This window comes from Sceloporus occidentalis, unplaced genomic scaffold (assembly GCF_023333645.1).
Source record: "Sceloporus occidentalis isolate IW3139 unplaced genomic scaffold, rSceOcc1.0.p SCAF_11, whole genome shotgun sequence".
Lineage (NCBI taxonomy): Eukaryota > Metazoa > Chordata > Lepidosauria > Squamata > Phrynosomatidae > Sceloporus > Sceloporus occidentalis.
Window position 1 is genome coordinate 10,714,924 of NW_028316991.1, and position 72,089 is coordinate 10,787,012.

Consider the following 72,089-nt stretch of genomic DNA (forward strand, 5'->3'; position numbering starts at 1 on the left):
ATGTGTTGAGGAACTCAGAGCAGGCATTCAATGTGACTCATTTGGGTCCTCAGTTTCCCAAAGTTGGGTTCTTCTACAAGTTAGTGAAACCATGAAGATGGAAGTTCTTAACACTCAGGAAAGGTTTAGGCAACTTTGGTAGTCTATACATGACTTCACCATTAAGGGGTATCACTGGTTGTGAAGCATAGATAGTAGGTTCTGATAGACATTGGATGCTATGGCCACATAGGGACAGTGTAAACATGTCCGTATGAGTATCACATTGTAATTGCCTAAAAGGCAACAATCGTAAACAAAAAATGGAATGGCAACATTTTTGATTCACCAGTGCAATATTTTAAGGGACTGTTTCTGCCTATAGTCAGGTACATGAGGTACCCCCAGCATACAGGTGTGATCAGGATTTTAATCATGCAAATTACTGAAAATGAATAATAATAGTGTAACTGTGCTTTATGGTAGCGGTTATCATATTTCTAAATTTAATCTATAGATTATATCTATTAAGAATATATGGAAATAAAAACAAATCTAAAAATGTTTATCTTGAGAAATATTCATACATGCCTGCATTTTACATAAACTGAAAAAAAACCAACAAAAAACAAAGCTATCCTTCCCATTAGTCTTCCCTGCCAAAGGACACATAACTGCCTTTTAGTAGTCTCACTTAATTGTCACTCACCCCTTGAATGGAAAATTTGAGTCTACAACAGCTGAGAACCCTCTCCAGCTGGATTAGTGGATGCAGGAAACATTTTAACAACAACATTGCTCTGGAAAATGAAACAAGAAGATCAACATCAGTTTATTTATCAGATTTACAGATATCTACTTTGTAAACTTTTACATTTTCCACACGGCCATTTGTCTTTCTTTTTTTTATATATATGGGTAGTGATGTAAGAAAATAAAATCAAACCACCAGTTTCTGATGTCACCGTCACAATATATTAGGTAAGCAAATGGAAAACCCGGCAGTGTACAAGAAAATGCTATTTTAACTCCCATACTTATCACAAAATATTTAAGGTTGCTGTGCCATAAGTAACCTTTTAAATGTATAAATATCTTTATAAATGATAATATAGGTTTTGGAAATAGAATAGCAATAAAACAAATGAAAGCCACAAATGCTTTTTGAAGACTGGCTTTGCAATATTCTGGGAAATATAAATCCAAAACAGAAGTATAAAATGATGGAATGTAAGACCGTTTTTAGTCCAACTTAAAGCATAGACCACCATCAATATTGTCGTACGTGGTGGTTAGAAGTGACATACATCCAAGGGTGGGGTAGAACTATGAAAACAGTTTGTTCTTTCTGCAAATGCAAACAGAAGGGAGAGAGATGAGAATGATACATCTATTGCCCATGTTCAGTAATGGTCTCGTTAATATCTTAGCAAAACATTAAAATAGTTATTTCAAAGAAATCCAAATTCCTTTCTAGAACATTAGCAGATAAAAAGACACACGGAAAACGTTGCATTGTATTAAAAAAAAAAAAACACAGCCCAAGTAGTGGATAAGAAGAAGCCTTCTGTGACACAGACCTCCTGGTTGTAACAGTTTGTAATAAAAAGATATTGGTACAGTGACAAAGCCGACAAACTCATCCGTCACCTTCACGTTGGTAATGGCTATTAAAAAGTCAATGTTTGCAGTTCTTGTGGAGTACCGAGAGGGCCTCTTCTAGGAAATGGCACAGTAATAATTAAATATCAATTTGCCTTCCCATATATGCTACAAAAATAAGAAAGGATTAAAATGTTATATTTCAGTGCAAAATTGGGTCAGTTCATGCTGCGTCTTATAGCTGATTGTTGTGAAATAATAAAAAGAAGAACTTCAGAACCATTAAGTTGTCTTGTAGGTCCTGTGCCAAGACCACCCATGATATAAACAGATCAATGATGTAGTTGTAGGGGGATATGTTTGGCATCAACTACTTTTCGGATAGCTAATCGTGGTACAAGGGTTTGTTCACTGAACTGGGAGTTATAGTTGAATCTCAAAGGCATCACTACATTCTATGAAGGTCTAAGCTGGTAAACTATAGCTATGAACTCGCAACTGTTCTACACAGTTTTGGTGAATATCCAAACTGGATTATGGGTGTTATGTATAGAAAGTGATTCTAGCATAAAAAGTAGGGTTATTACCACTGTAAACAATGGACATTTCCATTTCAGTAAATAATCTAGTTTTCAAGATTTGCACCCAAATCGCCGTTTATACATAACCCCAGCTGTTTGGCAAACATCTGTCATGAAATGGCCATGCCTGAGAACTTTTCAGGTTTGACCCAGAGTCTCTGGGGGTAGTTCTGCTTCCCTGGGTCTCCAGGTCAGTTTCTTTTTTCTCCAGCAAGCCTCACCCACCCTGCCCACCAGGGCCGGCCCAAGACATAATGCCGCCTGGGGCGAAGTTTAAAATGCCCCCCCCCTTAGCTACCCTTCCTCTGCTGCCCCCCCCCTATTATCTACCCTTCCTCTTTATTATCTACCCTTCTTCTCCCTCCCTCCCTATTATCTACCCTATCACCCCACCCTTTGTACTTACCTTTCAGCAGTCCTGCAGCGAGTCTCCCTGCCCCATCTAGGTGCCAGCTTGTAATGCTGAGCGCCGGAAATGACGTCATCTTCCGGCCTTCAGCATTACAAGCCGGCACCGAGACCGAGCTATAGGGCTAGCAGAGCTTTAAAAAAAAAAGGCGCTTGGGGCCGCCTGGAGCAATTGCTCCACTCTGCTCCATGGTAGGGTCGGCCCTGCTGCCTACTTCCCTTTCTACCCACATAAGAAGATGGAGAGCCCCAGATAGAGTACCCTGGGGAGTTTCCTTAAATGCATGTCCACATCATATAAGCTCTCCATCAGATTTATTGTAGAGCACAGGGGTCAGCCAATATATTGTGCCAGTAATTTCATAATCGAAGGATAAATAGCATATGAAAGGAGTACAGTTAAACTGACACAAAATGGGGGGCATTTCAAACCCACAGTGAGATATGCATGCCTTTGAGATTTATTTAGACAAAGCCCAGTAGAGCATTAAAGATGGAAGAAGTCATGCAGAGGAGCAAAAGAGACATAAAACAAGGTCCAAAAGCGGGGAACATTTTTCCATTCTATATATAGAATTTAATTCTGTTCAATTTGATGTATTCCAACATACATCTGTTTACAATGTAAATGTTTTTACTTCAAACAACAATTGGAAATTCATCTAAAATAAATACACAGAGCTTACTATCAGAACTATAAGATGCCAACTTAAATGCTTCTGAGAAATAAAGAGTTATGGGCCCCTGTGGAATACGCATGTCTTTTAAAAGGAGACAAATTACTATTTAATTATTCTTTTCAACGTTCCACTAAATCCTGAGAACTCTTGTGCTTTTACCACTAAATAATCTGACTCAACAGACACAACAATGAAAATCTGTACTGGATGTCACCTCATCATGACTGCAGAAAAAGAATGTATATACAGTACAGATACAGTATATCTATATATCTATCTATATATATCTGTATAGTATATGCACAGTAAGGAAAGCATTCCCAGGAGCTGCAGAACGTATGTTCAGATCATCATAAAACAGGCAGACACGCATTCTCACCACATTTGACTTTAACATAATGTCAAGCGTTCTATACAGCATCCAGCTGCATGCTTTAGGGTCCACTCTCCCACATAGTATAAAAATACATTTGGGGATATGTCAAATGACAGGTCTGGCCTTGGTCCTACATCTGGCAAACAGCTGGTCGACATCATCCAGTGAATAAGGAAATCTTTTCACTTCCCTAACAAAAGCTAGAGAACTTGTGCCAATGTTAGAAAAAAAAAAGTTTGTTTTTTTTCCAAAACACTTCAAGCTGGATTATACACATGTCCTGAAACAGATGCGGGCACCTTGTTATATAACCAGAGCAAAAGCAATAGAAGGAAACAAAATCTTACCAAACAAAACAGAATTCCATTTACAGGACAGGTCTAAGATCATATAAACATAGAGACGTACAATGTGTCGGCAGATAGGAACCATTTGGCCCATCCAGTCTGCCCAATTTCTGAATACTTCCTTTAGTCCTAGGATAGCCTTATGCCTACCACATTCATGCTTAACCCCCCATTTAACCTCCGCTACCTCTGCTGGAAGGCTACTCCATGCATCCACTATCCTCTCAGTAAAGTAATACATCCCGATATTACTTTTAAACCTTTGTCCCTCTAATTTAAGGCTATGTTCTTTACAGTAAGGACAATAAGGATGTGGAATTCTCTGCCTGCAGTGGTAGTTTTATTGGAGTCTGTACAGACGTTTAAACTGCAACTGGATGGATACTTGGAAAAACATAATTGTGACAGAAGGACCTGTCATACAGGAGCCCAAGGTACTCAGAGATGGCTCCAGCCTGGCTGCCAAACAGGCAGGAACTCCATTGTTAAACTAATCCCATTAACAGGATGGCTACCAGGGGGATATTCAGTAACTAAAGGGGATTAAAGGTTGGGTTGTCTACCAGTTTATCAATGTTAATTTATGTTAATGAAGTTCTGTGGCTATATCAGTCTATGTTTTACAACAATAAACTGTTCATTCCTGCTGTACTCAGTTCAAGGTAGTTGTGTCTACTTATTGCGTACACATAGCAGGGTTCCAAGGTGCGCATGCTGGCTGGTGCTGGAAGTGATTCCGGGGACAAGAGGAGGATACATGTGGGTGATCTCTGGGAGTTACTACAGCTCTCTTGGTGAACCCATTACAATAATATTCAGGGATATAATCTTTAATTATGGGGAAACAGCTTATTGAACCAATGAGAGGTCTGATTGCTATTCTGGGGTCAAGAGGGAATTTATTTCCCTAGTTTGTTACAAAATTGGAAAAAGCCACAAACTGGGTTTTTTGCCTTCTTATGGATCAACAGCAATTAACAGATATGTGTCTCACCAGTGCTCTGTAGAATGGCATGAGCTCTTCCCTCTTTCTACTGCTAATACCTCTCCCTATAGAACCAAGCATTGTGCTAGCATTACCTGCTGCTCTATTACACATTACGTGGTATATATAAACATTAAGCATGAGTTTGGTGTGGAAGAACTTGACTGGCCCCCACAGAGCCCTGACCTCAACCCCATCAAACAAATTTGGGATGAATATAAACACTGACTGCGAGGCAGGCCTTCTCGTCCAACAACAGCGCTTGATCTCACAAATGGAGGCCATTATAGCAACAAGAGAGGGCAATTCCATTTTATGGACAAATAGGATGTCCAACAAGATCACATAGGTGTAATGGTCCAGGTCTCCACATAGGGTATACAAAATTCCTAACTTTTGGCTTCCCTTTAAAAATGACCAAAATCAGAGCCTGTGAGTTATAATGAAAGGACATTCAAGAGAGATAACATAATTATCTTACAAAAAAACCCCATAAGGCTAAGACTATAATATTTTGAGGAGGAAATGGAAAATATTTTTGTAGAGTCCAGTTTAAACATCCCAAGGTTATCCAAAGGGCTGGAGAACATCCAAAACAAATTAACTTTTTTTTCCATATGTGAAAAGGGAGATGTTTGAATTAAAGTGAACATCATGCCAAGTTTTCAAAATTCTTATTTAAGAGCTTCAAAATCACAATATAATATGGTGCCTGATCATACCTACTAAGAAGAAAAATCTGCCACATTTTAACTTGTAGTTATGGATGTGAAGAATATACAGATAAACTGGACAAATAAATTAAGGGTATATCCACAATACTTCTGTAGGTCACTTAAATAAAAACAATTAAGTTTCCTATGTCACAAAACCATGTAACAATGTATATTATAATGCATGTAAAACATAGAAAATAACATATTTACTGCTTAGTATGACTACAAGACAGCCATGACTAGAAGCAGAATCACAACTAGAGTCTGTTCAATGTGGCTTCACACTTGGCACAGAGTCGTATAGTAAGACCCAGGTTTCCTTCAGCCAAAGAAAGCAATGAGATATATTTAAAAAGATCCAGTTTCATTTTAACTAATGGACTGTATCAGTGATGGGAACACTTTCCACAACTTCTTGTCATCATGCTTTTCAAATACTTAGACTACAAACTGCTTTAGAGCTAAAAAAAGCAGAACCTGAAAATGAATTACTTTTGTAAATGAGAGGGTTGCTCATTTACAAACGAATCGGGTGTATTAAATGAGTTGAGTGGATTTGATATATTTAGGCCATCTTTTCTACAGAGCAAAACAGGCAGGTGCTCCAGATAAAACGCACTGCCTGATTTTGTCCAATTCACCATATATTATTTATGGCAGTGATATGCAGTTACATACCAGTCAACTGTGCTGTTACTTTCAGTCCATCATAACTAATTGAATTAGAATGCGGACGTATGACAGCCTATCCTGGTGCTGGTAAGTGGCTGCAACCAAACAAATTCTTGGTAAACGCCAAAAACTAAGCCAGACCCACATGAAACAAACTAAAACAAAGACAAAATGCTACAAGTTTGAGGCTGAAATCTGCGGGCTGTTTCACTCCCACTCTCACAGACTCTCTGAATGTCTCCCTACCGTCTCTGCCAATCACTTCTGTGTTTTGCAGCTCCGCTTCCGTGTCTTTCATCTCTTGTTCTTCATTTTATTGTTCTTCTCTCTTCTTTCTTTATCCACATCTCTGCAGACATAACCTCCTGGTGAACTTTCACCAAAATGGCAGAGCTTCTAGTGACATCCTCTCCACAGATTGGAGGGTCTGGGTAAACGATGTCATTGGAAGCTCCACCGTTTTGCCATAAAATAACCCTGCCGAAGTGGCAGAGCGTCTGGTGACATCCACTCCTCTGATTGGAGAAGGTCACCTGAAGCTCTGTCATTTGGTGCTACGATAACCTTGTGTGGACTTTTGCCAAAATGGTTGAGCTGCTGGTGATGGTGTCTTCCCTGATTGGAATATCTGTGAGAGGAGATCACCGGAAGCTCTGCAATTTTGTGTTACGATAACCTTGTGTGAACTTCCGCCAAAATGATGGAGCTTCTGGTGACGTCCTTTATCCTGACTGTAGGATCTGGGTGGGGCGTCACCGGAAGCTGCACCATTTTGGCAGAAGTTTGCTGGGAGGTTATGTACATGGGATGCGGAAGAAGAAAGAAGAGAGAAAAGAGAAGACAGAAGAACGGAGAAAGGAGAACAAGAAGATGCAAAGCAAAAAGATGTGAGACACGGAAGCAGAGCTGCGAGACACAAAAGCGGAAGTGGTCAGCAGACATTTTGGAGAGCATGAGAGAGAGTGAATTAAAATAAGAGAGTGAGAGTCTGAGAGAGTCAGTGAGTGAAAGTAAATGTGGGCGTCGGAGAACAAAGTTTTTTCCCGAAACTAAAATGGGCCCCAATTTTCATCTGAAACGAATAGACAGGAAAAGGAACTTGCTGTCCGAAAACAAATAGGTCAAAAACGAATCAAAAAATTTGTCCGAATCGTTTTTGACCAATTTGCGTATGTCTAAGTAACATAACCCTTAAAAATATTGGAGATATTTTCTTCAGATATTATAAAATTGTGAATGAAGTGACTCATATTCTATTATACTTCATGTTAAAAATAAAGAGCACACATCAGTATATACAAAACAGTATTTATTAAAGCTTTTTTTGTTTGCGGATCTGGGTCTGTTTTTTGAAAGGCAGCATTAGTAGCACATGAGTTGGTTCTGTTCTCAGTAATTATCTCTTGGTTTCACTATTGTAGACTTCTTCAGTTTAATTGTACAGGATAACAGAAAAAGTACAGAAAAGGTGGTTTCACCGACACAGTACATTAGTAGATAAAACATATTTGCAGCCATACGATCAGAACCAGTCTTATTGTCAGAAGAATGATGCCCCCACTGCATGGAAGCAAGTTCTGGACCTGCCAGAGAAGCAAAAGAAGCCCCATAACTTGTGGAGTACACACAAGAGGTCTATGCTTATACTCATTCTAAATGTAAAAATAGACATGACATGTGTATGCGTGTGTGATGACAGAGACACTTGCCTGGTGTGCTTTTTGGTCAAGGACCAGGCCTATATACCATTTAAGTGGCCCATTGGATCTTTCCTTTGTTGCCAGTTGCAGGTACAAAGCATGTATGGAATAGCAATGTTATGTGTACTCTAAATTGGTCAGATTTCTTTCCAAAGTTATGTTGCTACACTAGCTGTGCTTTTGGTGCCAACTGATTTGAGTTCATACAACATGAATGCAAGCACTAAAAATGAGATATCTTCACATTCGAAGCAACATCTAGTTTATTAGCAGATTCTAAACCGTATCTGTTACAAGTGGGCACTGACATCTTACAAACATGGCATATCTGGATAAAATTGTGTGCAATGCATCAGTGGGCCTGCCTTTCTATGTCTTTCGTGACTTCCTTATATCTAGAAGAAGGGTAAGGGTCTGCCCGTAGGAACGCACTATTTCAAATGAAATATAAGGAAACTTTGGTTAGATAACAGTTGTGATGAAAACAAAGCAACAGCCGAAATCAATTCTAAATCAATTATATCACTTCTATTTCTTCTAACATCCGGACGTTTAAAAACTGTAATTGGCAGTGAAACACACATTAAATAAGTCATAAAAGTACAGTTTAAAAATACAACACACCTGTAAAATTCAAATGCAATTAGACATTAATTATCTCTTTGAAATATGAAACATGCCATCACAAAACAAAAAACAAATCTTTTTTCCAAAACGTATTATTTTTTAATTCTCTGCGTTTAAAGCAAGCAGCTTAGAGGTAAGTTGGAATGTACGTTTATTTTGACAGATGAAACACAGTACTAGTTCAGACCTCTTTCCTCCTACGTCACATACGTGCATACAATTCACAATATACCGACCCACAATGTACTATGTGTATTGAACTGATTGTGAACGGACACTTTTCTGATTCTTTTTACTTCCTCAAGGTTGACAGGAGGGAAGTTAATCAAGCAGGAGTGTTGTAAATGTTATACCTCTGATCCAGGACAAAAAAATAATACTAGTTACATGACATGACATGTAACGACTTTTTAGCATCCAGTGTAGGTATGAGTTAAGTTAGTTTCACAATTTAACACAATGCATGAAAAACAAAAGCAGTGTGAACTACTAAAAACTCTTCTTGATTGTCAACTTTTTTGAGCAAGGCGATCCTAACCGTTTTCAGTAAGCTCAAATTGTTATGCTATGTGCTCTGTTTTGCACGCTGTATTTGTCCAACGTGCAGTACTGTGGGGTTGTGATACTAATTACTATTCGATAATAATAATCCAGATTTGGCAAATTCAATAAAGAATACTTTCACGATGCATGTAAAGAGTCCAATTATATGGTATTTTCAGAAATTCACCTCACTGCAGCAACTAGGCATTAGGAAATGGAAACCCTGGCATGTTTCTCCAGTTTGTCTTATAAAATGCATTGTACTTTACTATGATTTTTTTCAAGTAGAACAAACATGTCTTTATGTCCTTATGTAAAACTGCAGACCATTTATTGCATTAATGTTATAAAAAGTAACAGAATGTTACAGAATCTTGTAGTACCTTCTTTATTGGACTAACTGTATTTTGTCTTGACAAGGTTTTGGGAGTTCTCTTTATCAAGTCAAAAGGCTCCTGAAAGCTTCTTATTACAAAATACTGTTAGTCCGATAAAAAATGGTATTACAAGTTTGTGCAACGTTCTGTTACTTTTCGTCTACATTACTGGACTTATATGGCTGCTCCTGAATTTATAAAAAGTAATTCTGTAAAAGCTAATATTTAACTAAACACACTGACATTTTGACTAATGGTTTGTTGCCCCCAATGTTTACAATAATTCACACAAGACCATGGCATTTGATCTGCTAAGATGTATATGTACAGAGTGCACATGTACTGTAACAAAAGACCTCAGGTTGGCTTTATCATCTCTGAAAAAGGCAGACAAAGCCCGTAAGGTACTTCAGATTGGCTGCACTTTTTTATTATGTCTAAAATTGTGGAAAAAAAACCCACAAACATGAACGATCCCTTTATAAAATTTGGATTTTTACTAAACTAATATGCCATTTTAGTTCCCCCCTTGCCGTTAAGAGCTCAGATTTGCAGTTTCTGATGGAAGTGTTGCATCCTTGCCACTAGCCTTCTTTTGTTTCTTCTTTTTGGATGATATTGAGATAAATACAGCTGCAACAATCACACCTGTTCAAAGAAGAATTAAGAAAAAAACAGAGTAAATACAGACATATATTTTTGTGTTAATAATCAATCTGTGATAAAGACCCTCCATCTTGTGATGAGTTTGCATTAAGATACAAACACATCCCAAAATGAAGTACCAGCATCACACACGGCTTACATGAATTAGGATATACAGAATCGTGTCTACAGTGTTTTAAAAGGGAAGTTACAAGAGTTCTAATGTCCAGAAAAGAAGAATGTGTGATGGCAACAATAAGTGTCTATGCCTGCAGCAGTACAAGAAAGTGTGTTTAAAATCATGTCAGAGGGGGTTATTCACTAAAATTCCAATTGTCCTTTGGGCTACATAGGGAGTCAGAATGGACATCACAAGACTCCTGAAGAGTTCTGTAAAGTAACTATTTAGTACGTTATGCCTGTGAAGGTAGTTGTTGGTACTTTCAGTTCAGCTGGCCTTTTAGAAGAGTTTCTCAAACAAGTCTGTCACTCGAGTAGGCCATAAAGTCTGACAGTCTTGTTTAGTTGGACATGTTGATGTAATCTGTACAACATGCAATCTTGGCTTGAATGGAAAATAACATATACTCTGCTTTTTCTCAATAGACCGCCTTACCCATCAGTAACAAAACAGTATGTAACAACAACCTGTTGTCTAGATAACACAAAGCTTATTCACAAATACATTATGTTCTTGAATATAGTAAAATTCGGTAAAGAACTTACCAATAACTGCCAGTACTCCAAATAAAATTCCAAGAGCCATTCCGATAGATGGCTTCCATGAGTCTCCTGCTGGGGGTGATTCACAGACCTCTGGGGCAGAGCAGGTACAGATTGTCACTGTAAACATTAACACACCTTATTAAACCAAGGGATAGAAAGCAATTTACAGATAATATAAAGCCCATATAGAGAATTAATGATTAAGAGTGAAATTCTAAAAAATACCCCAAATTGTTGAATTAATAGAACAATATATACGGCACCACCTTTTCCCCTGAACATTAACTTGTAGATAGGTAGAATCTTGGCTAAGGCAGGTGGGGTGTAATTTGTATGTAGAAGGCAGGGAAGGGCTGTTCCTTCTGGCCCGGGGGGATCTTTACCACCTCCACCACCCGGTAGCTAACATATGCACTAGCACACACACTCTCACACTGACACTAACACAAATAACTTACACATTCACCCTAACACACATAACTTCCTAGCCTGTTGGAAAAATATGGACCGGTCCCTTGTTAACTGGGCCAGAATGCCCCTGGTAGAAAGATTGATGGTGGACTGCACTCTGCTGTGGGCCACCAGTGTGACAGGCCTGCTGTATGACATTGTGCTGCATTCTGTCTGTCTTTAAATTTCTAAGTGTTGGAATACAAAATGGATACAATTATTTGACTTACAGGAAACATCGGAAATTGCTTCACTAGGAGGCCTTCCATTATCTCTGATTTTTATAGGAACACGCAAAATACCAGTATTGAACTGCGTATGCTTCATTGTAAGACGAGCATGAGAACCTGAAAAAAAAAAACAAATGGACAAAGGCAATCATAAATAACATATTTAAGTTACCAATGTAAATGTTACAGCAGCAGACCTTATCAGTGTCCATCATATACAGTAGAATATAATTTAAGGCAAGGTATCATCATGAAACGCTGTTGCATATAGATGGCCCAGAAAATTAGCTTTAGTTACCATGCCGAACGCCCCCCCAATAAAAAAAGAGAGGATTTAGTAAATGAGAGAATTGGAAGAGATTAAAAAAACTTCCTGGTCCGTTATATTTGAGTATTTGTTTTAAGTCATTTTGAATTTACCTTCTATTGCCCTCCCATTGGCATAAATCCCTTTGTAACTTAAGAGTGTGAAGTCTGCATTCCATGCATTTTAACAGTAAAAAGCTTTGGGCTCCATGCAAAACGGATTTGTGCTTTAAAAATACATTTTTTTAGACTAGACTGAATTTTAGACTGAATGTGTCACACCTCTCTTTATATATTTCTTTTCTTTCCCAGGGCTACACATATTGAAACCCTTCCAGATAATGTTTATTCTGCGAACCAAAGCATGGCTGTAGCAGACCTTCTTCACCATAACCTTATTGGGATCTGTAGTACTGAATACAATAATCTAGGTGGCAATCTGTTTTCTTTTATGGGGCAAAACTCTATTACCGTATTGGACACAATTGTCTAATGGCCTAAAAGTTACCAGCCTGACCCTTGTTTAAAGGAAAGTCCCATGGAATAATAATAATTTTCTTTCAGCCTTAAAAACAGTATTGTACATGGTAATGTCGTTTATCACTGAAGAAAGATTGGTTCCATTTCATTTTATTCCAATAAACTTCTTTTACCTGCAGATCTGACGGCTGCCATTGTTGTCAATCATGTCATATGTTTGGTAACTTTCCATTTGACTGCCCTGCTTGGTGATTGACAGTGAGCCATTCTATTAGTTACCATAAGGCAGTATGATAAGATATCTGGGTGTTTGTCTAGAGGATTGTGCTAAGAAAATAGAGCTAGACTACTTGAGAATGGCTAATGAATAGCTGTCTAGATTAAAACATTATACAAAAACTAGAACAGAAAAAATATAATATTAAAAAAAAATCATGATAATGTGATAGTTTTAATATATAAGAAGGTGTCAGTTATCCTTTATAATAACCAATAAAAAAGATTTTTTTTTAAAGAAAAAAAAAAAAAGGTGTCAGCTCCCCTTTAAACTATTGAAGTTCAAATGTACTTACCATTAAGATATGCTACTTCCCAGTCCTTTGTTACATTTTCATGCCCAGGTGAAAATCGCAGTCTCCGTGCTTTTGGCTCGGTATCAGCATCAGTCCCCTCAATAATTATAGATTCTGGACTCTTAAGCGGGTAACAGAATATAGGCCCTTTATAACTGGATGCCAATGTTGGTGCGTTATCATTAACATCATCCAAATATAAGCGTAAATACACAGATGAGGTCATGTATTTATTTTCTGTAAAATGAGCACATAAAAATCTGATTAAACATGAAGAATGTTCAAGAAAGTGTGTGTTTTTGATTGACACAACACAGATTCATCGTTAATTATTTTATACTGAAAACAATATATATATAGCTTATATTATATATAAAGCAATTACTGTATAGCTGCACATTTTTCCCCAAAAAATTTTGGTTTTTAAAACTACCATAGTATTTGTAACACGATAAAGCAAAGGAAAACAGAATGAGTTCAGGAAGGGGGAAATAAAGTACAAAGTGAACTACAGTAACATTCATGTTAGAGACGGAGGGTAAAAATGGCAGCTGGTCGAAGCTGTTCCCAAAGGCAGAAACACAAAGAAATGGGATTTGGAAAGGTATTTCTAATCTGGTCTGTCCATTATTCCACCTGTTCTAACAACTGACACATTAAAGGGTATGTGCTCTTGTCATTCTGTAGGTCCTGAAGAACATCCTCCGTTCACCTAACATGTTTTATGACTCTTCTCTGTACTTATGAGCTGTTGGTAAGGACTGAACAGCATTTCCTAAATAAGCTCTAACCAATGCTTTGTATGGAAGTATAAATACTCGATACTGTCCCTGATGGCTCCCACTAATGAAGAAAACTCTGCAACAAAAAAGAAAAAAGCACAATTCTTGTCACTGATTGGCTGCTTAAAGAAGTCAATCAATGGCAGGAAAGTGCTCCCATTGAAATCAAAAGGAGTGCTTTATACCCATGGGCAGAAAGATCTGAACAGACCATCGTCCCCAGTGGTTGCAGAGCCAGTGCTGGATGGTTAGTATATTGCATGCAATTAATATAGCTGGGACAGGCAAAGGGGCAAATTCATATGAAGGATTATTCAGCTATCATATGCATATGATGACTGCAGTGTCCATTATGCTAATAATTTGTTGGCCTTGGCAGCTTGACACTTCATTTAGTTACTGAGTATGGAGTCTACTTTCCTGTGAAACACAAACACAGATTTTTACAGCATTTTGCTCATTTAATCTATTCACTCAATTGCTACTAAACGGACTTCTGACCACACCTGAGAACTTTCTGAGCTCTCCCTCTTCCGGGGAGTGGTTTTATGAGGAGTTGTGGCTAACCTTGCATGAGGTCAGGCTAGCTGTTCATAGAGATGGGACTAGCCTCAGACAATTTTACGTAGGCAGGACAGGGATGGAACTGGATGCCCTTAAAAAGAAGAATGTCATCTAGACACCCGGGGGAAGCAGCGTTTCATTTGGAGACTCTGGGTCAAAACCTGATCAGTGATAACAACAAATATTCTGGATTGTCTCCTGCTCAGTCTGCTTGTCACATGGTGCATGTTGCATTTAAGACTTTTGCTTTAAATGTAATTTCGTTTTTTTAGAAATGTTATACTTTCAGTTAAAGTTCCAAGCATCAGCAGAGAAATGGCTCCATATATTGTAAGACTCTAAAGAGGTTTTAGAAAATCACTGGGTAAGTTTTTCTTAGAAAATCTGGAGTTTGTCCAGTTTGCAAGTACACAGAAAATCTGAGTAGACTTATGTTTTCAAGAGAGAATGCTTTATTTTTTTTGTATAAAAAGATAAGTTAACTGTAAGGAGAAGCTAAAATTACAGCAGAACATTTTTTTCCACAGTACTTTCCAACATGAAGAAGAATTAGTTAATTAAACTCTGATAATGGGAATTGAGATCAGATGACATGGAAACTTTTGTTGTTTAAGTGTCTTGCCTTAAAATAATGGAAAAACATGCACTGCATGGACATTGTTTCCATTTATTTATCAATATTCTTAGTAGGATTAGGAAACAGATAGTTTGTATCAAATGTACAGCATTACTCTGTCTTATGTTTGATAATAAGAAAAGTGGATATAGTAGTACTAAAAGCCAAAAGAAAATTGAACCTGTTATTGAACCAATTTAGAAAAAGGTATAAAACCAGGTACGTCATCAGAGAATGTCCCTTGAGGACCAATGAAGTACTTGGTACGTCTTAGTTTAAAAAATGCCAGTGCATCGCCACATTCGTAAAACTGCTGCTGCTCTCTGCCTGGATGTCCGGGCAGACCAGCAACAGCAAGAACCCGACTCTCTGGAAAGTACTAAAACCCTACCAGTTGTATGGTCTATGTGTATACCTGTGAAGTTCTCGGGGTTTTACCTTGGAGTTCTCATGTCCAGGCTTCTTAATGGAAACGGAAAGGGGGTTAGCTGGCCATTCATTGTAAGGGAGCAGTCAGAAACTGGAGGAAGCTGACAGAAGGCCAGGCCAAACTCGTCTCCCCAACCAAATGAGGCCTTATAATTGGCTCTTTAGAGTTCAAAAGTATATACATGTGGCTCAGCCATGACCTTACCTGGAAAGTTTCCACGTATTTTGGATTGGGGACCCTCTCATCTCTTTGAAGGTAGAAATTGGAACAGAGTGAATGTGGCAAACTTAAGCAGGGGGAAGCCTAACATCACTTTCCCTTCCTAAAGATCAGTGGCTCCTGAACTTTACTCTCTAGAATGGAATATAGCTTAATTTGCTATGAAGGAATACTAGATATTTATGTTTCGCCTGCTTTTTTTATCCATAATATAAATCATTTATAATAATTTCTAAAAAGAGTTCCTTACTTTTCTCACTGGCTGCTACTTCCACTTCATAGTGTTGTGCGGTTTCACGATCCAGTATAGCATCACTGTAGATTTCTCCGGAAGATTCATTTATCCAAAGCCATTTCCTTGAGTCACCCTTCAGAGCATAACTGGAGCAGAGCAGTGGATACAATTTACGTTTCATTTAATGTCATGGGCCTCTTACACCAATGTAAAGCATAGCATTTACGCAAGCATAGCGTTACAATTCTGTACTCTTTCTGCACCACACAAAACATTTGGAGCTTTTAGAAAAGTGGGAAAGAGCGACTGTCTCTTCTAAATACTTAAAAGTAGAAGGTATGAATTAGCTAAAAATTATATGTGTAAACAACATGTTCACTAAATAATATGTATTTCTTTTTTGCTTGTTGCCCAGGTTGAAAGAACATGTAATTTTACTCCGCAATCACACTAGTATCAAACTATCCAAGATGGATTAATAAACACAAGGAGCACACTTTTCTTTCTCACGTATATCTTTCTTTAAAGGAACAAAAGTAAATTACAGTCAACAAGAAATTTAGTAACTATGCATGACTTACATTATGTCATCACCTTCAGGATCTTTGGCCACTATTGTAATCAATTTTGTTCCTATAGGAATATCCTCAGACACTTGTTTTTGGTATGTGCTGTGCTCAAAATACGGCTTTTCATCAACATCGGTGACAATAACTTGTAGCCGAGTGATGGAACTCTCATTGAGGCTAACTCCTCCGAAGAAAGGCTCAGGGTTCCTTGCTTGAATCACAAGGGCATGAGTTTGAAATTTCTCAAAATCCAGGGGCTGTAAAAAAACATTTTAAAAACTTAAAAAAAAAAACAAGCAAGGGCAAAAACATATATATATATATATATATATATATATATATATATATATATATATATATATATATATATATATATCTATATACACACACACATCCTGCCATTTAAAGGAAAAGCACATTTTGTCCATTAAAGTAATGAAATGGATTAGAAATAAAGCGCAGATGTTGTTATTGTTGTAAATGACTATTGTCATTTACAACATATTGCTAGAAATGGCTGACTTTAAGTGGAATATCTTCATTGGCATACAGAGGCCCTTTATCGCTGTGTTCCAATGGCACGTTGTGTTCGTTAATCCAAGTTACGTTTGAAAGGCTAATTGATCATTAGAAAACCTTTTTTGCAATTTTGCTAGAAATTTCCCACCTTCACAATCTTGACGTATCCCTTGTTTGTTGTTTTATTGGTATCAATTGAAAACATTTTGTCTAGGTCTCCCTCTATAATATCGTAAATTATTTCAGAACTCCCAGTGTTTGGCTGATCAGCGTCGGTGGCCTGAATAATATATGCCACTGTCTGTAATGGTGTATCTTCAGCGATGGTTACATTGCCATACTAAGGAGAAAGAAAGAACATATACAGTGAAGACACAATTACAATTAGTTTTTCAGTTGAAGTTCATTACTTTGGATTGGGTGTCTTTAACCACTTTAGGACAAAGGTTATATTTCAATGTTTTCCAAAAACATTTAGTCCACCCACACAAATTATTTATAAATTTTTCAGGACAAGTAGGGCTTTCTTTTGAAATAATAATTATATAGATAAACCATCATTTAAAAAGCCTTTTTTTCACATTTACACCTATAAAAACTATACATAAACAGTGCAAATTAAAAAACAAACAAACAAAATGTATTTATGTGTTAGTCTGAAACACTTCATATTTCTGGTATTTCCATTTATTTTGGTAGTTACAGGGTTAAATATAAATGACATGCATCACTGTTCCCAAACTGATATGCTGGGATTTGGGCACAAAAATATTGTTTTTAACTTTTTCCATACTTATAGTTCATACAAAACACACACATTAGTACCTTAGTACCCTTGTTACCTGGTACATTTTCAGTAGTGAAGGGGTTAAACCTGGAGAACTCCAAGAGGGTCGTTCTTATAGACCTTTTAAATTCTGCCATATTCATTTATACAGTATGCGGTTTGAACAACCAAAAACGCAACATTCATGTTGGTTTTCATGTTCTCCCGAGTATGAATGCATAAGTCTACTTTTGAGGATGGTTATTATTATTCAGTTGGTTTCTTGTAATGTTAACACCGTTTTTGCCAAGGCTGTTGTTAATTTACATTTATTTCGGTAGCAGATTTCTAATAAAATCATTCAAATGAAAACACATTTACATTATACTTACATCGGAAGTTTCAAATATGGGGATCTGGTCATTGACATCAATTACTTTAACCTGCACTTCACATGTTGTTTTGTAAGCTAAAAAAAAGTAACAATAATGAATAATTAAATGTGATAGTTTGATAATAACCTTTACCCAATCCCTCCCTGGAATCACAGACTTTAATTTAAAATGTCTTGAAAACAGTAGATCCTCGGAGGAAAGCTACAAATGCTTTTACCAAAATATAATTACCAGCCTGAGGAACTATAAAGTGTGACCAGCCATCATTTTTGGGAAGGAACCCTAATGGCAACGCAGGTTATTTATTTCACTTGGAATGTATACTACACAGAAATGAAACAAGACACTGAAAATAGAATTATATGTACTATATATATGTGAACGTAGATTAAATTCTCCTCTGAAATATCTGTTGTTGTTTTAGAGTCATCATTTATAATAGAGGAACAGTCAACTTCTCAAAATTCAGATATCAAAAAGCACTGGAGTGACAGCTTTTGTCTGTTTCTGGTATACTATGTTACCCCACTGACTGGTGATGATCACTATATTTAATAAAGGAACAATTTTCCTTCCAGTGGCGAAAGATTTCTACTTACGCAGGGGAAAAAATTGAGACATAAAATTTTGAAGATAAAAAACAAAAACACTAACAGCCTTTTGTTTTTAAAATAGTTAAATGGGAACACTAACCAGGTGACCCTTCATCAGACACTTCCACGGTCAACAAGTACAGATCAACATCTTGAATACTCAGTGCAGACGTCAGCAACTGGAAGTCTCCAGAGTACTCAGAGACAAAAAACATTTTGTCTTGTGGTTTTGTGGGATTTTGGGACAGAAGGCTGTAATGTAAGAGCGAATTTTGATCTTGATCCATATCAGTGGCTTTCAATGTTCCAATAAAAGCTCCTAAAAGAATAAAATCAATCATATATGTTAATTCGGTTTCCCAAAATTCTACTCATTTTAATTCAACTAAGATGCTGTTGTCATCTTTGGAACATTGTTCAAGATTTGGCTTCTAAAGGCAATGAAGTCCAATAAAGTCCAATTTTTTCAAACACTATCCAGTTCTGAAATAGCCCATTGTGACCCTTTATTTCGCTATGGGCCCTATGCAGTAGCCTTGGTTGCTATATGGAGTAAGGCCTCTGCAGTAAAGACCCCCAGATTTTGGGGCGTCCCACGGCTTCTTGGTGCAAAAATGGTCTCTGGGAAGCTGGCACTAACAATGATATCTGATGGTAACAACTTCAGGTATGTGCAAATTATAATCATACCACTAGCTTATTGTAAATGTTATCTCTCCCGGAGGTAAGCCTGGGACTAAAGACTGCTAAGAATGGTTCCTGTTCTGTATTTTTATGAGCAACCCAGGTTAAAAGGGATTTACAGTCAGCTCATATGACTGCTCATTCATAAAATGTATGCTGTGTCCATGGGCAACTGTGACGTATTAAAACAATGACACAATCACCCATATATCTTACCAACTTCTTCATTTTCCTGAACTTCAAAAATTGTCCAAGCTGCTGGGCATACTGGTGGGTTGTCATTAATATCATCAACATTTACTTCAACCTCTACAGGTCGTGCCAAAGGAACTCCATTCTGATTTTTTGCTATGGCATAGAAAATATACTGAAACAAATAATAAAAGGTAGCATTAAAACATGGAAAATACAACATTACCGTAAATATTTTAAGCATTTTTTTCTGGGCATAGGTACTTTTTACTGATCCTGCAATGCTCAGACAGCCAGTTGTTACCCCTTAATCGTGTCTTTAAAAATATTAGCAATTTGATTCATGCTGATTCCCGAGTAGCTAGGGATGAGGAACTTAAATTAGGGAAGATTTGTCACTGACGTCAGTGGGACCCACCGGGATCTCCTACCAGCATCCCGCAAGGGGGCTCCTGGTAGCCAGAGCCAGAGAGTTCCCAGGCATGCTAATTCCCAAATTCCCAAAATTCTACTAATTTTAATTCAACTAAAATGCTGTTCTCACCTTTGGAACATTGTTCAAGATTTGGCTTCTAAAAGCAACGAAGTCCAATAGAGTGCAATTCCAATCTGTATGCGAAGCTTGTAATAAAGATTTTGTGTACAGCGGGGTAGATTAAGATGTTGCACACATGAAGCTGGCATAAACACGTCATGGTGGGGCTCTCATTTTAAATGAAATTCATGAAGATCTCACATTTAATATGCAGTTTTGAAGACTATGACTTCCTACCTGAGGCCGTTCCTCTCTGTCCAGTGGTTCAGTCACATAAATATCTCCATTTTTATCAATAGAAAATGGGAACTTTAGATACTTTTCTCTTTGATGTAGTTCAAATATGGCTCCATCATCATTCCACCTGACCTAAAGTAGAAGAAAGTAATAATAAAGAGAAAAAAATATTCAGATTTATGGGTGTAATTACTTTACAGAAAGGAATGAAGGAATAGAATAATTAACTTACATAGATTAACATACCAAAGAAGGCTCAGAATGAAGCTTAACTTGATTAGAAAATTGAGCTACTGTATGTTAATTTATTACATAACGTATAAATTCACAATAGTTGACTTTTACTACATGAATAAAAATAGTAAGACTCACATTACTATATCCGCATATAGTATCTGTAATTATTTGCAACGTTTCTTTAATGTATTTGTACATTTCTTAACAGAAATTCGATGTATGGGAAAGAATCCTACATATAGGCTGGTTAATGTAAAATAAGAGAAACTTGTGCTTCTCTTCAAAATCTCCCTGCAACATTTTTGATTCCCCCCCCCCCACTAACAAAAATTACTAAACTACTGTACTTCTGAAAATGCATTAAATAGTCAGTTTTCCATTCAGTTTTGGCTTTGGAACACATAACATCTGTTCTAAATTTCCATTGCGTGGCTCATATAACAAACTGTACTCTCAAATACCATAACAGTGCTCTTACATCGCTGTGTTATATTGTAAACGGCTAGTGGTGACTAATTGAATACACCGGGTGGATCTGTACAGTACTTTTATCAAGTGTAGGACATAAGGTTTTTGTACATTTTCAAAGAAAGCCCTGAAGCTATAAGCAAGATATAAGGGCAACGTGACTAGCGATCCAGATAACCTGTACCCGGGCCATTCAGACTATGGTTATATGATGTAAGCAGCTGTAACAATCCTTAGAAAAGTAAAGCGTAGGGTTAAGTAATTATGAACAATGTAGGTGGAACCGCAGACATTATGATGTCAGAGGTAACGTAACTGTGTCATTGACCAGAGCAGGTTGTAACACCCTCCTGCCCTCCCTTTTTTTAATACTATTGTCCTTTTTTATAGATAGGAATTAGTAGAAGGCATTTTATATTGTTCTGAAATGCATTTGTTATATGTGCTAAACCAGCATGTTAGGAATTTAAATTATTAGGGATTCCCCTGGGGTCTGATGAGATTGTCTTTGGTATCATAAAGTAATTTCTTATCCTTCCCCATCTGGGCATGAGTGGCAATGGCTGGAAAAATAATGTGGGGGGCAGCTGCCATCATCTGGGTCAATCCTAAGTAATTTATTGGACTAGTTGAGTTTTACTGACTTTATATTGTTTTCCAAACCTGTATGTAACATTTCATCTACCTAAAAGTTTGGGCAATAATGTTTATATTTTATGTCACGACAGCGGTAGGACCTTGCCAGAAAATGGGAAGAAGATCGGTTTAGCAGTTGCAGAAAGGAGACTTTCCACCATTTCTACACGGTGTATTGCTTGAGAGAAACACTACTACAGCCAAATGCTAGATCACAGGCCTCTCACGGTGACAAAACACGGCCAGAATTGACGGCTGGAGTTGTAGAGGTTGTGAAAGCCCAAGCTTATGGTTTGGAGTTTGGGGCTGTGTCCTCTCATGGGTAGAGGCAGTCTTAATACCCATTGGTGGATGGGAGAACATGGAGCTTCCCTCGCTTAGTGGTACGATTGGAAAAACGTTCATTGGAGAACGTCAGTGTAGAGTGTAGTGGAGAACTGTGTAGTAGTGTTTCTTTCATAGAATTAATTTTGATATATGTGCTGGCAAGGTCCTCTTATTTTATGTATTTAATGGCCATTATTATCTGCATTTTGTGTCTGAGTGATTATGTGCATGAAAGAATCGAGTGAGTTTTGTGATGCGTACGGCCTCAAGGAAGAAGGGAAGTTGAGGATTCCACTAGTCGTGTATTTATAGAGAAACCGTGTTATTATCTTTTTCAGTTATATTTTACGTTATTCGAATTTATATAGATATATATACAGTATCTCTGACATTATTCTCTTCCCTATCAAATGCATAGCTGGCACATTTTATGCAATTTCTTGTCATCTCACTAAATTGCAAGGTGCAAAGCTCCTTTTTGTAATGACCTGTTGATTGGTTGATATTTAAGAGATCCAAAGATCACCTTAAAGTTTCCCAGTATGCATAGCACACATGCCATAATTGCAAAAGATTATTTCAGAGTTTTTGTTGTTATATAAACACACAATTTAAAACGTCTGCAGATAATATACAAAGGTGACTGAAAAGTCATTTTAATTGCATATAAAACACAAATAGATTTGAAGCCCAGGTCTGGCAGAATACCTGTGTGATTTTGATGGGGTGCGGCTCTGTGGAATTTTCTACAATAGTAACAGGTTTGGGTTTCAGCCAGATGTTCTCCAAAACGGTGACAAACACTTTTGTGTTAGCACTAAATGGCCTCTCTGCTGAATCGGATACAGCAATGAGCAGCTCATATGAATTGTGGGCTTCCGAATCCAAGAGCTGGCTACCTGCAAAAAATTTTTTTAAAAAATACATGAATTTACCTTGTAGGAACCTAAATGCTTGTTCCTTATTGACGGTCTTGATATTATCACCTGTGTATAACCAGTGAGTGAGCAAAGAGCATAAACATTGGGATGTATTATCCTAATGGATAATTTAAATGAAGTAAAAAAAAAGTTTGATCTATACCTTCCTGTTTACCCTGTTCTTTTTCATGGGGGGGACAGAAAGTAGGTTTTGATATTATTGGGTTAAGATGATGGAAGGAGAACCACTTTAGAAATATATATTATTTATTGATATTTTGCAAACTCCAACCTTGGCAAACAAACCCCTTTTCCCCAATTATTTGGTAGATTGACCTTAATTATATATTCATATACTAATGCATTTTAAAACCCACACATAATTTTGCTTACTCACTTTTGAATGACATACAAAGCCACTATGAAAGACGTGAAGAATGGATTTAAAATGTTCATGTTGACACACATAAACATTATTATTATTGGTCGAACAACAAAATACGATTATCCTCCACTGACCTTAATCTTTTCCATTTACACAAACATCCAATTCATTTAATGCAACCCAAAAGAAGCATTGCAAAGAGTAAACCATTGGAAATGTGAAATAACTACTTATTAGTGTGCTTTTGAATGAATGGCAGCAATATATTGAAGACTATTTATTATATATATATTATTATATTATATATTGCTATTATTTATTAAGGATGAAGATGTAGCCTTATTAGCCTAAGACAAGGTGGGATCTTAAGTCGAATTTGGCTCAGATCCGGAGCTTATATGACTTGTAATCTTTTCCTGTGTTGGCCAAATAAATGGTATCAACTCTCATGCTTATTAAATTGTTTTGAAAATCCCAAAAAAGCCATTGAGGTTGAGAAGATACTTTATAAGACGCTGTATATTTGGATGAAAAGGTTTGTTATTGCAATTAAGCCATAATAATCATATGGGTAAAGGAACAGTCACTTAAAAAAGGAATGGTAAAAAAATTTATAATTAACTTTATGCTATGAACTCATTTGGGATTGTGGATAAAAAGCGATTCTGATGCAGATTGTGGAAAATGGCTGTTTCAACATAGCAACCATTGCAATGGTCTTATCATCAGAAAGTTGAGTGATAAGACCACCTTCATACACATTGCACCAGAATAACTTTCTATACGTAACTCGTTATATTGACCAGGTCGTATAGGTGTACTGCATCCATTAGCGTGTCTCAGCGTGCATTTATCTGTATTGTTCAGGCTTGCGTTTATGAGCACCTTATAAGAATGTGCTTCTGTTCAAACATTCCTAGCTTCTATGTTGAGAACATGCATATTTATACTTAGAATATGATTTATTCGTGGACCACGCAATGTTTTAGAGCTTTATAAAAACCTCAATTTCTACAAGAAATGTTTGGTGGGAAAACATGTTTTAAATTGAGAAATGGGCTGAATTGTGGCTTTGTCATGTGTCAGTAACATGTTATGTTGTGATGGATAGCATTAATTCAGATGTTCTCCATAACTGTGACAAATAGATGGACCAATCTCACATCGGAAGTGGTGGAGGCCAATACAGTAGGGGAAGTTAAACGTGTGAAATAGGCATAAAGCTATCCTTACAAAAAGACAAGACCAAGGACTGATTAAGGATCATCAGAAAAAATGGACGGACTAGATTCTTTGTTTCAATGATTCTATTGCACAGGACTATAGTTCTAAAGGCTCTGCTTTATAACAGTTGTAATAGGTAACACAAAATAACATAATTACTACATATAACATATTTTTTTTTATTAGTAGTTTATTATGGAAGATACGTGTTAACAGTTCCATTTCTTTTGTATGGTTTTCTTTATAACAATACATTTCTGAATACTTGAATGAATAAGACATCCATCAGCGGTTCTGAACAGAGTGTTATTTTAAATGAAACAGTGCTGGATGTGATTTTTCTCCCATTGAGACAGGATAAGAGGATTAGCAAAGTTTTTATTCACAATCTGCATGTTTTATCAATGAAATGCTTCCCTTTGCAGCCTAAGCAAGCAGCCCAGCTGTTGGCTGGGCTAATGTTAATCTGGAAAAAAGCCTCTTTGGATCTAATTGCTTTGTACCTACCATTCAGTGTTATGTAGATTGCCCCAGTCTTGTTATTAATCTGGAAGAGCCTGACTTTGTATGGGTCTGGAATCTGCTGCATGATTTCGTAGCGGAGCTGTGCATTAGGTGTCTCAGGGTCATCCGCATCTGTGGCGTACACTGTGACAAATGGCATTCCTGTTTGGAATGGACACATGGATGAGATAATGGCATTTTCCTTAAAAAGCAATATATGTATTCGTCATATTTTTATGAATTATGAGGCAAAATACTATATTTTCTATGAACACTGTTTCTTATTCTGTCCAACCAAGAAACTCTATTTGATTAACATTTTGCACGTTATTATTTTATGTTAGTGTTTCATGCCTAGAACACTTTGCAACTAATCATGCACGAAACATAATCAACTTCTAAGTTCAGTCCACCAAGGAAAAAAGAATCATTATGAATAATTCCACCTATGGACCCACGCATAAGTGCATATCACAGGTTGAGCTTCCGAATCTGACTCTGCTCTTGCAATTAATTCCATAGATATCTGATTTGCTGTCGCCCATTAAGTCCCCTAGCAGACTTTCTAGGTTTCTAGCTATGTGCCATATGGGGAGATCAAACCATTGTTCTCGCCATTGTTTTTGAGCCAGACGAGGGCCATTTGTAGCTGAAATGTTGCCATATAGCAGGGTAAGAACTGTTCTAGCTCATGCAAGTGAATCCTGAACATCTAGTCAATGATGCTTACTGAGAGCAAAGAGCGACACAAAGCCCTCAACTCTACAGCAAGGAAATCAAGATACAGTTATGCCAATTTGGACTGAGATATACACACAGACGTATACCATAGCACTGTACAACATGGAAGTAGAATGCATGAATGTATAATCACTCAGTGATAATGTCCAGCTGTTTGCATGCCAATTCTGCGATAGTCAGCCGTGATCCACGTTACAAAATTGATAGAATTTCTTTTTAACATCATATCTGATTTCTTTCATTTGTATTACCTGGCCTTGAGTTCTCCCTCACTTTTCCCTCATACCGGGATTGGTTGAATACTGGTATGTTGTCATTTATATCTTCAACAATTATATTAATAGAAAAAGGGCCTTCAACAAGAGCGTATTCTTTATTCACTGTTTTAATCTAAAAAAAAAGGAACAAAAGGGTAAAAATTCATTAGGCACACTGATTTTTTGTTGGCTATTCGGTATTTTCAACAATGGTGAAGACAGATTTATTGCGCATGTACATGTGTGGCGTATAGAGGAGCTTGGTGCATTTGCCATATAAAAGTTTTATTTATATTTCATTAATCCCGTGACCTACATTTTTTCTGTTTAAAACTACTATAGAATCTCTGAAGCATAACCCCTTACACCGTGTCCAAGAAGTGAGGCATACATAGACCCCGATGTACCCTAGATCATAGCTTTCTAGTTTTTACATAAATGCAGTCTGATAAGATTTAAATGGCTTTTCAGGTTGAAAGGTATTTATATCAACATACTTGGGAGCTTTATGAAAATAAGATAGCAAAGACAGAAAACTTTAGGGTTCCAACTTTTATTGGAAGACTCCGGGGGGGGGGGCAGGAGTGGAGCTCTGACATGCCCCACTCCCTGCCCCATTTTCCCCTTAAATAAGGCTGTACCCCATTTAGCGGGAAAGCCTATCGACATCACCGGGAATGCCCACCCATGTCAGTGGGACCACCAGTGACATCAGTGGGACCACCAACTGACATCAGTGGGTAGTCCTGACCGCATCCTGCAAGAGGGACTCCGGGTAGCTGGAGGCTAAAGGTTCTCAGGTATGTCATGAAGTCCCCAAGATCTATGCTTCAGATAGGTGCGTTTAAGTAGTAGTGGTTGGGTCTGCGCTGATTCCTTGCTTCATCAATGGAGATGACCATGAAACTAAAACCCAATATCAACTCTTTAATATTCCATCACAAGGTTTCTATTGTCGTGACGCTAATAGTGGCAACAAAACAGCTCTATTAATGTCCCTATAAAATCATTAATTGTTGGGAGATACAAAACAATTCTAAATTAAGTCACATATATTTAAAAAGGTATTTTGATTGTGACACGCCAATGTGAAAATCACCAGCTGGAATAAAAACGTTTAATGAAATCAGACGACAATATGAAGAAGTCCAGAAGCTTTATGACCCTGAGGGTCTGATATTATGGTAAAAACTCTAATAGTTCCCAGGTATGTCTATCTGGACGGGACAGGCCTTACGGACATGTTGAGGATAATAGAACTACATGTACATTTGTTTTTAGGTGGCATAAAGCTTTGGTGTGGATTAGAACTTTATGAAAATTATGAATATATTAGCATGATGTATTTACTTAGCTGGTTAGTTACCTTTAGTTGATACAGCGCTTTTGTTTCTCTATCAAGAGGTTTTGTGGTCTGAAGCATGCCGTCTTCACTTTGAATTTCAATCGCCCCATCTGTTTGGCCTTCAAGTACAAAGCTATGGGAATTGGGATTGCTTTTCAAAAACTGTTGATAAAAATACATATAATGAGTTTCTTTTAACACAACTTACATTGCCACAATTGCACATTCAGATTTTGCAAGATAACAATTGTTATTAAAGTATTTGGCATCATAGATGTGGCGTCTACCAAGAGATGGGTATATCTGATAAGTGTGAACAAAAGTTCATAGCCTAATTTTAGAGGGTCGGCGATAAAATGTTTTACAAAGTATTTCTTCTCCTGAAGGATGGCGGATAAATGCTTTGCTACATTACATGTGGTTTTTTTTTTACACAGTCTGATTTAACATAACTTTCCTTTATTTTTGATTGTGAAGTGGCAAATAATATGCCAGGCGATAAATCCAGAAGGTAGAGGCAGCTGAACAAACACGTAGTTGATCCACGTATCCCTTTGCATTGTTCGCATGTGCTACAGAACGGTATTATTGACACAGCCAATGGTTATAAACCCAATAAAACCGAGCTTGACTTGAGCAAGCATACAAAACCTTTGCATGTGTAACTGGCAGCTTACTAATATTTTGATAGGAATGAAGATAGCAAAAAAGCCTGTAATGGCAAGTTATTGCTCTTTGGCTCTGAAATGAATCATTGTTCATGTATATGCATGCTTGGGAGTGACAAGAGTGAACTTTCTTTATCTATGGTGGCCCAGGTGCCCCAAAGTTATAATAAACCTCTAGTGAAACCACACGTTTTTGGTCCTTATGTTCATTACTTGGTCACATATGTCTCAATAAGGTTGGATGCATGTCGAACCATCCAATAATCTACAGCTAGGGACTGATCTTCTTTCAACTGCAAATTTGTTCCTGGGAAAGAAACTTGGTTGTAAACCTGTTGTTAACCTTCTCAAAATTTGCCCAGTTTCCTCCTTACATTGAAGTCATTGCAAAAACACAACATTTCTGTCCAAATTAATAACTGTAGAATCTCAGTGCCTAATCTGTTTCAGTAGATATTTCTAACCCGCAAGTAGCTTGGAAAATAGTGAATTCAGCAAGAACTCTGAATATTTCTGAAAAGCTGGCCTTTTAGCAAAGAAACACGTGTTATGATAAACTAATAGCGTGGAAAATGAACATTCCTTGCAAACAACTGTTTGCTCGTTAAGCTGTCATGGTTACTTCCAATGACCCTTTGCTTACTCTGCTTTCTTGTTCATCTGCCGTATCCTGCTACAGAATAATTATGGTCCCAACACAGTAAGTAATGGGGTGAGCATCTCCCTAGGTGAGCTTTGTGTGCGGCACAACTATCCTGCGTACGCATGCTTACTAATATGGGAGAGAACCTGGTCGTGTTCGCACCTAAGACCTCTATTGTCGGCAACATGGTGGGAAGTCACTCTTGTGTACCATGCAACTGCATCAACAAAGAATATATATTATAAGTACTTTGTAAGAACCAATAATTTAATATAAATTCTTGATATGACATGAAAAGGGCATTTGCCTTTGAAAGCTGCAGCTCCGGAGCTTCAGTGCACCGACCACATTAGTGCTCTGAATTCAATGGAAGCACTTTCTGCGCATCCATGAGGACAGTCTTACCAGACCCTGTTTACACTACACAAATTAATATGTAGCATAAACAGAAAGAAAAGCCAATTTCTACACCACATTAAATGAAAGTATTTGTGCGTTTACCCGGTTCTGAAAACCAAAGAGCCTCCTAATGTATTCGGCCTTCTGCATACACCAACACAGATGATTTAATAATATATTTACAATTGGTGTGTCACAAAGATGTTCTATGCATTAATAAATAATAAATTATATTTTCTATATGTTGCATTATTTATCTAATTATATACCTAAACCTAGCTCATGTAGGCTAAATTGTGTTATGGACAGGACTTATTGCAAATATGTTAATAACGTATATAAAAAAAGTACCATTACCACATATAACCTACAAAAATATATCGGAAAGTTGCTTATACAAGGTTCAAAAAAATCCTTATGAAAACAATGTTGCAGACATTTTTACTTTATACCTTACCTGGTATATTAATGATGCAGGATTTCCCTCTTTAACTTTAAAATTCATGTCCATAAGATTTCCATTTGTCTGTATTTGTGCTCGTACTAATCCCTGAGAAAATATATAAACATATTCATTTCAAAAAGAACATACAGAAAAATAGCATTTGAGTTATAAAAGGGTTCACTGGGTATATTAAAACCTTCTTTATTTTTAAAGTCAACAGCATTTGATATAAAACAGCTATTTTTCAGGGTACTTATTGGATGGCTGGATTTGTGGTTACAGAATCTGTGACTAGAGATGCTCTCAAGCCAGAGAAACGCTGTTATATACACTATATACAGTATACACTACTTTTCAAAAGTTTGGGGTCACCTATTTTTAAAGAAAACAAGGACATTTCTAGCTGTGACATAATTCCAAAAGGGTTTTCTAAGCTTCACTTAGCCTTTTAAACTTAAACTTGAATTAGCGAACACAACGTCCCATTGGAACACCAGAGTGATGGGAGTGATAAAGAGCCTCTGCACGCCTATGAAGATATTTCACTAAAAAATAAAATAACACATTTCCAGCTCCGGTAGTCATTTATAAGATTAACGTCTGCACTGGATTTCTGATCCATTTCATGTTATTTTAATTGCCAATATTCTTTCAAAAACAATTTTTAAAAGACTCCATAACATTAGAACAGTAGCGTGTATATATATACAACTGAATAATTCAGATGCATATAGATATTCCCTAGCCTACAAAATGGTCCGTGGATAAAAATGGGAGACTTTGTTCCACCAGAAATGTCTACCCTTACATTACTATTGCAAAATAAATTACAAAAATGAATGTAGAACACCTCAATTACCTTTGGTTAGATGTAGCCTCTCTTATGAGTAACGTGACCCTAAAGGGTTATTTAATATCATCATCATACTCTTGTTTCTTTAAAATCAGTGATCACAATAATCTTTCTTTTACAGAAATTATTTCCGCATGGGACTTTTCATATCTTTACCATAAGCAGCTTTGCAGTGCCTTGCTAATACTAACTAAGGAGAACTTTTAAAGCCAAAAGCAATTCTAAAGGAATAGACTTGTCGATTATTGTGATCACTGATTTTAAAGAAACAAGAGTATGATGTACAGTAATATAGGTTAGCATTGACAAAAACATGTTTTTATTCATTTTGTTCAATAAACTTTAGTTAACAGTAGACCCGGAGGCTGCCATTGTTGTCAGTGTGATATTTGGGTGACTTTCTCTGCTAGAATGGTTTATAACAATATTTTTGAAAAGTTTTTATTTTTAATCTGATACCTGTCATAAAAATTGTGGGAGCTCCCCTTTAATAATATTTGCTTCAAAGCCCTTAAGTTTTTTAGTGTACCTTACTGATCTTAAAAAAAAAGTATATATATATATATATATATAAATATATATATTTTTTTCTAAACTTTACATTCTCCTACAGATTACACAAGTCTTTTATCGGATAAAATAGAAAAGCGAGAAGGTGTTTATGACAAAAGCAATCCCATTTAACATAAGTCCGCACAATGATAAACCACATTTACCTTGTAAAAAGCTTTTATTTTAATTTCTCCTGAGCAATTCTATATTTGGCTTATTCTCTTTTTGGTAAATATGCTATATGCACACCTAGAGAATTCTAGATAAACTGGACCAGGACCAGTCCAAATATTTTTTAGTTCAACCCACAGAATCGACATAGCAATTCACCAGTTGGCAGAGGAATTACCAAATGACATCTAACATTGGATACCATGCGGTGTATGGATGCAAACTGTGGTTGCAAAATATCTAATTGATAAAATGATAAAATGTACGCTTTGAGTCGCCTATATTCAAGCATAAATAACATCTCTGCCGTTCAAGATTAGCACAATTCGAGAGGCTCAATTAGCATCAGATAGAGTCTGAAGAAGTGTTCTTCAGACTGGTAGGCCAGCAAATTGGTTTACAAATTATAATTCAAGTACAAGTAAAGAAACACTCAAACAACAATATAATTTTTTAGATATTCATAAAAGTTTCCATATCAGGACAAAATCTGGAAAATGGCTTCTCTTGAAAGTCCTCCTGTGTCTGAAATTCTGCACAAGATCGCAAATTTGGTATCAAGATTTGACATTTCCTCATCCCGATGTGAAGGCTTTACATCCCCAAGCGCCTGACATAAAACATGTTAAAAATGGGCAGCAGGTCCGTAGTACCAGTTGGCTAGAGCTTGTATTTTTTAGATCTTACTTTTTGTTCTAATTTATATTATCTCTATTCGTGTATATATATCAAGCTGTCTTCCAACTGGGCCCACATTTCTATATAAATGTGTTCATCCCTGGCTTAGAATATATTTTAAAATAAAATGTTATCCTGATAGTTATTTAGTGTTTTAGAATATTGTGAAAGCTACTTTTTTGCTTTAGTTCTTTTATTTGGAGTAATTGTAAAGACGATTCCACAAACCTGGACTAAAGTTGCCTTCTTTCTATTGACCCATCCTTACAAAGGCTGCCTAAGTAATAAGTAATGTGGCAATAAGGGAGGCATGGCATGGAGATCACGAACCCATGAAGATAAAGTTAGTGCTCCCTTGATATAACAACTAGAAATATCTATTTTAAAGAAGGCAATGATACATTTACTTTCCTGTAATATAGGCACCTATAGGCATGCTGTAAATTTGAAATGTTAGAGACAAACTGCTGGTGTATTATAAAGATTCTACATTTGAAGTTAGAATGTTGTTTTTGGCTCTTTGCTCAGAACACGGTATGGTGAAAGCCAAAGATGTGTCCCGATGGTAAGGTGTGTTCAGTGTTGGCCTGATAATGATACCTGTTTAAACACAGATATCAATGATATTTGGCAGAAAAACAATGCCAGTAGGTTTACCTCTTAGTAAAAAAAGTCTACACAACCCCATCGAACATCTTTGGAAGGAACTGGGATGGAAGTTGCAAGCCGGGCCTTCTTGTCTAACATCAGTGCCTGACCTTACAAATGCTCTACTGGATGAATGGGGATAAATTCACACATAAACACTCCAAAATCTGGTAGAAAGCCTTCCCAGAAGAGTGGAAGCTGTTATAGGTGCAAGGGGGGATCAACTTCATATTAATGTCTGTGTATTTGGAATTCAATGTCTGTTGGTTTAATGGTCAGGTCAGGTGTCCCAATACTTTTGTCCATATAGTGTATCTCAGCAGACAGAAAAAACAGGCAGAATCAAAGGGCCATAAGGCTCTTATCTGTTTTTGAGTTATTGGTTTCTATCTACATTTTATCTGACAGAAACCAGCATATTTAATCTTTGCGCTAATTACAGATCTTAAAGGTTGATGTGGGAGAAACGGTAGATGTTCACCATTTCTACACAACATAAAACATTATTTACATAAAATGTTGAGAAGTTGTTGTTCCATTTGACTTTCCTTTCAATATATCTGCCCAGAAAGCCCAACCCTTCTTTTTATTACTAGTATGGCTGTGCCCTGGGCATTTTATGGGACTTGCCTCATAGCGACACTAAATACACAAGACAACACTGTAGATTTACAAGGTCCAAAGTCTAGTATTGGTATCAAGGCAACAATCTCATACCCTCCTTCTTCCTTGTGGTGTCAGGGTTGTAAATGTTTTAACCGTCTATTTAACTATTGCTAATCACAAATCTCAACAATGTCTTTTTGACTAGGATTTCATTTTGCTGAAACTAACAATGAATCGCGGATTGGAGCTGGAGATGGATGAGGAAGTATGTGCTAACATGACTGTGTGTGTTAGCATAAGTATGTGTGTGTTAGCATGAGTGTGTACGTTTGTATAAATGTTAGAGTGTGCGTGTAAATATGTGCCAGTGCATATGTTAGTTACTGGGGAGGGGCAAGTGGCTGATGGGGCCACTTAGTTTTACCCCCCACCAGAGCCAGCCTTCCCCTCCATGTGGCCCATGTTCTTTCTGTTTATTCAATGTCCATGAAGGGGCTTATTCATTAAACAATGAATCTGTAGGTGCGTTAAGGTGAAGAATCTCTTCGCTAATCTCTATGGAAGGCCAAGAAAGCCCTTTTTGCTGGAGAAACTCAACTTGGCTGGTCCTGTATAATATACTGTATAATTAAGTCAGTAAGATGTTTCAGCTCAACCGCAAACCCACATCTTACTAAATAAACCACTCAGATTATCTATGACTTATCAAACATTACGCAATTTATTTAAACATCCTTTTTTTTACAATCGGTGATCTCAATCTGCTCCTTATTCTATTTATGATTCCTTATATAGGGACCCCTCCCTGCCTGACTCCCTTCTCATTTATGACACATCACTGTCTATTTTCTTTCAACAACCTTTAACCTGGTTCCCTCTGTCTTTCTCTAGCTTCTCTGCCCAACCCATCTGCCCTGCCCGTCCACCCAGCGCAATTTTCCGAGAAGAGAAACAGTAAGGTGGAATGTATGCATCAAAATCAGTTCTGCCCTAGGACGCCTATGTCGTGGCAAAGGCCCTGCCTGCTGAAGGGCACCCACTGGATCTGCCTCCCTAGGTCTAGTTGGCGTAGGCCAAAGTATAATGCTCCCAACAAGCCTTTTCACCTTCAAAATATTAAACAAATTAGACCAATAAGCATTTTAAGTGTAATAAAACATTGATTACACAGGATTTAATGGGGAATAGTGAATCCACCCCACATTCATCAAAGAATCAGCAGTAACACCATCATGTGCGCAGATGAGAAAAATATAGACAATTATGATAAAGCAAGTTACAGCATGAGGTCACAAAAAGCCTCATTAATGCAACCAATAAATGATATAGATTTCATACCTGTATGGTAATAAGATATGTGAAAATCACAAGGTGCTTTAATGTAATCATCTTAACCTGCCTTGGTCAGATCTCCTGCAAAAATAAAAAGCACGTACACGTTCAATCTGGCATTCTTTTGGAAAACGACAAATTATATAAAGAGAAAGGAAATTACTGGTAAATTAAGACAAGTTCAAAAGTTGAGCCAATTGGCAGATCTATAAACTTATTCATGAAAATAATACAATGAGACGATAACGAGGAGAAATACAAGACAAGAAAAACTGGCTAGGATGATTGTCAGAAAATATTAGCTATGGTGTCTGCTGTACGGATATCGTTCAGCAACAACAACATTGGAAATATACATATATTTACCCGCAGAATAGTACTGGTAAATATGTAATACATTTATAGATCTACTGATCGCAGTTGTGGAAAAGATTAGAATGAGTACAACCTTTTCTTATATGTTACTTATATGTTTAATTTTTTCTGCCTTTTATAAACTTGTAAAGAGGTGCTACAAAGGCAACAACCAATAGGAGATATACAATGTGGTGAAAAAAACAGAGAATACATTTCTTCAAAATGAAGATTATAGCTCAAAGTTATTTTGATTATAAAAAACATATACTTAAAATATTTACACAATATATTATTAAGCATTCCATTTTTATATTTTACAATACTTAAAATATACTCCTGGCTTAAATTTTTATTCTTCATTGAATCCTGTTTTTATATAATATATAATATATATTCGTGTTTCGCTTGAACAATTTAAATAGTTTTGCACAAAACATTAAGATTTGTAATGAGCTCTTGATACATTGACAAATGAAACAAAGGGTTCTAGATTTTTTTTTCATTTTGTTGAATCCTGAGAACTCGTTAATAGCGACCAACACAATACACAATATTATAGCTATATTCAGTCTTTAACCACTAAATAGATGCCCCTAAAATTAAATTTGAGGTTGTATATATACATATGGATAGATGTGTGTGTATATATATATATATACAAACAATAAATAGATTCTGAAATCAATAATTGGTATAATCAAAGGCTTGAAGCTGTTTCGCTTGTACACAAGGTGAAAGATCAGATTGCTCCAGGACCACTCCTTAGAATCCCAGTAACTGGTGCACAATATCCTTGATCTTACATTGTCACTGAAAACACCTTTGTCTTCTTCATGAAGTTTTTAGTCCTGGTATATTTCTTTGTATTAAACATATTTTTCTATTTGAATGCTTACCTGAATTCAAAAAAGTATGATAATTCCAGTCTTCAAGAACATCTGCCAGATACTTTGGTGTCCTTTGGAGAAGTTAACACTCTTTGCTTGCTGTACAGCCCATTTTATCAGCCTCAAAGCATTATCTAAGCAAATCATTTACTTACCGTAGAAAGTGGGAGGCACTTGAAATATGACAAGAATTCTCTTACAACTATTGATTTCTAGCACAGGCTAAGGCATTAGGTTGGATTCTGCGACATACAGCTCTTCCCTCGCTTTTACCTGAGAGCTTTTGTTGAGAAGTATTCTATAATATTTAGATCATGTGATCATCACGAATAAAGTGGTTTCCTGTTTTTGCAACTGTTGTGAAATATTTTGTGGGAAAAGCACTATTGAAACAAAGAGAAAACAGAAGGTTTTTGCTGTAAAATGTAGGTTCTACTGTATTTAACTAGCCATGTAGTTATTGGCCGTTAAACTTGTGAATGTAGGTCAAACATCTAGTAATAGGCACCTTAGACAAACTCAGATTTTTAGCACCCCTCTACTGAACAGTTACGAGGATGGCCTCTTTCAGAATGTTACCATTTGCTTCTTTCTAGGCCTCTCGGGTACTTACAAAAGATGCCATCCTAGAGTTGATAAGTAAAGGCATAGTTAGAGGGTGGACTTTCACCAAAACATTTGATGTGACTTTGTGTCCTATTCATAACTATTTATGTACTTGTTTAGGCATTTTAAAGATTTTATGGTGGAAGCATTCAAACTAGGTCACATGTCTTCTTGGTTGCAAATGTGGGGGGAAGACCCTGAAGCCACATGCGTGTGTACTGTCTAATGCCTGGGTGGGTAACGGCTGGGGATGTGTATCAGAGACGTGGCAGTGTTTGTTCTGGATCTTCTGACTATTCTGTTCTAGTCTCTAGGACAAAATGCACAATGTACAGTACCTGTGTGTGTTATGCCTTACCCTTCAAACAGAGGCATCACTTGTATCACTGACAGAGGGAGTGCCCCATAGTACAAGTAACTTTTTTGGAGTCTTAAGGCTAGGTTTCCACTTGGGTATTTTTCCTGCGTTATTTTCTTGATGAAAAACGCCAGGAAAAACGCCAAGAAAACTGCCACTGCATTCTCCTGCGTTTTGGCGTTTTTTCTGGCGTTTTAGCCTTTCTGTGGAAATTGCTTTTTTGACCTTAGGCAGTTTTTCCAGCCTTTACACGTTAGAATTGTCACCCAGCTAAAAGGGATTAGGATAAATGGCAAGTATCTGCCCCCGATGTCATTTTCTTGGTAGAGTTCTACGCCCCGTCGGACCCTTTTGTCTCTTTTCTGTGGTTTGTAAGGCATGCTTTATTCTGAATGTCTGCTCCTCTAGGAAGATTGGCCCCAAATGATGGTGCAAATTGTTTGCTGTTGCTTTTGGCACGCAGGATCCAGTTGATGCGTTGGGTATGTTTGTTTGTAATGGCATGTTTGTTCCAAATGGTGTAAAATTCAATATGAACTTTGTTTTGTGTGAAACTGTTTGTTTCCAGCCTATTTCTCGTAGGACACACAGATGCTGGGTCCATCCTCTGCATTGTAACTGTGGAAAAAAACACCATAAAAAACACCAAGGCAAAACCCACATGGCTTTTTTCTCTCCCATTGACTTCTTTTGGAGAAAAACGCCAAGATTTCCTTGCAAAAACACAAGAGTGTCAACATGCTGCGATTTTGAAAAACTGCCACAGAGCCCAAAAAAGCAGAAAAACGCCAAAGTGGACTGAAAAAACGCCGAACAGAAAAACGCCAAGTGGATATGGCATTGTGCGATTTCCTATTGAAGAACAGCTAACATCTGGACGCAGCGTTTTTTTACTAATAAAACGCCGTGTGGCTGAATTGGCGTTATTATGGGCGTTTTTGCAAAAAAAAAAACAAGTGGAAACCTAGCCTAACAGAGATAAAGTCTGGCAGATTCCTTAGGAACTATTGACTGAAACTTCCAAAATGATTGGATACCTTGGGGGTTTGAATGTTAATGAGTTATCCAGTGCAACTATAATGGCAGACATTTGTATCAAAGTGAGCGTTTGACTAAAATCTCCCCCCTGTCACAAAAAAGTCTAGGCCCACCTGTCACAAAAAAAAAATAGAAACATAAGGTCACCAACTCAGATGGCTATCAATAATGGTACAGAGACCAGCTCAAGGAATAGCAGGTAAAATATGTAGCGAACAAGCAGAGTTTCATACTGCAATACTGGAATTCACTGAAATAGCAATCATTGACTTAACCCTAAACAAAACAAAAGGTGCGTGAAGAAATGGCCATCAGGAAGTGCATCAAGATACTAGAAACTGGCAAATGCTTCCCAGCTTCATGTGTGAGAGCTATATTATCCATCAGGCACACTAGGCATTCTCCTAATGGCCCAAGTGCCAGGTGCCCCCGGTGCATTTGTGGATAATCCAGTGCCCAAACTGGACACTAAGCTGCTTCACATGACCACACACCAGCAAACTCCAGCCTTATGAGAGTAGCAGTGAAGCCAGATGCCTGATGCAAAATTACCATATTATGTGTATTTGTGTGTGTACTGAAAGGGGAAATGTGTACCCACAGACTTTGGAGGCTCCATAGTTGACACAAAGTCCACATCAGCGGCGGGCACAGATTGTCTCTGGTGGACCTACCTGATCCTGGAAACCAGAAGCATTACCGTTTGCAAAACGTATCCCTAGACCTTCATTTAATGAATGGACTCGATGAAAAGTTGATCCACAACTAAAAAACTAAGGATTCGATTTTTAGAAAGGCTAATGTCTCTAAAATGGAAACATATTGAGTCTTCAATGGCCTGGATATCTTTAGATGGTGTCCAGTAGAAGTGGAATTATTTAAAAGATGTTTTCCTGAAGGCAGTAGAACATTGCATTAAACATTGAAGGACAAGAAGGCAGGCTCCGAATGAAGAAAGATGAGAGCAAATACAATGCTAAGTAAAGAGGAACTCCTACATAAATGTTTAAGCCTTTAGTTATTGCCCTTTGGTTGTATATAAAATGTATTTGTATTGAAAATAATAACTTATGTTTTGTAATTAACATCTTTATAATAAATTATTTCAATTTCCTGGAAAGTATGCCCTGACCTGTCAACCCACCGGTTATGTCTTTGGAAAGTCTAGGCGTGACCCCTAATTTTACCAAATACCCCCACCCCCCCCAAAAAAAATAGTTTTTCTAAGCTACAATAACAAACACAGCGGTCAATGACATTTATTTTATTTTGATTTCCAAAAGTACAAAGTTAAAAAAATCTGAAGTTAAAATGTAACAAAACATTTTTTATACAGAAACGAGATAATAAATACATATTTTACGTAATATAAAAAATGACAGGCGCTAGAATAATCAACATAACAAAGCAAAGGTTATTTTTTCGAGTAGTTATTTGTGGGTAATCTTGATACACCATGACATTTGAAAAAGTAATTTCACATAACGTTTCCACTCCGTAGGTGATATACCAAAACTACAGGGCTGAATTGCAGTTTAACCCTTTCAGTAGCATGGGGGTGTGCTATATCCCTGTCAACGAAAGGTTAAATAAATAAATGTGATTTCACTGGCTATTAGCAAATTCCCAGGAGCAATAAATATACCAAAAGCATGTATTGCCTGCCAATTCCAGTGAGCTTAAATAATAACCCTTCAAGGACAAGGCTGATTTATAACTTCTCAGAATTACAAAATGTCTATGGTGTACAAATGTCCGATAAATACGTCAGATTATCTGATTGCAGCGGCATTTTAGAAACGTAAAGGAACATTGCAGATTATGAATACATATCATACAGTTCTATTAAACGCTTTAAGAGGATATACAAATGTGGGATAGACTGGATTGAGGTCTTGAATGGAGTCTAAGAATAAGTAAGACTGCAGTCCTGAAAACTGGGATTGGCCCATTAAAACTGTTGGGAGAAATGCTTTAAGGCCAGAGGAGGCCAAACCGCAAAGATAGGTGGGAATCACTGTTGGGTACTGGGAATTTGTCCGCTGTACCTAAAAGTCAGCCCAGGCCTTGTCCAGGAGTTTGGTATTTGGTTTGGTTTGAAGCTGAAGCTGCATAAATACACTTACAATGATACACAACGATAGACTGTCTCTAAAGTCTCTAAAAGCTGCAAGATGAGCTAACATGATACTCTTCTTACTGATTCCAACCATCACCTTCTCTAAAAACATTCTCATATATATATATATATATATATATATATATATATATAAAAATATTGGTTTTTATTGTAAGGAATTACTATCACATCCCTCTATTGAAAATGTTAAAATTACTTTGCTGTTATACTCTGGATTTTGTGAAAAATGCTAGTTACATTCAGTTATCATGATATGAAATCTTATGGGTAGCAGAGAGAGGCAGATTTGCACACTCTTCATGCACTCAAATGATTTATTTGAATATTAACCAATATAACTGATTTTTCGGTCCTTTTATTTGGTCCACTTTTTTAACCATTTATTAACCCACAGCAATGCATTGCTATCGTACTGAAACTACACAGTTTTAAGGCACTTGTGACCGCGTTTACAAACTAGGATGATAAACACAGGGATCCTCCACACTCTCTGTACACGTTATACCCATTTACAGCTATAAAGGAACTACTGGAGAATAACCAATTCCAGAGGCCAAAGTATCTAGCTGGACACTATAGATCACATCTAGGTATGATTACCTGAGTCAGGTATTGATTTAACAAGTCCCAGGATATCCAGGGGTTAATATTGGTCCAATATAGGTCCCGTCACCAATTCACTTAGCGTATGCCATAGAGGTCAATGTTATATAATTACATAAAAACAGCGCTATGGTTAAATTCTTCTATTGACTAAAGAGTGGTTTTTGATCAAAAATAAATTCTCACAAAGTATGGTGAAAATATAACATTTAACCAGACAAAACGATGTCAATCATTAGTTTTAGCAGGAGGTCAATGTTGAAAGCCGAATCCACTTGTTATACAGCTAATCCGATAAAAAAGGGAAAATAAAAATTCAATATCAGGCACTCTGGCACAAAAGGCCAGTGTTCTGTTAATATAAATATCAATATGAAAGAAATGTATTGTCCTTTTAACTGATTGGAATTGTGAATATGATCATCTCATCAAAGGTGTGGAAAACACAAGTAAATTGTGGCATTATCCAATCTAATATAGATTTCTTATTGCTCGAAAAATAACCCCATGATGTCCACCAAAGAGAACATATTTTGAGAGTTTTTTTGCACATCCTATTTTTCTTATAATACAGAGAGGTCGTGGCAAGACTTGGACTTCAGCTTAAATGCCATGTTCTTGTTTTTCTTAGCTACAATTTTCCCCCAGAATCTCCTGGCTTTCTTGGGGATGCTTTCTCTTCTTTTCTGGAACGCCAGCCTCCTTTCATTCTTCTCCTTGCTGTCCCTCCTTAGACGCACTTGCCGCACAATTCCCTCAAACAGTTCCTTCACGTTGTGCTGAACGGCTGCCGAGGTCTCAATAAATTTGCAGTCAAACACCACGGCGCACGCTCTTCCCTCTGCCAACATCAAATAAAAGCAAGCAAATTACAAAGGGGAAACCGGTTTCTGTATTCCAATAAAATATTCTATCAGATTATCAGCAAAACCAAATTCTGTAACCCCAATCAGAACCGGCAGAGAATGGACAGGGTTGCTGCAGAATATCCCCTTTCTTATGTTACATGGTTAGTGGTTTATATCTCGATACCAGGAGGCTGAGGTTGCACATCACTACTATTAGCTATTTTCCTTTGTGATCTTCACGTCCTGTATTTTGATACCATTTTATTAATTGATACCAGGCTTTCTGTGGGGGGGGGGGGTCTCTCGTGTTTTGTTATAGGTTGTATATTTTGGGTTGATTTTTTCTTATATTTGCAGCTTGCATAGAAACATAAACATTAACAGCAGATAACTATTCAGTCCATATAAACTGCAGATTTGTCCTGTTCTGAAGACCATAAACCTTAATGGGCCTTTGGTCTTGTCTTATTTTCATGATAGCCTCATGGCTATCCCACGAATGTGTAAATTCCCTCACTGTATTAACCTCTACATAGTGTGCTGGAAGGCTTTTCCACCTATCAACCACTCTCTTAGTATGGTAGAAAAAAATAGAAATACCATACCTGATACAGAAACCTCTCTGCACCGGACCAGGTCACTTTTATTGCCCACAAGTATTATAGGGATGTCTTCTGTCTGGCGTGCCCTTCTGAGCTGAATGCGAAGCTCCGAAGCTTTCTCAAAACTTGCTCTATCGGTGATGGAATAAACTATTAAATAAGCATCTCCAACCTGCATGCAGTGATCATGGATCCAGTTGTCCTGACTCTGCCGAAAACATGACAAGAAGTTATCAGATTAAGGAAATGTAAGTGGATACCAAATTCCAAGAATACAGTTCTACCCTCTTGTGTTAATTTTTTAGATGGAGACAGCAAGCAAAAATTCTAAAGGTCAAAATTCCTAGAGCCATTTTAGTAACTAACGACATTAAAATATGCCATACCCGGTAGTAGATATGAAGGTTAGCTTTAGTGGTTTTATGTATCAAGTTACAACATACTGTACAATGGCGTCTTCAGATAATCGGTGACGTTACTTGTTTATAGAATAGGAGATCAGAGCTGTGCTTGAAAGAATTCTAGCCGACGGACTGTTACTGTTAGCCAAAAAGCACAAAGATCTTTCTCCCGGACCACCGTGATGCTTTGCTTAGTAGATACTAAAAGTACAGAGGATGGCGGCGGAGATCAAAGATTATATACCTTTGCAGACATTACATTTTTAAACACGCTTGTGTAAACCATCCAGTGTAAAGTAGGACTTGGTCTCTAGGTCTGGAAAGTTTTATTCATAGCCTGATAATTCTAGGCTTTTCTGTACAAATAACCAAAGCATGAGAAATATTTGGAAACATTTTCCTCTGGCTAATTTGAGACCATGAAGTAAAAGCTGTACTCAGATCTTGATTATACTGGAACACATTTTTGTTATGTCTGCGCAAATTCTGAACAATATCGCAAAGCAATCTCTAAAAGTTCTGAAAAATACATGACATTTAAAAATACCTTGTTTTCCCACATGTCGATAAGGATTAATGTCGCACTTTCTCCGTCTACCATCAGGGTCCTCTCGTATGTGTTTTCTTTAAGAGATAAAATAAGTAAAGGTAAAGATTTTAAAAAGGTTGCCTTTTTTCTAGTATTACCATGACAATGTGACATGACAATTTTCCAAAAATAAGTATTTAACCGATTGCAGGAAAGGCTTCTGTTGTTGAATTGTCTGAGCTGTTTATGGAAGGGTCACCGGTCATAAGTTTGGTATTTAAGAGGTCTTCCTAGACTCCTCTTTAGCTCTCACAAAGGTGAATACTCAAGTCAACACCTTTACATCCGGGGAGATGATATTCCTCAGCCAACTTTTTCTTTAAGGGTACAACATCCGCCAAGTGGAACGCTGATAGCAACAAACCCCCTTTTTCTGCATTAAATTAGTTTTTCAGGTGCCAGATGGCCTTCTGTTGGCGGCAGGAGAAGTGGAGCTTTAATAGGAGGAAACTGCGCTACTGGGGAGCTTAATCTGAATTATAAAACAATATTTGTTGCAAAAAACATTAATCAAATAAGAAAAAGGGTTTTCTGTGATCAAGCAAGGACCCCCAAAAATACATAAATATTAGCTGTATGTTTCCCCATCTAGCAGGACCAGGCAGATGAACACATATCATATTTCTGAGATGATTTCTCTTTAAGCAATAGCCCTTCACATTTTGTATCTTTCCCAAAGCTTTCTAAAATTTGTCCTCAAAAACTCCAGCTTTGTTCGGTAATGGAAAATATTTCTTCACAGAGCAGAAAAGGCTATTAACCTTATATTTGCCAGAAGGGAATGGTGATTATAGCTTTAGCTTTCTAATATTTTAAGTGCTTTGCAATTTATTAATATCTCACTGATCCATAGAGAAAAAAATGTCATTATTGCATTTGTTTATTTTGTAAGCTTTCATCTGGCCTGTTACAAATATGTCTTTCCAACCCTCATACCAAATATGTTCGATCTTATGGGGCAAAATTATTTTTAGAAGCTATGTCAGTATATTAAGTGTTACCAAGAGGAATTTATGCACATAATTTTTACTTATCTGTACTGTTTTAGCCCCTTAATTCCCAATATACATACTCCTGACCCTGTTTTGTTCTCAAACTAATACAGGTATAACCCTATTTCAGAATTTAATCTCCTATCCCGTAAAAGTACTTTTACACAATAACTTTAGTACCAAGATTTTGTGGGGTTAATGGTTGTTTTTCGATCCCAGTGGACCAAGCAATATATATTATATATCGTACTTTTTCTTCTACCAAAAATTGGCCCAAAAATTCTCCTTTCTGAAATATTTTGCGATGTTAAAAACGATGATTGGATAGATGGCACTCAAATTATTACTCGATTATTGATTTATTGCCAGAGGATTGGGCAACATGTTGCATATGCCATGGAAAACATTAAGGATATTGCAACATTTTATCAAACGTATATGGAGGTGTTTTGTTTTATGTCATGCACTTTTTTTTATAGGAACTTTGAGTATTTATTTATAGCATTGCCATAAATCTTGTGAGCTTACCTCCCAATATGTCATAATCGCTGTCCAAAGAATCAGGGACTCCAGCAAATATGCTTGCGAGCGTAGACTTTCCAACTCCATGTTCCCCAATGAGGACGACTCGATAATAGTTATTCCCGGTTTCTGAAGAAATGACCGAGTCCGAGGAGTCACTTGACCAGCTGCTCCTGTAGTAGTCGTCTGGGTTTATGGTGTACTGGCGGTTGAGTTGTACATGTTGGTTCTTCTGTACGTGAATTTTCCGCCCATCTGCGGGGATGCTCCACCGCTGCTGTGACTGCACCGAAGTGCTGCTTCGTCTCATTGTCACGTTCAGAGTCATGGTTTTTATCCCTATATGAAAATAGAAGTGCAAGCACATTACAAAGTGAGCTATGCATGAATTAGTCCTACCGACAGCACACAAACATTCACAGAATAATAAAGAAATAACTCCAATAAGCAAAATCTAACAGAACATTCAATTTTACAACTTGTTTTAAAAGGAGCCATAGAGCCTTGCTTATTTGCTCTGGGGTGTATTCACTAAAGTGTCAATTTGTAGGAGAACTACAGTTTCAGCTCTCACTGTCTATTACAAAGTGTGAGTACCGCTGAACTTCTGCTGCAAGAATGGCTGAACTAGCCCTGCATCATGGTCCTCTATACATATGTCAGCTTTAGCCCTTGGTAATGCATAGAGAAGTTGGTGAAACTCCAACTCTACCGCAAACTCATGCTTTGGCGAATAAACTCCTGTGTGTCCCAAATATTTTTTTCCAAAGTCTTTATTTTGCTCAGTTCTGTAAGTAAAGGTTCTTCCAAAGGGAAAATAAGGTTCTTGTGAATCACGCAAGAGAGATGTTTGCTAATATTTCGCATACCCATCAAATTACAAAGTACCAGGCGCTTGGAATATTTAATTGAACCTCTTTGATTTGCCACTAGAGGCTTCTCTTGTATATTAAAAGCTCATAAATCCCTGTGTTTAAAACAACAAAACACGGTTTGCTGTAACATCTGGAATTTTGACTTCCATGTCTCTGCCGGGTCCAGAATCACCTAGTTATGTTACCATGTTTAGTAACGCTACCTGACCTGCCTCTCAGGCATGAACGCAACTGGTTTATAACTGGTTAAACATCAGTTACGTTAATTAAACACCAAAATATCTTTACCTGTCAAAGTATACAGACTATAAATCTACAGAACTCCAATTACAATCTAAACATTATATAACATACACGATCATTACAATCCATACTGCGCACAATAAGCTTTTAATTAAAAGAACCTTTTACAAATAACTAAAATATATTGATCCATAACGCTAAATGTAAAAACATTGCATGGTAGTTTTTTGACATTAACACTTTGTGCACCATATTCACATTAGCCTTTCCCCATGAATAAATCTACATCAAAATAACTAGTATTTTTTTTTTGTTTTTCTCATTAACCCACTACACGTCCATGGGTCGCTTAAATGGTACTGAAAATAATTATTTTCTTTTAAAGAAAAATATATATTTTTTGAAATAATTTGACTATAGTCTATAGTAATAGCAAAAAACTCGCATAACTGATAAATATCTCAAAATAAGTTTGATTGCTAGACCTGCTGAGAAAAGGCGCGTTAGCTTTAACAAAGCATATTAATTTGTGTCATCCATAGTAATTACACATTTTCTATATAGTAGTTCAGTCTGTAAAGGATCGATTTAATTACAATGCTTACCTTTTAAAATTTGCTTTCGAGGTTGTATTAATTTTGATGTTAAAATGCAAATAAAATGATTTAAAAAGAAAAATTCCGTATGAGAAAAATTGACTTTTCTCCAAAGGCAGAATGAGTTTCTGTAAAGTGTACGGATGAAGTCCTCTCTGACTCTGTCGTTCTCAGCCTTTCTGGTTTATATTAAGTACAGGAGCTCAGGCACAGGGATTTCTATGATGTCATCAGCCTTTCCAGGGCTCAGTCCAGCCCACAAAAGAAGGAAAGTGGCAAAAGACAGAAGGTCTAAGTAACACTAACAATATCACTTATCCGCAATCATTGCACATGATCTTTTTACAGTTTCCAGTAAACTCGCCCGTTACATTTTTTTTTTCCAAACTGGAAATCAGGACAATGGAAAAACTGTATTCACCAACCTTAAGCAATACTGCAGCCTGGTTTGGAATTCAGATATCATCCTCAGTAGTAAATAGGATATATAAAATAACAATTGCTGATACTGGAAAGTGAAATTATAAAGCACAGGATCAATCCATAAGTAACTTTTTTGCGACATATAAGTGGACTATGCGGTAAAATAAAGTAGTAGCTGCTACAACTTGCAAGCATAGAGTTACTGACCAATATTTTATTTTCAAATAATAAGAATTTATTGCAATTTTGTAAACTATTCAGTGTTTTATGTAGGTCAGGTGTAGTCACCTGGTATCATCTTCAGTGACACCACAACACTGAGAACTCTCAGAGATCATTAAGGGTGTCTTTCAGCTGACTGGGTGTTATGGGATTTGTGGTTCCGAACCAACGGGGTGACTACCTCTATCTTATCCCGGCTGAAGGCCTAAAGGGAAAATTGCGACAAGCAAAGTAAGTGCCTAGACTGCCCTACGTGGACTTCCTAAATGAGATTGAGAGTTTATGTTAATCCCCTACACCTCTGTCTCTTTTCTATTCTTGTTGTTTAGGGCTCCTCACTCTTTAGCTTACCATTCCACGTGAAGAAGGGACCTCTGAAGTACCAAAAACATAGGTAACTTTAATCTTTTTCCATGTTGGCCCAATAAAAGTTTTCAACAAATACTTCCTTTCTTGTCTTCCAGATTTCTGTCTGGCGACTGTGTATTAATGGTACTATTTGTGCTGTTCAAACTCGATCTTACTTCTTATACGTTCCCCTGCTAATTTGCAAACTAAATAAATTTCCTTCCACTACAATACACTATAGTAATAACCAGTTTTCTATTTTCACATACACAATATAACAATTTAACTTATTTTCTAGACTTGTGCATTTAATTTCGTACAAACTTTATTTTTAACGAAAATGTACTGTTTTTTGCATTCGTATGTAAAGGGGGTAGTCTCATTACTGGTTATTGCTGTGATTGTGCATAGTTTACAAAATTGCAATAAGTTATTATTATTTGAAAATAAAATATTGGTCAGTAAGGATATGATGTCATCCCCGCGCTCTGCATCAATAGCCAGCGCATAGTGATGAGCCCTCCCACAATTGAATGGGAGGTGGAGGATAGAAGACGAGAAAGGTAAGAGATGGGGAGAAGGAGGTGTAAGGGCAGTGTGTGTGTTTGTAAGCTCATGTGTGTGTATGGGCAGTTGTATGTGTGTATATGGACAGTGTATGTATGTGTATGGGGAGTGTATGTATGTGTATGGGCAGGTGTGTGTAAGAGCAGTGTAGTTATTTGTGTGTTTGTAAGCTGGTGTGTGTATGTGCGTAAAGGTAGAGGTGAGTAATGGCCGTGTGTGTGCATATGTGCATATGTGTGTGTATGTGCATTGTATGTATATATGCATTTTTATGGGCTTGTGTGTGTAAAGGCAGTGTATGTGTATATGTGTGTTATGGGCAGTTGTGTGTAAAGGCAGCGTGTGATGGCAGTTGTGTGTAAAGGAAATGTATGTGTATATGGGTGTAAGGGCAGTGTAAATAAAATTGCCTCTGTAAAAATATCTCGGGGGCACAATTTTCCTTTTTTGCCTCGGGTGCAAAAGGAGCTAGCTAAGGCTCTGTCCCTCACTGTATTAACCTCTACCACTTCTGCAATGTTCCATTTATCCATTATCAGCAGAATAATTTAAAATCACACAACAACAACAAAACGGTACAAAAGGAGAAGAGGGCTCTGCAATCTAGTCAGTGTTTGAGGGGGAAGTGAAACAGTAGGAGACTTCTGACTTAAAGTTCCCAGCCCGGTCCTTATGTAACAATGTCAGAAAAGCAAGTCTTTAATGTAGGAAAGCCCCTCAGTTGTCAAGGAGCGCACGTCAGTCTCTAGCACTAGAGACCGACTGCATCAGCGCAATGCTCTGTAAAGCCATTATCAGAAACAACTTAGTTCGAGGCAACAAGATAAAAACTGAAATATACAGTATATTAAATTTTTTAGCGGCAGCAGCTTCCAGGGCAATAATAACAAACAGGTACAAAGGAGAAGGGGGCCCTGCTCTTGTGAGCTTACGATCTAGCCGGGGAAATGAAGGGGAAATGAAGCAGAGAGGACTGCTTGGCTGGGTGAATTCATAGGGTCCGGATGATCTGTAGAGGTTGTTGGTTGTTCAAATGGCTTGTTTAGGCTGATGGCTGAGAGTGTTAGGAGGAAAGGTTGCAAGCGTCTTGAAAAAGGTTAGTTTTCAGAGAGCGTTTGAAAGTCTGACTGAACGAGGTAAGGAATTCTAGAGATGGGGTGCAGCAAGAGTGAAATCCTGAATACAGGAGGGGAAGGAGGTAATCACAGTAGAAAGGAGACGACATTCATGAGAGGGATGGAGAGAGCGTTTAGGGGTGTATTTGGATAAGAGGGTAGAGATAAAGAGACTGCAGAGTTGTTAAGGGCTCTCTAGGTCAGGGTCAGGAGTGACAGTTCTTGCACACAGCACTGCAGAACGTTAATGAGGTAATTTTTACCATAAGTAGTAATAGGATAAAAAAAAATAAAAGGATGACCTATTGGCTGCGATTAAGCGCGGTAACTATGAGCATAACTGGGAACTCTCTAGATGACATATATGTTGTATTTTATACAGTTATGAAAATTAAGTTCATGAAATATGGTCTTTTCCTGTAAACATTAGCTGTCTATACACATTGGTTGATATTTTGACATTTGGTTGTACATTAAATTAGTTCTGTACCGCCAGCTGACATACTGTACATGTCAGTAATAACGATAAATTAATTCATTTATTCTATGGAACAGCTGTTCATAATGTTTAACCTGAAAGATTGAAATCTACTCAACAACAATCCGCTCACATATTCTATTTTAGGAAGGACAGTAACAGAAGGATCCGAGTATTGTTAATAAACTTAATACAGAATTAAATTGAACCGAGTTTAGTAAATCCTATAGGCCAATTAAATGAGATGCTTTCCTTGTCTAATAAAAGAATTGTTACATCATTTTACTCGTTTTAGTCCATCAATGTTAATTAGATAACCTTGGATTTAAATAGAACAGATACTTTGTTCAATGATAAAACAATAGTGCCCCTATCCTTATTAGACTCTGATGAAGGCAGCGGCCTATGGCTACAGAGTAAGATGTTATACACATCATGTAAGTGTTTCACGATGTGTAAATAAAATGTATTTTTCCACCTACATTAATCATCTATATAAATGCCCTACCCCGCTGTCTATATAATAAATTCCACAAAAATGACTTTTGGGCTGCCGATATACAGCTCTGGTAACAGCTCTATCATGTTTGGTGCAAAATGTTGGCTTCAGTTCTCCTAGAAACTCTATGGTGTTTGTTTTTCCAATATCCACGTGACCAGATTGTGAGGATTTCATGCATGTAGATATCATTTAAGCTTCATACTGTAGTTTATAACAATCAAGAAAAATCCCACCCCAAATCCCATGGTTTATCTAAGATGAAGCACACGTCTTCTAAATGGCTAGCTATGCCATTCCACCTAAACATGAAAGATCACAGAAAGTTCTGTCATGTGAAGTTGTGATTGGATTCTAACAGCAGAGAAAGTTTTACTGCTAAATTAATAGTTTAACGTATCATAGTGCTTTAAGTATAACACGAAAAGATAAAAAATGTATCTAATCAGTTCCAAAGTTGCTAACAATGTGTTAAATACCGCATTTGCTCGATTATAAGACGACCCCCCAAAATCTGAATATTAATTTAGGAGAAAAAAAAAGTCTGATTATAAGACGACCCTATAGGAAAAAGTTTTACCAGTAAATAATAATTCATTTCTATTTTTTTTTTAAATTTCCTTTTATTTACCAACCTGCCCCCAGTTATGCTCATCTGTGCAAGTTATGCACATCTGCCCCCAGGCATGCCTTATACCCTCCTATATGCCACTCTGCCCCATGTTATGCCTTTTAACCCCCTATATGCCACTCTGGCATATAGGGGTTTAAAAGGCATATCATGGGACAGAGTGGCATATAGGGGGACACTTACATACCCAGAGACTAATATACCCACTCAGGCACTTCACTCACCGCGATGCCTCAGCAGGCGCTTGCTGCCGATAAAGTCGTTCTTATAGCCCTTTAACTCTTGACGGAGAGCCTACTGATTTCTGCTCGCCTGCAGGGGCCTCCTCTGGCATTAACCAGCACCTTCTCCAATAAACGGTAAAAAACTAAGAAAAAAAATGAACACGAAGAATGTACACGAATATTCGCCCGAACCGTACACAAGAACGGGCCAATATTTGTGGAATACGAAGATTTTTCCCCCCACAAAGCCGAAGACGAACACGAAGAGTTGGCTGGCGCCCAAGTCTAATCCTCACTATACCTTCTTAAACCTTTTCCTTTTGGACATGACGGTAACTACCTCATTCAATGCAAGAAACAGTGAGTCTGGTAAAAGTTAAAATATGGAAGCAGCATTGGTAAAAAAACATAGGCGCCCAGACATAAAAATCTAACATTATTCTTTTGAAGGCTTTAGCATGATATTAATTAATATACTATTCTGAGAATGAAAGTCTACAGATCTCTTTCCAAATGCAGTATGAGATGATGCAATTAACAAACTGTTGAAAATCACATTCCTGTCCTTGAAATTCTGCATTCTATGTTCTCTAACAAAATGTGCAGTTTCATAAGTGTAAGTAAAGTGATGTGCTATAAATGCGTGACACAAGAAATTTGTAGCGTGACAAGGACAATTAAGTGATGCATTCTTAGGAAAGGTCAGTGAATGGAAGGATGTGGAAGAAAATGAAAGGACATCCAAGTATGAAATTCCTTTCCAAATTATTTCAAAATCCATCTCATAGTTCACCTGTGCCAACATTCTTAGGTCTTCAAATTCAGGCTTTTGCAAAAATCTATTCTTTAGATCGCTGCAGAATAAAAAAAAACCACATTATTTATGCATGTAACAAACACTAACTTAACTATGGACCCCAAAACTATTCTTTTATCCCCTCCCCCCATAAATACTTATTGGTTAAATGCACTTAAGGCTAATCCTGTGTTTCTCAAGCTGCAGTCTTTGGTGGACTACTAGTAGGCATTGATCTGAGAGCTAGCCTACCGAGATATGAAATTACAGATGCTTGGGGACCCAATTATCACCATTCCACATAGAGAATAAGCTAGTTGTAATGAGTATGTGCATAATTAACATACACTATATGGACAAAAGTATTGGGACACCTGACCATGACATACCAAGATATTTTAGACAATTGTAAGCTTCCAACTTTGTGGGAACAGTTTGGGGACGGGATGACTGTGCCCCTGTTCTCAAAACAAGGTCCATAAAGACATGGTTGGATGAGTTTGGGGTGGAAGAAATCTGACCTCAACCCCATCAAACACCTGTGGGATGAACTGGAATGGAGATTGCTAGCCAGGCCTTCTCATTCAACATCAGTGTCTGACCTCACAAATGCTCTACTGGATGAATGGGCATTAATTCCCACAGAAACTCTACAAAATCTTGTGGAAAGCCTTCTCAGAAGCGTGTAAGCTGTTTTAGCTTCAAAATGGGGACCAACTAAATATTAATCTCTATGTATTTAGGATGAAATATAAAAGCCCAAATTGTATTTAGCAGCCCAGAACTGTTCTGCTTGAGTTTATGAGAATTCATTAGGATACTGAGTCGTAGGCTCAGGATAAGGGTGTTTGGGCTCTAGAGTTTAGACCACAGCCCATGATTTAGTATTAATATGGGTATCCTTGATTGGAAATATCATTAACATACATAGTGGTCTGTGTTCAGGACAGAGTGGATTGGGCAAAAGAAATTAGGATTAGAAAAGGGTTTGTGAGCAGGAATCATGGGAGGTTATAAAAGGTAGAGGTTTACCGACCTTATACCTCTTTAGATAAATCACTGACAATGTTTTGTTTCCCTCTCTCCTTTTTTTATCCTATGTTATCCAAAAGACAAAATTGTGCAGGACTCACAGTGGGCTGGATCCCTGGTGAGTGGCAAGCAGTGTGACTACCGTGCAGGGGATGTTTCACCAGATGTCATGGAGATGTCATTAGTCTCAGGGATCCCAGCCAATCATATCAGTTAACAAGCTTCAGCTAACATATTTGATCAGTTGATTCATATGTTTATTACAGTTGGCCTTCAATGGCCATATTGACATTGCACCAATCAAGCACAGAAGCTACCAAAAATGGCATCTTCACGTGTATTTAGAAATACTTTAGATTTTTTTTTTATAAATTAGTATAGTTAAACACTTGTTGGTGTGACCAACCCAAACAATGTAACATTATCATTGCTAACCATATCAAGCACATTTTGAAGGCAACATTTTGTAGGGGTTTTAACGAAATTCACACAATATTATACAACACACAAGCTGCATGCAGCATTTCGGAAGCCAGGAAGATTCTTTTTCATGCTGGACTAGGAAGAGAATATGCTGCCCTCAGTGGTGTTTACACACAGCCTTTCACAGAAGGAACTCATCGCTTCGACTCCAAAGAGGAAGTTCACCTGGAACAAACCATTTGAGCCAAGGGGAGGTAGAATCTATTGTTCTGTTTCACCTCACTTTCCATGTACTGTATTTCCTCTTCATCTAACGACAGCAAACACAAATGAACCCTATAGATCACAGAAAGAGAATAGGGAAAGGGTCAGTTGTAAATGGGTTGTGGGCATGTTTGGTGGTAAAGATGGCCCTACAGATCCTCCAGGACAAGTAGTGAGGGTTTCCTGATTAGAAGTAAGCAATCAGTACCCAGCAGATTATCTTAAGGCCAAAAAGTGGCTTGATTTACGTTCCAGGTATCCATATCTGGGAGCTTTCCAGAATTGACAACTCAGGCTTCTTCTGGGGATGAGTCATCTTTCGGGGATGGGGGGGTAGATTATCATAACATAAGGCTGGGGCTATTCCTGGTTACCCTTTAGGATGGATCTTGATTACGTAGATGGTGTTACTAGATGCTCTCCTCTGTCCACGATCAAAGAGACTGAAGTCCCATGGAAGCAGCTTATCCTGGTGACGGGTCAAACTCAGAAAGTTCCTGGACATAGAGGCACAAATATGAAACCCTCAATTTAAAATATATATATTTGAATATTTGAGAAGCTGACAAACACACACAGGCTATAATCAATAAAGGTTTAAAATAGAATAGAGTTCTTAATCTTTGCTGTAAAATGCCATATTAATATTTAAAGTGAATACAAAGGGTAGAATTCATTTCCTCTTTCACAGAACCTAATTGCAAATCAAATAAATAAACAATTGATGTTCCATCGTTGAAATGTAAATGTTCTTTGTATAGTTTAAGGAACTGAGTCTTTGGAAAAACTTACTAGACTACATACATAGTGGTTTTCTGACTCCGGCTTGGGTACTGTTTTTAGAAACTCTGTTGTATGTAATCTCCTGAATTCCTCTGTTCTTCTTAATTCCTATAAGACCTACTAACCTATTTCAGTCCTACCTAATGAATAAATAAGTTTCTTTCAGCATTGCCCTATTTTAATTCAGTTTGTTTCATTGATAGCTACTTAGAAATGTCTAAATGTATATTGATCTTCTGCAAATGAAAGGAAGATGATTTGATTTAAACTGTATGAATCGAAATTCAAATTACTCGTGTAAAATAATAAGGAACTGAATTTGGAAAGAATATTTATTCCTTCCATATATTCCAAACACAATTGAAACTTTTTAATATATATAGTATGGAACACGAATAGATAATTGGCAGAATGGAAGGGACTGTTTGGGCAAGGATGATATTTACTATGGGGACTCTAGGAAGGGTCATGGCTTGGAGATCATGAAAATGGGGATAGAGAGTATTAGTTAGATTTTTGTGAGTGTTTAAAGTTAAAATAAGTGTGTGGGGGGGTGGGGTCTGGCAGGGGCTGACCCCTTTAACTACCCCTAAAACAAAAATAATCCTCTTTGGCCACTGGAAATGTTGCGAGGTATGTACAATCATTAAACTACCAATACATCCCTTCCAACATTTTTTGCAGGACACTCCCGATTTTCAGACGCTCTCCTGCTGTCTTGGGTAGCTGCCCCACTTCTGCAGCAGTTGAGAGCATTGATCGGTTGGGGAAATCTCCTGACCTCCCTTGACCGGTTTAGTGTGTTATAAACTAAATGGCACAGCAGCAGCACAAACCTTGCTTGCAGTTTTGGAAAGCCGGTTGGCTGTTCCCTAACCTTTTGTCACACAAGCTCACACAGGTGTCCCAATTTCCATACCTAAAATTATGGGGGGGTATGCAAATATATTATAACTGATTAAGTGGTGGTAAGCCATCTGTGGAATCTTAGGATGTGGAGAGTGGGTAGGAAGAGGTTAACTGTTTCTGCTATTTGGTGATAAGAGTCTGATGCACTGGGAGGTAGTATTGTTCTGTTTAGGAATAGGATATTTATGGTTGAGGGCATAGGTCAAATTACACAGCTGGTGAGAAACTGGACCATAAGTGTAGGCTCAGGGTCAACTTCCGGGCACAGGATGTCTGCTTTAATTAACTGAAACCCCACCCATATCATACATATTAATGATATGTAGGTTAGGCTTTTGCCTTTTATGGTAAACCCAGAGATATTACAAGTGTGCCAGCCCTTTTGTAGGAGTTTACTTATTTCTTTTGTTTTCAATGTATATATAGTGTGTGAAAATGTAAAGCTGTTAGATTTGCCTGCTTTTGTGCAGATCTCCCTGCAGCTGCTTGTATCCGGAATAAACTTTTATACATTCAAAGAAGTCTGGTGGTCAGCACAACGTTTGATTTCCACAACAGTTTTTGGCGTAGTCGGCAGGATCCCAACATCCAGGAAACCTGATCGAACCTTTCCTTGGGACTCTCTCCAGGACACACAAACCCAGCGCGCTATTAAGAGGTAAGACACCTTTTGAAATGTCTATTGTTTGTGTCTCCTGCGAGTGGTATTGTTCCCTTGGAGGGTAAGATATTCCTGGTGACGGGATCTTTTTACTTTGAATGTATAAACGTTAATATTAAGATTGTATAAGGTGACCTAGGTCAGGGATATTGGAACTTGTGTGAGTGCTGTGTGACTGAGACCCAGGTGGGTCGGGACTGGGTAATAATCAGACTGCAGCCGCCCCAAGACCCCTGCTAGCCTTTCGGGTGTTGACCAGGGTATCTTGATTGCAAGGGTGGTCTGAGGAAAACCCAGTTGCGTGTTAAATTGAGGGCTGAATGAAGTGGTACACATGAGACCCCTGAGGACGGTTGAAGGACGGTCAGGTTATAATTGATAGAAGGTCCCGGGTATTAATATAAATACCTTTAAGGGAGGAGACTGGCCGTGGTGACGTTGATGTAGTGGACTCAGAGCAAGCGCACGTAGATAATTGTGTCTAATTGTATCTGGTCCAGGGAAAATAAGTTCTTGGTGTATGATTGTGCAAAATTAGTTCCAAGGAAGTGGTGGTCCCAAGAAAAGGGAACCCCGGTTTGGTATTTAATTACCAGGAATTCACGTGAGGTATATAAAATTATTTATTGGAGAAAATTGGGCAATTCCCTGAGAAGGTACCTTTGATTAAATGTAATATGAAATTGGCACATAATGCAAAAGTCTAAGAAAAAATGATTAAATAAAAATGTTTAGAATCACTGGCATGCCTCTCTAAAAATAAAGGCGCAGAAAACTGAAGAAATGACGTCGCCCTTGTATGTGTGTGAATAAGAATGCAATAGAAGTAAAGAGTGTATGTATGTATATATTTTCCTTTCTAAGATGTGCACAAAACTATTACGAGTGTTTGTAAGTTGTACTGTTATGAAAGTAAAAGGATGTAATGGGATGGGCTGCTATTGGTGGTGGTTCTATGAATGATTTGTAACTGGTATGATGTTATCATTGGGTAAAGAAATAGAATTGTTTGATTGTTCTAGAATTGTCAGATATTAATTTGAACATTCTAGGAAGTGGATAAGAAATTTGTAGTTATTGTAAATGTGGTTTATGTAAGTGTCAAACTTGCCTATTCTGTGCATAAAGGAACATTGAAAGAGACTGTAGCTTTGCTCCACCATAACGCCCATGCACAATTATACTAGCAAATAACAGCCTAATTATTTGATTATTATTAAAGTGATGTACAGGAAATGCATATTTAAACAAAATAGGCAAAATAATATAATTGTAACTTGATATTAGTTTTTCTTTTTGTATTTTGGGGATTACGTTTTGAAAATTCCCTGGAGTAATGTTTTTAAGTATGTACAGCATGCCTGACAGTTGCCTTAGCCTGGCCAGCTGGGAAAACTGAGGTAAACTATAAAAAAAAAAATAAAAAAAAAATAATAATAATTCGACTTAAGAGTTTGCAGTAAGCAAAGTTGTATGGTAGTACTAACACTAGTGAATACAATGCGCATAAGATAACTGCTATCGTGAAAGTTGTTTCTACTCCAATCTGCTTTACCAGTGTGTGTGTGATACGAATGAAGTGTGAATGAATGTGGGATAGGAACATGGATATTGTTATAATGCGTGTAAAATGGATTAAGCAGATTGGATTTGGAAAATATATAATAGAATACACCCATATCCCTTCATTGGAATAGTTCCCTAACTGTATTTCTATCAGGAATATTTTTAGTATTAAATTTATGTGAGATTATAATTGTGTTCATTAGGAAATATCAGTTTAGGACACAACGACATCCATATGTCAAGTATATTTATGTACGTGCAATGTCAGATTGTATTAGAATATTGATAAACTAACCATTATGATTTGAGTTATATCTCAACAGGGTTTTCAAGCCACCAGAACTCAGATCAGATAGAAAGTTGAACGCCTGGTGACTGGTTACTTTGTAACAAGAATGTTCACATAAAGTCATGACTTGACTAATACCTAGGGGATTCATTTAGGTTATAAATTTATAAGGAAATCTTTGTGGCTTCTAAATCCACAGACACAGGTTCACATCTTTCTAGATTCTATCCCATGGAATTAAAATTTCTAAGTACTTTATTTTTCACACTTAAATGAAAATAATTACAAAAATCTTGTGCTTGTATTCTCTAAGTATATTTGTACTTTCAGTCTATGTAATAAGTATGTCAATGCAATGTGTATTTAGATGTAATGTAAGGAGGTTTTTCTTTACGGAGTTATGTGGTAGATGTATGGAGCCGCCTACCAGTGGAAGTGGTAAATGCTGGTACAGTAAGGAAATGTAAAATACAGGACATGGGCATGTGGCTCTTGAGTCTAGGACGGGACCGTGGGCTGATTGGGATATGAGCCTTATATTGGGAAAATGGACAGTGGATGGGCCGAAAGGTTCTTATTTGCTATCAAAATCATACAAGAGGACAATTTATAAATGTGGATATGCCACTAATTTAAGCATTGGAGTCTCGACATCTACAGGTCAAAGCTGTACAGCCAACAATATATGAAGAAAAATGTGCACCATATCCAATCTAGAGACTTGGTCCTTATTAACAGTTTCCAAAGGAACCGCACTGGAAAGGAGCTTATCAAGTATTATGTACAACACAGATTTGTTTGTTTCTTGGATCCATATCTCCCATTGCAAGCTTGCTCCTCCCCCAAAAGATTTAAAAGACTGAAATTCTCCTAGTAATTTTATATTTCAGATACTTGTTTTGTTTTATTTTATGTTGCTTAAGTAGATTGCATAATTAACATGTATTTTAACACAGAGAAAGCAGGAAGTTTAAAAAAAAAAAAAAAAAAAAGTCTAATTTTACAAATATTTGTTTTTCTATCCTTTGTTATTCTATTTCAGTGTTGTGAACGGAACTCTTATATTGCTCTTGCCAATAGTTACGTTGAGAATGTACAAGATTCTCTGTGTTATGATTATATTCATATGCCTCATAGTTCAGACAGGGTTGTTCATTTTTATACCGGACCGATTATATTGCATTGTATTGTATTGATGAAATGGTAGGATTTAGAAATAAGACTCAAGTTTTACTCCCAGGTCTCCCTAAAACTCTTTATCCTCCCTTTCTGATGTCATAAATTGAGTATGGTCAGTGTTATAATTCTTCAACGAGAAATGAGGAAGAATAACAGTAGTTCAGACCATTGGGGATTTGTGTTTAGAACGTACAAACATTGAGGGAGGTATTTTTGTAGGAACTAGTAAGTGTCACAAGTAATTGCAGGAATCAGGTGTCATTGTACATCTTGTTAATATTGCATGGGAAGAAGATGTTGGGTAAAGCACATATTTATGTGACATTAAATGGGTTTTATTAGGTGTGGAAATTATGCATTTACTAGATTACCTGAGAATTGTCAAGGATCATGTTATGTGACCTACATATTCCCTACAATAAGACATACTAAAGAAAGAGCAAAAGTTGTATTTGGGGTTCATAGAACTAAAAGGCACCATAAAGACGAACCCACGTTTTCAGAAATTTTGGGTAGCTGAGAATTCCTTCCACTATTGGGGAAGAATCAGAGCTTTAACCATCATGTTAGAAATGGTGGCCAATTAAACAGAAAATGCTCTCACAAGTATTACAGCAGAAATGCTAGCACTACGATTGGGTGCCATACAGAATCATATAGCTCTTCATTTCATTTTAGCTATTATGCTCACTAGTGGGCTCTGAATGTTGCACTTATGTTCCAGTCGTCTCTAAAAATGTTACTCCAGCGGTTAGTGAGATTAGGAAAGAGGTACTTGAAATGCAAAGTTCCCTGAAAATTTCTTCTGGGGATTGGGGAATAAGTAGTTGGTTTGGGGCGTATGGTTTGATTATAGGGGCTTTGTTCCTCACAACCATATTTGCCTCCATAACAGTGTTGAAACTTTTACTCCTTAAATGTTGGAATTCTGCTACCTCATCTATTGCCCATTATCCTGTTCTAATTGGTAAGACCATTCATGAATGTCCCCCTAGTGCTAATGGAGATTCTAATATCAAAACCAAGAATACTCAAGAAATTACAAAACACGTTTATTATCTGTGTATGACGGTGACCAAGATTTGGCTGCCCACAAATGTATTAAACACAATGGGTGAATGCCTAAGAGTCATGCTTCATGGAATCTTTAAAGCATGAAAGGGGGGACTGTGGAATCTTAGGATGTGGAGAGTGGGTAGGAAGAGGTTAACTGTTTCTGCTATTTGGTGATAAGAGTCTGATGCACTGGGAGGTAGTATTGTTCTGTTTAGGAATAGGATATTTATGGTTGAGGGCATAGGTCAAATTACACAGCTGGTGAGAAACTGGACCATAAGTGTAGGCTCAGGGTCAACTTCCGGGCACAGGATGTCTGCTTTAATTAACTGAAACCCCACCCATATCATACATATTAATGATATGTAGGTTAGGCTTTTGCCTTTTATGGTAAACCCAGAGATATTACAAGTGTGCCAGCCCTTTTGTAGGAGTTTACTTATTTCTTTTGTTTTCAATGTATATATAGTGTGTGAAAATGTAAAGCTGTTAGATTTGCCTGCTTTTGTGCAGATCTCCCTGCAGCTGCTTGTATCCGGAATAAACTTTTATACATTCAAAGAAGTCTGGTGGTCAGCACAACGTTTGATTTCCACAACAGATCTGTGATAAGGAAGATATGCAATATGTGAAAAACAACATATTCTATCAGATTGCTGTTTTTCAGTTGAACCCTGTTTAAGGTTTGTGATTGGCGCACAAGGCAGTGCAGTATTTCTGGTGTTATATGAATCACAGCATTAAACAGTCCATTCCAGGAAAGACGAATGGGTCACTACATTTCTCTCAGTGACGTGCTGCATGGCTGGATTCTGTTATGTTCTCTTTTCCAAGCCATCATCATACTAAAGAAAGTGGGCACAGCGTTGCCTGACGATTTATCACTCACCTCCATAAATACTAAATGGTTAGGTCAAACTGTATAAACAAGATGTCCCTGTTTAAAAGCTCTGCAGATGTGACGTGTTTATGTTTAGGGCTTGACTAGATCGTTAACCAGCACTTATGAGCTCACGTAGGTATACCACCGTTTTTTTTCCCTTTGTTTTTTTGTTACGAGAATCCCTTACCAGGTGGAGGGTTCAACCAGAAATGATTTTTTTCCTGTATCTAAAAGAATCTGTTTCAAGACATTCATGTTTTCATTGCTTGTTTTTAAAAGTTATGTCTGGATTTTTATGGCTTATTATTCATTAATGTCCCTTTTTGGTTAACCAGAATGAGGACTCGATGGCATCCAAAGTTTTAGTCATCTTTTTTTCATAAGGTGGAAACTTTTGGTGCCAAGGGGCTGCAGAATGAAAATCACCGTCCATCTGCAGTGCACAAATAAGATGCCATCAATGGAACTGAGGGTTAATATTTATTTATTTGACACATCTATCCACGGCATATGGGAATGGGGACATGGATTGGGCTTTAGAGTTCCGAAAAAAATTTACAGAAAAATTTAGATAATCAAATGTTCTTGGTTGCTTAGGCCTAAAACTTACAACTCTACACAGGCCAAAGCCCCCACTCCTGACTACCTTAAGCAATAAGCATATGTGAAACAAGCACCAAAAGCCCTAGCCAAGTCATAAGCCGCCCACTGGGCTTGTCTCTCCAAGCCGATTTCGGCATGCTGTCCACCTCCAAGATCTCTGCTACACGCTGGCTGAGGATGAATTCACTGCCACTGTGACTAAAAAGAACACATAGGAAAAAAGAAAAACAATGAAGGCAAAACAAATAATGGACGGGTGGGTTGGAAAAGTTCTTCACTCGTGCTCCAGACCAAAAACTTCCTCCCCGACCCCATGTTTTAAGACCTTTGTGCTGCAACAATGTGGCACCTGGGGCAACTGCTGGCATGCTCTAAACTGCTAGCCTAGGCTTGCAGTCATAGTCTCCCAGCGGTCCAGGAGGCCCTCTCATTAATGACTGGTGGTTTGTACCAGTAGCTTTATTTTAGAAGTTCATTTATTTTTGGATCCCTGCTCATCCTCAGGCCACTTTTAATCCACTTAAAAAAAACTAGGATTGGGCATCTTGCCCCAAGAAACTGATCATGATATCCATTGTTTATATGAGCCTCAGGAGTATCTAGTGACATCTTTAGTAGTGGGGCTACCATATAAAGAGAGAGATAAGTTGTCTAGGCCATACATTGATCTAAGAGATACCCTGACATGTGGGAGTGCTAGGACACAAATGTATCATGTCAGTGTTTCATTTCTGAGTTCATGAATGTTTTTCTTATTTAGCACACTTAGGGAAGAGGGCGACTATTATACACAAATGGAAAATAACCATGATTTCTTCTGGAAATTAAAAGGTAGAGTCGTGTACTATTCAGCCCCACCAATGAAGAATGCATATTAAAATACTTTCTAATGACTGTAATTTGCACTCTTTAATCTGTATGAACAAATAAAGTCATTTTAGGAGACGCTGCATGCATTATGGTCTGGTTTTTGTGTAACAGGAACCAGAAGGTGTCTGGTCATCATTGTCTCCTTCCTCACACTCTGATCTGGTTACAGATGGGTAGCCGCTGTAGTTCTCTGAGAAAAATATAATTTCTCCACAGAAAGCTTCCTAATATTATTATTTATTGTTTTTATAGCACCATCATATTCCAGCGCTGAACAATGGGTAGACAGGGAATTACAAGTAGAATATACAGGTGAGGAGGGCCCTGCTCAAACAATCTAGAGGAATCCTGGGAACCAGATCACAAAGAGGGGCACAACACACCAGTCAGGATGCAGAACAGGAACATGTTTTATTGGGGTAACGCTTTTATGGGTAAAGATACCTGCTAGTATCTCTAACCAATGGGTGTCGAGTACCTGGGGCATGGCGACCAATCAGATTGAACAAACCTATCAGAACGGTTGAGTATTCTGTAGTGGTATAGAGACATTTAACCAGCCAATAGGGGATGTTACTGTGGTAGCGACCAATAGGGAAAGGAGTCTGCATGTCTAATGTAACCGCCAGGCATAGGCACCACCAGGGAATTGGGGTACAAAACAAGGGTTGGCACAATGCAGAGCACAAAAAACTAAGAAATGGTGACAGAATGGGGCATTTTGCTAGATCTCCTGGAAGTAATGTGTGAGTCAGCACTGGAGCTGCTGGCTGTTAACATAGCGCATGCAGCGTTTGGCAAGCAAAATATGTGTTCAGCCTAACATCTCTCCTGCAAGGATCTAGGGGTGCGGAATAATCTAATGTATGAGGGGGATTATGCGAAATCCCCCCATGCATTTTTAAATGGGAGTAATTTATTATTTTAAAGTGGACACTAAGCTATCACACATCAAAGGGCTCATAATGGCCCCCTTAAGTTCTAAGTTTTCCACGTACATTTTACATTACAGTTTATATTATACACATTATTTTATAGTATATATAGTATTATATAGTATATAATATGTTATCAAGCGTGCTGAACACAATTTTGTTGGTTCGGATAATCATTTCTAGTGCTCTATGGAATTTGATTGTGTAATACTGCAGACACACAGTGTTAAGATCAGCTGATGGAAGCTCCACATGCTGTCACTGAAGTATACTTGACTGCGTAAGCAACACATGAGTGCTTGTTAAAACTCTGTCCTCTTGTTTATTTAGGAGACAGGTGCACTTTAAATTATCCGCCTTAGACTTCATGTTTTAATTTTAGGTGTAACATTCAGATAAGCCCAAAAGATAGGTTAACCATCATTATTAAATATTATTGCTTAGTCACTAAAGTTTCCTGGACTGCTGCCATCCAGATCACGATTTACGTTACTGCTTCATCCGGCCATGCATACTTTATCATACTTTTTACAGATGTTTATTTAGTTAATTCAGCTCAACATTAACATCGGGTCAATGTCATGAGCTGTTTAATTTATAGCTTACGTCCAATATCATCATGATATCAGCATTTATTGAGCTTAATTTATTCAGTATACATAAAGTTTATTTGGTAACACATCTACTTAGCATTCTGGGGGGAACGGGACATTTTAAACCAATAAATTAATGAGAACAATATGAACTGATTTGATTGTAAGATCTGATGACACGGACTCTCCACATTTTAAATGTGTCATTGTCTGTAGAAAGGGCCCTTTTGACCGCACTGTACTTCCAGGTCCGAAGGACCCTTTTTAATCTGTTTTGAATCACTATTTGAAATATATGTATGTATCTGAGCATGGATGTGTAATGGTGTGTGTGTGTGTGTGAGCATGGATGTGTAATTCTGTGTGTGTATGAGAGAGCATTGATGTGTACTTGTGTGTGTGAGCATGTGTGTGTAAGTGGGTGAGATGCAGTGTTAGAATGAATGTGTACATATGTGTTAGTGACTAAGTGTGTGTAATTTGTGTAAGCGTGATTACATATGTGTGCCAGAATGTATGTTGGAAGCTGGGGCACAGACCAGCTGTTGACGTTGGGGGCCCTGTGGTTTCCAGTTACGCCCCTGTAGGTGTGTGAACATTCACACACATGAACGCATGCATACCATGAGGAATTAGTCATCTCTCATCTGCAGATATTCTATTTGCATCTTCTTCAGTTTATTATCCCCGTCATTGCTGCCTGTCTGGCTTAAATAATTATTTAGGTATTCCACTTTTTTCAGTTTATTATCTGGATGTTGCTGGCTGTTCTGCTTAATTAATTAATTAATTAATTAGGCATTGCAAATTATCACAATCATTCCTTTTGTCTGTCCTTTGATTTGTCTTTTTGGATCATTAGCCCATGCGTTTGTGACTGTATTGATCCCAAACAATCTGCTAACTCCCCTACTCACAATGATGGTCACACCCTGGACATTAGTTTGTATAGCATTTGCTGTCTCACAAACATCTTTAATTACCCTTTCCCCCTCTCTGACCACCATCCTGCTCTCTAATTTTGACTCCTACTTCTTCTTATTCCTCCTAATAACCTTGACCCATTTGATATGTAGGCTTACTCAATCTCAAGCAATTCTCAAGTAATATATTAACTCTTTCCTATCTGGAACATGCCATGCCTAACCTAGCTGCCTCCACCCTTTCATCTTGAGGATGTAGGGCCAAACCCTTACTCAATCTCCATGATATTCACCTTCTCAACCTAGCACCCAACACTAAATTGACATCTTCAACATTGCTCCTGTACTCTTGGCTGGTGAAGGTCTCTGAACATACCTAGTAAAGGTCTCATTTTGTGTCTGATTTCCTACTTTTACCACTTCTCTTTGTCTCATAACTCTAAATGCCTCTTCAGTACCTTCTTCACCCCAGACTGACTTGTCCTTCAGAGATACAAATCTTCACACATGCCCTCAGTTCCATTTCTAGCTCTGAATCAGCTTGTGCTCCTGCTACCTGACTTATGATCTAAGCAGCCCGTGAGCCAGTCAGACACTAAAAGTATCACACAAAACAAAATCTTGTTAATAAACTGATAAATAGGTGGCTTTTATGAATGAAATGACCCAGAAATATGAAAAGTGTAAATATTAATGATGAAAAAGCGGAGGAAATAGAACAATTGAAAGCCAATACTCCGTAATGAAAATAGATTTGTATGGGATTCCTAATGTTCCCCATAATTTGTTAGGTGCGATCAAGCCCTGTGAAGAATAGAAAGGAAGAAAAGAGGACGTTTCTGGCACCTAATGCAATAGTGTATTTAGGTTTTGTGCTATCCTAGGCCTGACTAAACTCTCACCCCACTAATCTTAACCCCTTGGCTGCTAAGCCATTTCCCACCCTGGTGCTAAACTGGTTTTCGGCATTTTGGTGCATCTCACATTTAAACGAGTTGTACATTTCTTGGGAATAAACTATACAAAGCATATATTGTTTTTTTCAGCACACCCAGCAGATTCCAAATATACCATTTTTATATGTGTATGTCTCATTAGGTTTGCAAAATAAAGCCAAAAATGGGAAAAAAGTGTAATTTTTCACTTCCGACTCAATAAAAACTAGTTTCTAATGTTATTTTTCTAAACTCTAATATCAAAAGCTGTGTTGGTAAATATTTGTAGTAGGTAACCGGTCTAAAATAAACAGAAATTGAGAACAGTAGACTGTGTTTTTCTAATATTTTATAGCTAAAAGTTAAATTTATTAGACTATCACAAAAGACATCTTTAAATTTAATGCATGACTGCCGTCAATTAAACAGCTCTAGCTGCCCGGTATGTTAAAATATGCCAACCAGTGGCGGAACTACCGGGCCCCGGCGGCAGGGGGGCCCAAGCTTAGGGGCCGCCCAAAATCTTTTTTCCGTTTTTTGTTTTTTTTAAGTAAGGCCAGGGCAACCGATCTTACGCGAGCCGTACCTCAAGCCCTGCTACTTACTTGTGGGAGGGTCTTCTGGACTGCACAGAGGAAGCGGAGTTCACGTGACATCCTACTTCCTCTGTGCTTTAGCAGAGAAGGCAGAGGGAGGCCGCGCCCCCTACTGAAGTCTGTGAGCGGCATCGAGGAGCTGCAGTGCAGGTAAGGGGGTGGGGAGGGTGTTTGAATGAGTGTGTGTGATTGAGGGAATGAATCTGTGAATGAATGATTATATGAATAAATGAGTGTGTGTGTGTGTGTGTGATATCATGGATGTGTAAGTGCTGGAACCTAGGCATGATGGGACTGTGATTGCTGTTAGCAATCACACTCCTATCATGCCAAGTCATCCAGTACATGCTGAAACCTGGCCAGCTGCCCCCCTTGTGTAGTGATGCTGCCAGCAGTATGGGGTCTGCACTTACAGCCACCCTGTACCAGCATGTACTGGCTGACTTGGCATGATAGGAGTGTGATTGCTAACAGCAATCACAGTCCCATAATGCCTAGGTTCCAGCATTTACTGCATGGATGTGTAAGTGCTGGAACCTAGGCATGATGGGACTTTGATTGCTGTTAGCAATCACACTCCTATCATGCCAAGTCAGCCAGTACATGCTGAAACCTGGCTAGCTGCCCCCCTTGTGTATTGATGCTGCCAGCAGTATGGGGTCTGCACATCACTTACAGCCACCCTGTACCAGCGTGTATTGGCTGACTTGGCATGATAGGAGTGTGATTGCTAACAGCAACACCCTGTACCAGCATGTACTGGCTGACTTGGCATGATAGGAGTGTGATTGCTAACAGCAATCACAGTCCCATCATGCCTATGTTCCAGCATTTACTGGATGGATGTGTAAGTGCTGGAACCTAGGCATGATGGGACTGTGACTACTGTTAGCAATCACACTCCTATCATGCCAAGTCAGCCAGTACATGCTGAAACCTAGCTAGCTGCCCCCCTTGTGTAGTGATGCTGCCAGCAGTATGGGGTCTGCACATCACTTACAGCCACCCTGTACCAGCATGTACTGGCTGACTTGGCATGATAGGAGTGTGATTGCTAACAGCAATCACAGCAAGCACAGTCCCATCATGCCTAGGTACCAGCATTTACTGGTTGCCTGGGTATGATAGGAGTGTGATTGCTGTTAGCAATCACACTCCTATCATGCCAAGTCATATTGCTAATTTTGTCCAATTGTGTGTTACCTACTTTTATTAAACATGTGAGTTTTTATTATTATTTTTAAAGGTGGGGGTCATTTTCGGTTTTGGCTAAGTGAACCCTGAATGTTTTGGTCCAGAATTTTCATTTTAGTTCATCCCTAGAATAAATCTAGGGAATCCTGAATTTGTAGTCGCAAAACTTTCAAGGCCCAGAAATCGGTGAGAGGAAGAGTAAAGGTTTTGTGTCATTTTACTTTATTTTAATCTGCATATTTTATTAAAGGCCATATTTTTTGTCACAGTGAAAAATGAGTGCGGCCCGCGCACGTATACAATTCTGATGAAGTGGCCCACTGCAGAAAAAACTTGGACACCCCTGGATTATGCCCTTTGTACATGCGCCCCTTTTTCTTTGATTTTTTTACAGATATGATTCAATATGTAAATTGAATTTGTTGTGTTAGTTGAAAAAAAATTGTTGGTTAAAAATCATGTTTTTGGGGGGGGGGTGAGGGGGTGGGGGGGCCCTTAACAGATTCTCGCACCCGGGCCCTGAGGCGTCTAGTTACGCCCCTGATGCCAACAAAACTATATATTTTTAGAAACTACACCCCCAGCTTCAGCAAATGAGGTCTTAGTTGTATTTGTATCACAAATCTGACGTGCACAACAAATAAGTGAATATCACACTTCTAAAAAGTTAAATTAAAAGCGACAAGTTCATTTGTGTCTTGCGCAATCCAGTCTTGTGCTACGAATACATGCAGCCCCTCATTTGATGCGCCAAGGGGTGTAGTTTCTGAAAATATATACTTTATGTACCATAATTTAACTTTCCAGCTGTCTAGAGCTGTCTAAATACAGGCTTCACCCCTAAATGTTTTAAGACAATTTTTTAACAAGATTCTCCAATCTGCCATATCTGAAGTTAAAGTGGTCTAGACATCTGGGAAGTTAAATTAGGGTACATAAAGTACACATTTTAAGAAACTACACCCCTTGGAACTTCAAATGAGGGGTTACATGTATTTCTAGGACAAAAGTTGAGTGCACAAATAATGATGGAATATGTCGCTTTGGCTAGAAAATGTTTTTTTCTAACCATAGCGACATGTTCATTTGTGTCTTGCGCACTCCAGGTTTGTACTAGAAACACATGCAGCCCCTTATTTGATGCGCCAAGGGGTGTAGTTTTTGCAAATGTGTACTTTTTGTGCCATAATTTAACTGCTTACGTGAGCAGTAATGCCACATCAAGGCTTCAACCCTAATTACTGACCATTCACACGCCTTTCATATCTCCATTCACTCGCAGAAGCACACACCATACTTTCCATACATTCACTCACAGAAGCACACACCATTCTTTCCCCTTACAATCCCAAAGAAATGATGGTAAAGGGAGAAAAAAAAATCACTTTAAGAGCAAAAATAAGTTTTGCCGTAAAAATGCAAGGCGCTCCAGCGATGAGATGGTTACTCACATACCGCACAGGCTAAATGGCTGATTTTAATAATACCGTATTTGCTCGATTATAAGACAAGGTTTTTTTCAGACCAAATGCTCTGAAAAATACCCCTCGTCTTATAATCGAGGTCGTCTTCTAATCAGACCTCAAAATGTCCGCTGGGGCCATGCTGCTTACCAGGCTTTGGTCGCGAGCAGCAGGAGAACAGGAAGCTAGAAGAGTGTCACATAACTCTGCCTCCCCCTCCTTCCTCTGGGGGCGGGGCCAGAGAAGTTGCTCGCACAGCCGGGCCCCTGCAGAAGTCTTCGAGTGAGAGAGCTGCAGTTCAGGTAAGGGGGTGTGTGTGGGGGGTTTGAGCATGAGTATTTAAATGTTTGTGAATGAGTGTGTGATAGTATGGATGTGTAAGGGGGGTGTGGTAGCATGGCATAGGGAGGCTGTACTCAGACTCCTATCATCCCCAGGTTCCAGCATTTACTGGCTGCCTTGGCTTGATAGGAGTGTAATTGCTGTTAGCAGTTATATATATATATATATATATATATATATAGACCTCCAAAAATGCCTTTTAACCCCCTATATGCCACTCTGCCCCATGATATGCCTTTTAACCCCCTATATGCCACTCTGGCATATAGGGGATTAAAAGGCACATCATGGGGCAGAGTGGCAAATAGGGGGTATAAGGCATTTTTGGAGGTATATATATATATATATAAACTGCTAACAGCAATCACACTCCTATCAAGCCAAGGCAGCCTATAGGGTAGTCTTATATTCAGGCTTTTTGTTTTTTCCCTAAATTAATATTTAGATTTTGGGGGGTCGTCTTATAATCAGGGTCGTCTTATAATCGAGCAAATACAGTATTTACAGTTCATCGGGATTTCAAAAGTTGCCTTCCTCTACCATTGGCTAAATTTAACCCCATGATCAAAGGGATCATGGGGGTTAAAATTTAGTATCGGCCATTTTTAAAAAGGGAATGTGACTTTTTCATAGCTACCACAGTGATCATTTAGCTAGAATACTTAAACTTTTTTTTTATTTTTAAAGTTAAACTAGTTAATGTTTAGATAATTTAATTTGGGGGTCTCTAGGCAATTTTGATCTTTATTTATCTGCCTTTAGAGACCCCCAAATCATTTTTTTTACTTTTTTTGTAAAAAAAAATTTTTTAACTTAATATTTTACGATTACCTTTCCAACGATATAAGTTGGGGGTCTGTAGCTGCTTAGATGCCTGAGTTACAGGCATCTAAGCAGCATGCCCCCATACCGCTTTAACTGACAATTGTCAGTTACTGGGGTTGGCAAATAAAAGGAAATAAAAAATATATTTTTCTCAATCATAGCTTTTATTAAATATGAAAATTAGTTTACATGAATTAATATTTACTAGTAAAACTTTTTTCCTATAGGGTAGTCTTATATTCAGGCTTTTTGTTTTTTTCCTAAATTAATATTTTGATTTTGGGGGGTCGTCTTATAATCAAATACGGTATTTAGAAGGATCACAGACACTAAAATTGGTTGAATTAGTGCGTGGTCAGTCCATGAAGTGAGCAGTAACGTCCCACCAAGGCTTCAACCGCTGTTACTGGACATTCACACACTATTTGCACCATACCTACAAGACTCTCTGGACTTAGCTATACTTACCCATCTACTATGGATAGAGATGACAAAAACCTTTCACATACCTTAACTGTAATTAAACATAAAGCATAGGATTAGGTTTAAGTACGTCAGAAAGGTTCCAGTAGAGCTTCCTGATGGGAAGTCCAAAGGCAGGCTCTTTTATATATGTATATAAATCATTGCCATCTCTTATCAACTGATCTCTACAGGTTCACAGGATGCCAGGACTAGTGTCAGGAAATCCCCCAATATGGTAGTTCCGACAGCGGCAGAGATTTCCAAGACTGTCGTTCTTGATTGAATATATGTTGCTTTACATAGTAACCACAGTCTGTATCCACAACACTCCCACAGATGTACTGTAAGTTCCAGTATAATGGAGGTAACGTTACTTAGCAGTTCACTCTATGAGCTAGGACAGCTCTGTAACAGATGATGTTTACCTGTACATTTTCGTAACTCCACTTAAAATAAAACAGGCAGTGAGTAGATGTCAAAAGACAATCTCACAAGAAAATGGAACGGAGGTGTTTTATTTAATGTATTCGCTTCTTGCCAAACTGAGAGTTATAAATTACGGGAAGCTTTGTAAAACAATGAGTTTCTTTTCATCAAATTTCCTAATAAATAGTGTCAGAATTTGCTCAAAGGGAAGGACAATATAATTTAAAAATGGTATACACATTTTTGGTTTATCTTTTTGTATCTTCTTCTAATAGTTTAAAATAACAGAGTTAAAATATTACAAGAATAACATACATATTTTGATCTAACCTTATAAAAACTTGTAATGTTATACAAAACCCAATGGTAATATATTTTTAAAATATACGGTATTCACGTCTCATAACAGTATGATCTGTATATGTAGTTTCTGTTACTATTTAATCTTAAATTATTTAAACTGAATAATTTGCAGTAATAGTTGTACAGAAATGCTATTAAACATTTACATATTTGAAAATAAAATGTTTTCTATGGCACATTTGCACATCTGATAACAGAACTATCTATATTATGTTCATTCATTATAAAATGATAACTGAATAGGTGATATTAGCATTAGGTAATGGGCTATTTAAAAAATGTGGCACAAAAAGTTCTACTTACAGATTACATTATAAAATACAATTATGTCAATATGAACATGTAAGAACAATCCTGCATTAAATGTCCCAATGCCCTTTGATCATTTTAGGTTAAGACTTGCAGACCCAAAGTTTGTCACTTTTTGATTTGTTACCTACTGTTACAAGGGCTCCCTCCTTTACATTTGTCAGCAACATACACACGACTCAGAATATAGCACATGATTAAAACTGCATGGATTAAATAACTTCACCTGTTTCTGTTAAGGTGGGATCTTTGTGTTAAATCCTTTGTTGAAATGTAGAAACATCAATTTTGACATTAAACAAGAAGAATTTGGCCCATCTAGTTTGCCCATTCTTTTTACTGTAAAACATATACAGCTGGCCACCGAGCCCCTAGTCTTCTTCTCCTGTGCTCCTACTCTTCAAAGAGAAAAAATCCTTCTGTATTTGGCCAGGCATTTAGCAAGAGGGTTGAATTTTCTTTCCCCCCTTTGAACAAGTGACATACTGTTTTAGCAACAAAGCCAGCCCATCTCCACCCAAAAGCTGAACCTTCAAGAACTCAACTCCACTATGGCATTCCCAGTATCACCTTGGCAGGCTAAAGGCCAGGGCTCATGGGAAAAAATAAATAAGTGCAGGGAAGATTCCACAGGTCCATACAGTGTTCTTTCCAGCGCTGTCAACGGTGCTGCGATGAACGCCTACACTGGACCTTCCTTGGATCCTCAGCCTTATGTTCAGAGGATCAGTTGTTTCTGTCTTTCACAGGAACTACACTGGATCTTAGTCAAAAAGCCAAGAAGCTGAATAGTTCAGTCTCCTCAGCTCTAATCAGTTTAGGATATAAACATCTCTGCCCTGTGCATGGTAATCCGAGAATGCCA

The 72,089-nt window shown here is 37.7% G+C and overlaps 2 protein-coding genes across 2 annotated transcripts; both read right to left on the minus strand.

Annotated features, from left to right (window-relative positions):
* Window positions 1-10,128: 10,128 nt before the first annotated feature.
* On the minus strand, window positions 10,129-34,434 carry LOC149305549 (cadherin-17-like). The gene is given in 17 exon segments (XM_089477569.1): window positions 10,129-10,241; window positions 10,965-11,081; window positions 11,645-11,761; window positions 13,003-13,239; window positions 15,864-15,994; window positions 16,430-16,674; window positions 17,085-17,276; window positions 18,095-18,171; window positions 18,785-19,009; window positions 19,591-19,741; window positions 20,339-20,470; window positions 22,715-22,905; window positions 25,043-25,201; window positions 26,032-26,170; window positions 27,404-27,544; window positions 29,550-29,642; window positions 34,384-34,434. Coding segments are annotated over 17 exon segments (2,511 nt in total).
* Window positions 34,435-40,929: 6,495 nt separating this feature from the next.
* On the minus strand, window positions 40,930-44,648 carry LOC149305550 (GTP-binding protein GEM-like). The gene is made up of 4 exons (XM_089477373.1): window positions 44,327-44,648; window positions 42,765-42,841; window positions 41,820-42,024; window positions 40,930-41,207 (listed from the first exon to the last, which is right to left on the minus strand). Exons 1-4 carry the CDS (start codon window positions 44,646-44,648, stop codon window positions 40,930-40,932), a joined length of 882 nt encoding a protein of 293 aa, XP_089333499.1.
* Window positions 44,649-72,089: the final 27,441 nt, after the last annotated feature.

What these genes read in the sequence shown, in the direction of transcription:
- LOC149305550 (XM_089477373.1), bottom strand. Translation starts at nt 44,648, where the DNA reads ATGACTCTGAACGTGACAATGAGACGAAGCAGCACTTCGGTGCAGTCA. An exon ending in CGATTATGACATATTGGGAG is followed by an intron (nt 42,842 to 44,326) that starts GTAAGCTCACAA and finishes TATCTCTTAAAG; the next exon opens with AAAACACATACGAGAGGACC. An exon ending in TCGACATGTGGGAAAACAAG is followed by an intron (nt 42,025 to 42,764) that starts GTATTTTTAAAT and finishes TGTTTTCGGCAG; the next exon opens with AGTCAGGACAACTGGATCCA.